At 35.0% G+C, this 72,089-nt stretch overlaps 3 protein-coding genes and 1 long non-coding RNA gene across 4 annotated transcripts in view; 2 read left to right on the top strand and 2 right to left on the bottom strand.

Moving 5' to 3' along the window:
• Positions 1-12,889: 12,889 nt before the first annotated feature.
• Positions 12,890-37,492, top strand: LOC144348138 (uncharacterized). The gene is made up of 12 exons (XM_085501891.1): positions 12,890-13,013; positions 16,385-16,421; positions 16,683-16,770; positions 18,227-18,352; positions 18,876-20,431; positions 21,513-21,602; positions 22,889-23,033; positions 26,965-27,102; positions 28,596-28,763; positions 30,853-30,978; positions 31,871-32,033; positions 36,931-37,492. The coding sequence occupies exons 1-12, from the start codon at positions 12,959-12,961 to the stop codon at positions 37,305-37,307; spliced, it is 3,069 nt and encodes a 1,022-aa protein (XP_085358017.1). The 5' UTR covers positions 12,890-12,958; the 3' UTR covers positions 37,308-37,492.
• A 20,360-nt stretch (positions 37,493-57,852) lies between these two features.
• Positions 57,853-61,895, top strand: LOC100378060 (IgGFc-binding protein-like). The gene is made up of 6 exons (XM_002732815.3): positions 57,853-57,966; positions 58,820-58,844; positions 59,466-60,092; positions 60,377-60,606; positions 60,970-61,256; positions 61,486-61,895. The coding sequence occupies exons 1-6, from the start codon at positions 57,907-57,909 to the stop codon at positions 61,493-61,495; spliced, it is 1,239 nt and encodes a 412-aa protein (XP_002732861.1). The 5' UTR covers positions 57,853-57,906; the 3' UTR covers positions 61,496-61,895.
• An 8,222-nt stretch (positions 61,896-70,117) lies between these two features.
• Positions 70,118-72,089, bottom strand: part of LOC144356059 (uncharacterized) — a 2,407-nt gene continuing 435 nt past the window's right edge. The window contains exons 2-3 of the long non-coding RNA XR_014929928.1: positions 71,599-71,788; positions 70,118-71,142 (exon numbers count right to left, since the gene is read on the bottom strand). This is a non-coding gene — a long non-coding RNA (uncharacterized LOC144356059). The remainder of the gene's footprint in view (positions 71,143-71,598; positions 71,789-72,089) is intronic.
• Positions 70,245-70,694, bottom strand: LOC146740911 (ATP-dependent DNA helicase Q1-like). The gene has a single exon (XM_085501890.1). The coding sequence runs from the start codon at positions 70,692-70,694 to the stop codon at positions 70,245-70,247; it is 450 nt and encodes a 149-aa protein (XP_085358016.1).

Here is a 72,089-nt window from a genome sequence, read left to right as displayed (position 1 = left end):
AGGGGGCGTTCGCCGACGATCTTGTTTCTTGCGTAATATGGATTCCGCGTCCAAAGTGTTAACTTTACTGAACGACTTATCTGGACTAAAAACTAACTGGAGAAAACAGAATGCATGTGGTTGGATTGAAGTGGCCCAGAGAGCCAATTAAGGTAGTTGGGGTATTCTTTTGTCATGATACATCATTTGGCAACACAATTAACTTATGCAAAACCATTGGAAAATTTGGCATGCACTTTTAAATTCTAGAAACAAAGAAATCTTACTCTCATTGGAAAATCTCAAATTATGAAATCACTAGCAATCTCCAAAATAATATTTCTCAAGTGAACATACATTGTTTTAATTTTTATGGGGCGGAAGAGATAAAATCGCAAGGAACACGATGTTGTCGGATATAAAGATGGAGGTCTTAATATCCCAGATGTATTTGTTTTGAGGGAATCATTTTGAAACCAAACAATTAATAAATATTTGGATCCCATATTCCATCACCCATGACAAGATTTCTTCACACATAGACTACAATCTGTAGGCGGCTCATTTCACTGTGACTTCAGCATCGAATCTCTTTCTATCAATTTATCTAATTTTCACAAAGAAGCTCTTACGGCATGAACCAAACTTCTACACCTGACTGGATATAACCCATCTAGATTCATAATTAGGAACAATCGTAACATCTTGGTTGGGTCATTGGAAATATTATTCTAATATTAGCAACGGTGGCATCACATATATCAACGATCTTTTTACCAACGGCACGATAAAAAGCGCATCTGTATTTCGGGAAGCTTGCAATTTATCAAGTGTTGATTACTTTCGAGTCCTGGGAATTATTCATTCCATCCCTTCCTGGCTGAAGTACAATCATACACATACAGCCAATAGGAAACATTCACCATGTATTTATATTGACAAAAAGTTTGTTCCAATCAGAGTTGTTTCTAAATATACAATTAAACGACAATTGGGAAAATCGAAATACCAAAGGCCGACAAGCGCTAACAAATTTGTGAATGATTTTGATATTCCATTTTTAAATTTAAGAAAGCTGTATATTTTACCATGCTATGTCACGATAGACACTAAATCACGAGTTTCAATTTAAAATTATACACAATATATTGAGCTTTAATTCAGATCTCTTTAAATGTAATTCTCCACTGATTGACAACCCATTGTGTACTTTTTATGAAGCTGAAAATGAAACAATGTATCATTTATTTTATCTTCTCTCGTAATTTGTGGACAAAATTCTCGTGGTGGTTCCAAGAATGCATTCCGATAGATGGTCTTTTGAGTGTTCAGGATATAATACTCGGTTCAACGGAATTGTCCCAACTCACAAAGCAACTTCTCATTCTTGGTAAAATACACCTAAATAAATGCAAACTGCAACTAATCATTCCAAATTTTAATATTTACATAACCATGGTCGAAGATATATTGCAACGAAGAATAGTAAACTCAAGATACATAACAAAAAGTGGTCAATCATACAGGAAAAACTCTAACTCAGGCTTTTATTAATAATAATAATAATAATATACTTTATTTCGAGTACTAGATCATATAAACATAACCAAAGTTACAGAAAAATAAGAATAAATACCAAGAAAATGTACATAATAAATATGTTAAAAAAATTAAATTTTAAATATTAAAATGTTAAAAAATTTAAATTTTAAATTTAAATAGTCAATATTTCTTTCTCTAGATATATGCGATGGTGTTTATTTCATACTGTCCTTAGCAGTTGTAGGATACGAGTGACAAACAACCGAGCAGATCGAACACATTCAGCAATGAAAATCAATTTTCCGACAAGTAACCGCAATTCACGATGTCTGCATTTCTGACATCTGGTCAGTCTTACACATTTTTTTCAGGAATGGTGATGGTCATTTTTGATGTGTCAAATTCCTTGCCTAAGAAGGTGAGGCATTCTGTAGGGGAACACATTTTTTGTCTGCAAAGCGAAAGCCATATATTTTTTATAGTGTTGCTGGCATCTCATAAGTGTTTTCGGCTAACTCTGATGTAGTGGCCCCTGCGAATGGGATGGGATGGGATCTTGGTGTCAATGAAAATATGACCTCTCCAGGTAATATCTAGAAGATGAAAGTTTCGAGGGGTCTACTGGGATCCAGCGATAGCATCGCTGAATATCACATTTGAATAGCAGGCATTCATGGAGTTGATTAAATTGATAAGGTTATCGATGGATGGGCACCGAAGCTTGAATGGTTCTCCTAAATAAAGATATTTTAGTATGCCATCATTAACTGAGGTATTGGTGGGAAACAATAAGTCCATGAATACTCTGCGTACTTTCGAGTTTTTCTTTGGGACTGTCGATAAAGGAGAGTATGCTAGTTGAATGTTAAATGGATTTGTCTCATAAGGTCCCAGGAGTGTACCATAACTGACTTCTGTCAAGACATCGTTGTCAACATGAGATGCGAATGATACTGATGAATTGTGATTACGTGCCATCGTAACTGGAAGCTTGACTGCCACATAATTAATAGGCCCATCATATTCCCAAAGCTCTGCTATGGTAGTGTCATAGTAGCCATTTAATGCTTGTCACCACTGTGGAATGTCAAATGCAGATGACACTGGTATACGACTGGAACAGTAATTTGGTTGGTGTGAGGCATCAACAATATCGTGTGTGTTAATAAGTTTGGCTGCATTGTTCTGTAAAATAGGTGGCCAGTCTGATAATGGATCTGGCAAATTGTGAGTAAAAGTAATTGCAGATGTTGTAGTATTGGGTTGACAAGAATCAGCGCTGTAGTGTGGATAATAAAACGATGTACTGGCATGATTGGTTGTTTATGTTGATTGAGCGTTAGTGGCGTTGGTATAGTTTGTGGTGACTGTGATAATGGATGGCAGCAAGTGAGCAGCAGAAATGACTAGTTACAGTGACATTCTGACTGGTTACGGTACATCAGCGGTTATGTTGAAGGTTGGAGACAAGTGATTAGCATCGGTAGGCCGTGCTATTCAGATGGAGGTTGGTAGGCAGCATCGGTGGCTAAGCTATTGGGAGGAGGTAAAAATAGGTTGGCAGCAGCGGTGACTACATTATCGGGTGAATGCATGTGAGTAGCATCAGTGGCATTATGTAATGGTTGTCTAGCAAAAGTTCCTATGTTATGTTTGTTATTGTGCGATGGTGAACAACGGTGGCAGAATAAATTGTAGTAATGTTAATGTGCAGCATAGTCTAGAGTGGGGAGTCACTCATGCTTTGGATGGTGTGGGCAGTCTTTAGCCTGGTGAGATGCTTGAATGGAGCGAATTTTCAAACGTGAACGGCAGATGTGCTTTTCCAGCTCGCCAGCGTAATTCTTGTGGTCTTTGACCAATGAACACTTGCCTTCCTGATATGCAGCACAATGACAGACTGTGGCAGATTTGGATTTCTTTGTGAGCTTACTATGTAAACATCTTGCCCTTCTTTTTCAAATATACCATCCCATGACCTTCGTCCTCGCACAATGGCCCGCAAAACGTCAGCATGGAATTGGCGAATTTCATCCCAGGCAAAGGTTTCAGAAAGGTTTAAAAGTTCCATCAACTGCTCTGTGCATGCTTGTTCATGTTTCTCACTTTCGATGTAGCTAATTATATACAATTCACCTTTGGTTAAGGCTGCCAAGCTGAGTTGAGCATATGGAATATCATCAGTACCTGTGCATTCTGCTTTGAATGCATATTCATGTGGCCAGGGAACCATATAGACAACTTGGTCACTAGCTTTACGTGCTACACTGGATTTGGGCTTTCGCTTTTTGGATTTAATGTGGAAAACGTAATCTAACAGCCCACCTCGGGTTTGTTAGGTGGCAGTCTCATCTTGGCTGGATGTATTCGTTGAGTCACTGCTGCTGTCTGATGATGAGTTATGATCCATTAATTTGAGCTGCTTTTTGGTTTTCTTGATCGTTTTGGAGATGCAGTCGTCATATTTAGAACAGGTGGTTTTAGCTTGGACGGATTTGGCAGGATCAGCGGCTGCTGTTAAGTTTGATTTCAAATTGCTGTTTTTGAGCATTGTCATTGTAATTCGATTTCCAGTTCTAAATTGTCATTTTCTTGTCGTATGGAATCAAGCATTACCTTCTGTTCTCGGCTTGTGGACCGGGGGAGTTTTGAGGGCCGACATTTGTGGTGTCGAATCAAGAGATTCTGACGTCGCCATGTTGTTTCGTGGTCGTTCCTCAGAACGGGCGGTCTTTTCAAAATCGAAGATAAAAGAACTTTCACTGTTGAGTCGGCAAACGGCATCGAGACTGGGACTGAGCAGGTGGAACAACTACGCATAGGAAATTTACGTGTCACATGTCACATTAATATCACAGTTACATGTATACTTCAGTTCTAATCAGCTCATAATCAGTTGAAAACCTATGTCTAATTTAAATCCAGTTGACTATATTTTACAAATATTAGCAACACTAAATAACATACCGCCATTTTTGGGTAGATTGCTGAAACGTGGGAGACATTTCATAACTAATGTTTTTTAGATATGCAATTATTGGAGAACACCTATCAATTTGAGTTTCCTGAACTGAGGGTTTGAGTTGCGGAATGCAATAATCTTTTGTGTGAGCAGAAAATTTGGATCACTGACGGTGAAATCACTACCTTTTAGAATACCTTCCTTTCTTGAAAATTCCCAACGTGTTATATAATTGGGTTGATATAAAAATGTTCCTTTCTTGTATTGTAGCGTAAAAATATATCCCTGTATTGATAACAAATCTTTCAAATCTGCCTGACAAATTTTGACTCTTAAAATAAGATTTAAGGTGTTAAGTAAATGGTTACTGAACATGATGAATGGTTGTGTATCGGGATAAACCTTACAACTTTTAACTGCAAAAATAACGTTGCGTTTGAGGAAATGTGTGGCCTTCGCACGTGGTCAAGTGCGGAATGTCATCCAGAATTTGTTCAAGAAGAAAGCCAACAGTACAGATTTGGCACTAGCATCGGCGAATATGCTGAATACTAGATCGTGTTTTGAGAAAGCTAACGTATGAGCATTTGTCAGACTTTCCCTTAACATGTTAAATGTAATTTCACACTTTTCTGTCCACTCGAATTCGTAGCTAGATTTAGTCAAATCTGTCAGAAGTGAAGTTTGTTCGCATAATCTTTCACACTGTGATCCATATCACATATTTGACGTACTTCCTTCACTCTGCGGGGCCTAGGAACATGTTTAATCGCAGATATTATTCTTGGCGACTGTGAAATTCCCTCTACTGAAATAGCAAATCCAAGACAGTTTTTTCCTCTCCCAATGTTATACCCGACTGTATTACTGTTTTTAATAATTGATCCACATGTCGCAAAAGATTTTCAAAAGTGACTGAACATAAAATCAGATCATCAACATACATAAGCAGATTTTTATAACTTATGAATTTTAAAATATATTCATACAAAATAATTACCACTGTTGACAAAACCTGGGGACATCTAGCAAATCGATATTTAGCGTGAAATGTACTAAATGTATGTCCTCAGAATGAATTAGAAGTGGTGATACCCGAATTAAACATCGAATGTACTGAAAAGATTTTGACTTCCGTGTCCGATACTCTCAACACAGTCTCGAACCTTTGGGAGTGGGATATCAGGGGGAAAACTCTTCTCTCTGGGGGTTCTCCACACTTGTCAGGGGGGGGAAACTCGTCTCGTCTCTCTATCTCGTCCCCTTGAGGTACGGGATCGGGAAAGTCACTTTACTTTACAGTCAAATAAGACACACACAACGAAATACGTTTCAGCTCTCGTCTTAGTCGATCTTTTGGAGCACTCTATAAGACACAGCGCCCTGGGGAAAAGTCCCCAAGACTCTCACAAGGCTGAACCAAGACTCGCCCAAGACTGGACTGCGTCAAGGCTCGCCCCTGGACTGGACTCTCGACTGCACTCTCTCTACTGCGTCTATCGTGGAGTATTCGCCAAGACCAACTCAAACTCTCTTTATTAATTTTCAAAACTCTAACCAATTACAAAACAGTAAAAAGACTCTAGGGCGTAACCTTCAATCATAAAGCCAATCACACTAAGTACTGAATACGTCATATCTTTTGATTAATCGTTCACTACATTAATAACTATGAATACCAACTGTCAGAATGAGTAGTCTAAAAAGCGGCGGTTATCTGGTAATTAGTTCCAAATCACTGAGCCAAGTTTCGTCCAAAATTTCAAATAGGCCTACACGATGGCAGACATAACACAGCAATTCAGCTAATAATCAGCTAATTAAGTCGGTCAACAGATACGCGAAAACAAATTCATGACAGGGAAATGAATAGTTTTAACTTTTATATTCAATTTATGCAAATCTGTTACAAATTGTTGGCTCTTAAAATTAAAAGGGTCGGACTCGACCATTCGGATTACGATTTTTCGATCACTTTATTCTATAATAAACTTGAGATTTGATCGTCAAAAATACGTCATTTTTCGCGCGACAAAGGCTACTTCATCATCGAGGATAACTTTTTTTAATTGATCTCTTCGTAACGTAGAAAGGTGTGGATGCGAAAAGTCAATCTTGGATAGGATAATTTCGTTATCTTTGTCTAAAACTCTTTTGTTTCCTCTACTTGGTATACTTCTGTGTTTAAATTGGAAGATAATTCTTTGATACAACTAATGTTGTAAAACGCCGTACACAGTTTCTATAATATTATCATCGTTTTACTCTAAATTTCATGACATTATTTGTAAAGATTATAACAGATGTTAATACCATGCACTAAATTTCTACGTTTCGTTATGTACAGAGGTGTTTTCATGGGGTGATATCGAACTATGGTTGCCATGGAAAACAATAGTAATTTATTACTTCGTTTGTATTATCAGATAAGAACAATTACAATAGGTTGTACATACATGTAATCTTAGGTTGCGTCCAATTAGTGCAAAAGAGTTTACTAGTACATATATTTGGAATCGTCACATAGCTGCTCTTTATAACCTATAGCCCATGGTAAGTTCGTAAAAAAATAACCAATGAGCATTTTGCTTATGATGTTATTCATTCGAACTATAAAACATAAACTATGATATTATTAATTAAAATTTACCAGAGATTCTTTTAAATTTATATTCAACATCATTTTTGAGACTCTGCGTTTCGGGGAATTCGTGAACGAATTGGATTAAGTAAACGCTGTATTACAGGCTATAAAAACTGACATCACGATTACAAGTTTTCGTGCCTTTTCCTGCAACGCTAATATACGTGACAAGACTATAAAACATAAACTATGATATTATTGATTAAAATTTACCTAAGACGCAACCATTTAGCATAAATCCGCTTTAAATAAAATAAATACTTACAACAAAATGAAAATAAGTTAAATAAGTGAATAAATAGTAAGTTGTCATGGCAAACATCTAGAATGAATCAAGTTACCAAACATATATAGATAGCCGAGTTATGCGAAACAACAATAGTATTCATGGATTGAAGAAAACAATCCTGGAGATTACTAGTAGAAGCCTACCCACGGGTATGCGAGGCATGCAAGGGCTCTGTAAATTATGTTTTAAAAAGGAGTCAATTTTTCGACAGTTTCTAGAAATCAAAGATATTCCTGCTCGCATACACATATACAAATAATACAAGTAATCTCAAAAACAATATAACTTGCCATAAATATGTGTAGTTTTCTCCTATTGCCGTCTATATATATACAATCGTAGAGTTCTCTGGATAATTACAGCCTGGAATACGATCCCGCCGTGACCTACCAATACAATCGACGCGTATTACATATGCGCTATGCGTGTATGTGAAATCAGCAATGGATCACGTGATTCTAATTTGGATGGAGTCCATTACTGTAGTGAGTCAATATTTGTAATTACGCAGGTACAGGTATGTCAGTGATATGTTAAATAGTTGGATGCAGTGTGTAGTAATAACGTCGTAAATGCAGACAGTTAAGTTGTTGCCTTTTTCCAGTCTTCTAGCGGTATAGATGTACTAAACAACTAATCATTCTGTCACTAAAACGTAAAACATATTTACTTTTAATTTAGTATAGTGTTATATAAACAAGAATTGTAAAATGTTATATTTGTGTTGTCATCGTTTTCTCCTGGCCATCCACAATACCTCATAGTTTTATGGTCAATGAACGTACTCGCCTATTGGCCGTAACCAGTGTTCGAAATTAACGTCGGTCCGTCGGTAAAGGGCCTAGAGCTGTGAAAGACCATCAGTCCTTGTGACCGACCATAAATTTATATTTAAAAAAAACGTTCCATTATTTAGTATGATTGTAAGACCAAATATATAATAAATATCAATAGTACCGGTAACTCCAGAATTGTTTCAAAATTGCGTTTTCTTGCACGTTTGATCACAGGGAGCCCAGGAACTATAATCAACTGTAATACGCAGTCTCTATGAGCGGGGGGGGGGGGGTATCGGCTGGTATCTAGTGTAAGAAATAGACAAGGGATGAAGGCTCCAGCCAGCTCACATTTTTTAAACTCGAAAAAACAGACGAAAAGAATAAAAAATAAAATATAAAAAAAATACCAGGTTGAAGAATATTAGTTGCTTCTTCAAATTTCGCCAAAGCACTACCTACATTTTACCGATATCTGCAGAATAAATCAAGAAAACTACACAAATTTACTCCATTTAGGAATTCCTAACGGTTTGCCCGAACGCACGGCACAGCTGGAGGCGTGGCCTGTTCAGCATTTGTCAACAACCAATCACAAGACTGGTTACGAACCACATCTAGGTCACGACTCGGTTAGCCTTGCTCAACTGGTTCGTAACGAGGAAATGTTAGTGATTAATTCCAAAAATAACGATACCGAATCCACATCGGTCCACGTCTGGTAAAATTTGACATTCAATTTTTAAAATTAAGGTAGCGAGAAGGTTTTGTGACGTTTTTAAATAAAACATTCTCTGTCTGTGGTCTCGTTCAGAACAGTAATTTAGGTTATATATATCAAAAGACTAAGTATAGAGGTGCAAGTTCGCACAAACTGGACAGTCATTGTTTACATAATTATCACGTGACATCAAAAATGGCGAACCTTGTAAAAATGACTAAGTCCGCGATTGCGAGAGCACACTGCGGAATTTCCTGGTGAAATTTACGTCATACATTCTCCGTGATCAAGTCCATTGAAATGCGTCTCCGATAATCAAAAGACCTATTATTCCGATTTCCATCCAGGTTTGTTTTTTTGTCCCCAAATTATTTCATACTTAGCACCTTTAACAGACTATTATTCTGTGACAAAGCATTTTCTTTAAAAACCCAGACATATTTCGCACCATCATTATCTTTTGAACGATAACTGCGAGTTTGAATGTCCTAGTCCGAACGCACTTGATTTGGCGGCGGTCCCAATGAGTCGTACTCAATCAAAACTTCAACTCGAGAAAAACGCGAAAAACAGTTTTGGTTAATAAAACACTGTAGATTTGCTGCATTATTATAAATATACACTAAAAATGGCCAAACATATTACCCACTGATATCATAGAACTCATAAAGAGTGTCAGATAATGAATAATTTCAAGCTCGAGCGTGAAAAATGAAGAAAACTGCTGGCATTTGAGTCCGTACTCCAGGAACGTTCGGGTTTTCCATTGTTATGCAAACGAACAACGAGGGATAATCCTCTGACAAACATTACTGTCCCACTGTACACGCTGACAGTTTACAAACAAGCTAATCCTTCAAGTGTCTCTGATAAGACACCTAATAACATGGTGAAACAAAATGGCCGATGTTTGAAACAAATTGCTGTGTCAGAGTGCGACACTGAGTGGCAGACTTTTCTTTGCCTCGTCTGTCAACGCTTTCTTTCTTTTCTTCGCCAATGCGTTAGAAAAAAAATTGTATTAGTAAAATAGAATATTGACTTGGAAAATAAAACGATTTAAAAGAAAGCTGTGCAAAGTTACAGTACTCCTTTCGCACAACCTCCCGCCCGCTTCCGCTTTCCAATCACTTTTTTCTCTCGCTTTTGCGACCGCTTGTTAAATTCGACCGGACAATTTCCGCTTTATTTTTGACCGCGCAAACCTCGAAATATCACCGCATTTAAAATTCGGACTAACAGAATAATTTCCGAGGTTCACATTGTCTTATAATTGTCTTTCTGTTTTTTATAAATGTTGAACAGCTGACAAAAGTTCAAATACTTTTTGTTTTAACTATCTATAATTATATGCATGCAACCTGACCCTTTGACCTCGATTTGGCTTGAACTGAATATTTTATTTTAAACAATATTCTGACGTGAAATACAAAATGTATTTCAACACAAGTACGACATGGTTCTTTCCTGATTGTTGAGTCTTCGCAATGTGTTTTGTATAATTATTGTTGTTAAGCCTAAAATAAAACCTAATATTACACCTCTTTGTGTATTTGTTAATTTTACATATGTTTGTCATGACAGTATGTTTGTAAATATCTAGAAAAATCTCGTCTTTCGTTGATAATTTCGATTGTTTGGAATGTCGATCGCCGTTGGTTTCTCCAAACTGAGTTTAGGAAGGGCGTCGACCAACACCGTGACAATCAGCCGACAGAAGACAAACATTGACCGTAATTCTTGCGGATCATGTCCGTAATTTGTGGGCTGAAACCCTAAATAATTAAACAAGTATTATTATTTTAATATATATTTTATTTTACATCGCAAAACTAAACCATGCCCAAAACAGAGCTAGAGTTGTTCGCGGTGAAACAACCACATTGAAGACGATGCAACTTCAACTAGCCATTTCTTACCTTGAAATAATAAAAAAAAAAAAATTCGAAGAGCATCGGGGAAAATATTAATAATCATCCTTATCAATCGCTTGCTTTATTTTATTCGAATCCATGAAATTCACGATTTTTTTTTACATTTGTTGGCAACTTCCGCGCTAAAAAAGATTGAAAATATGGGTGTGGTTATTTTGCAAAGTCATGTTGATAATACGGACAAATATGGTTCTGTGACCCAGTTCGTGCTCCGATCAGGTGACTCTCAGCCAATCAATGATGTTGTAACAAAGCATATTTGACGCTAATTGAAGGGTCGTCGTACAATCCAATCACCGGCGTCGATTCACATAGTTTTTTGTGCTGTGACAGGCTTCAAAATTATTCGCTGAAAAACATATATTTTGACAAACTGATGGAATTTGACCTTAGTTCAAAAAGAAAATACTAGGCTAAGATACATTAGAGCTCACGCGAATCAGTTTTCTCTGCAAGTTGTGAAATAAAGTAAACCAGAGTAGCGTCGATGATTTTCCGTGTTCATCGACTGGCCACCAAATAGTTATGGCTATAACTAAATTTGACACGTTTTTCTTTTAAGCCCAATAAATTATTCATACATGTCAAACTCTGTTCGATTTTTTTAGGGCATGTGGCCGTTTTTAGTCGAAAATATTTTTTGTGGGAACACTTTTGCGGTACGTATACGGTATAGACCGAGCTCATTCAATGATCGTATTAATTTCGAACACTGGCCGTAACCGTGGTCAATGGACGAAATCAAATATTGGTTGTAACCATGGTTATTGAACGCAATCTGATATTGGCCGTAACCATGGTTATTGAACGCAGCCAGCAATTGAATGTCAATGTGGTTAATGAAGACAGCTAGCAATATCAATTGATCGTAACCGTGGTTAATGAACGCATTCAATTGCGGAGTAGATTATTTTCCTTGATTCAAGTGAAGCCGGTCTGGCGTATAGTTTAGTATGTGGCGTCTGAATATATTTACATGGCTAATATACCATTACTTACTTTCTTACATTGAATTACTATTTGTTCGATTAAATGCATTTAAATTTACCTAGACGTATAGGTAAATTTGGGCATGTGTAATACGAACTTTCAGTATTTTGTTCATGCCTGAAATAAAAAAAAACAAAACATAACATAAAAAAAAAATTATCAAATTTACATTATTAAAACAATTCATATAATATACCCAAAACATTTAATACTACCCACCGTATCTTTGTAAATACTGCTCTATATGAGAATAAAATCGTTTAAAATTACTTAATAAATGGAAAAAGCAATTGGGAATAACTCCCATGGATTACCTAACAAATAAACAAGATACAGGTCAATTTTTAAGTTGAAATTTTGTTTACGTCGCTGTAAAATAGGATATTTCATGCATTTCCATGACAAATCCCAGGGGAAGCATAGATTTAAATAGAATATTATACCACATATTAGCGGTGTTCTTGATGGTAAATATTTGTGTTATTTTCAATAGATTTTATTTTATTTTAGCTCTTTTAATTCCGTTAAGAAGCCTTGATTGAAGAAGCGCCATCAACGTGGAGAATTGGGTTTGATAAGTTTGGTCAACAGCGCCCTCTCCGACATACTTTGTTCAGCGTGCGGATGACAACCTATGTTATCGACTTTATACCAGACTAATCGACTTTAGTGATGTGCGTACATACGGATTTGATGACATAACTTGTCACTAACGTTATTGTATTACTAGTTCTATGCTGTGTGCTCACCAGAACGATCAATGCGCATGTATTCTTCCAAGATCAATGCATCGTAATATCTTTTGATTTTTCGCATTCTCATGGGGGCCGCCATCTTGGATTAATGTAAACATTCTTTGTATGCACAATTACGACGAGGATATGATGTATACTAGTAGACTGCTGTAGTAGTCGTCGACATTTTTATAATCCACACAGGTGTGGCTTGGCCGTCATCGGCGGCTCTATACCGGGAAACATACCAGTTATCTCCTTTGGCTTTGTTTCCTTTCTGGAGATAACGCGATTCTATGAACACGGTTTCTTTATCTGTGAACTTGTTCAAGTTGTTGAAGTGACTGTGACGTTTGCTGTTTAGACCACAATCCGATTAGAGATAACATGTCGCGTGTACACAATACTGACCACACTGGATTGCAAGCAGTTCGAGCTATTGGTAAGTGAAAAGGAACGCTTTCCCCAAATCGAAAGAATTAATAATAATATATAATTTTATTCAACACGAAAATGTACTACAGAGAGTAATTTTATGGTTGTAAAACAAAAACAGAAATAATACTTCACGCAACTAATATCACAAATAGCACATTAAATACATATAATTATAGAACAAGGAAAAAACATAAGCTAATGTTATTGTTTAGGACAAAGCAAAACTAAAGTACAGTTCACCCCACCAAAATAATAATAAAACATATTGAATAAATGTAACTAAGAATGGAAGAAAAACAACAACATGAAAATTAGTATAACAATAAAACTACTGAGCTACTAAATATGCCATTGCATTAAAACTACCTGCAGACCAATTGGATGGAGTTGCTATGTTCTATCTCTTAAGTTCATACTTGTATGTATGAATTGTGCAGTTTCTATTCCTGCAAAGCTTGTCATAATTAATTGAAATTTTTCTTCTTTATTCATTTTCAAGAAGTCAGATTTTTTGTCCTGTATATATTTAAATAATTTATTACGGGTATGTCATATTTACTGCATCCTATTAAGAAATGGTACACGTCTTCAATTTTATCATCTGTGCAGAGTTTACATATTCTTTCGTTTCTAGGAATTTTCTTTTGTCTGCCAGTCTCAATGAGTAGTTTATGATCAGAAATTCTAAATTTGCAAAATAATCGCCTTAATTTTAAATTTTTTATATCATTTAAATAATTCTCCACATTGAAGGTAGTTTTAAGTTTTCTGTATGAAATTATTTTGTTTGTTGCTCTATTCATTCTGCTGTCATTAAATAATTCCCTTCTCCATGTTTTTACATAATTTTCTCTGAGTACCTCCCCTATCTTCTTCCCATGTTGTTTTGATAATTCTGAAAGATTGTTGTTTTTAGTTATCTATTCTATTCTTTCTACCCATCCTGTTTTCCAAGTTTTTATTTCCATAAAGGCAGTTGCTACAATGTTGGGAGTTACTGGGGATTTTAGTCTCAACCAATATTTTAACATCTGTGTTTTAATTTTGATGTTCAATGGATATCTACCCAGCTCTCCACGAATAGCATTTTTTGTTGAATTTTTGCTGACACCTAAAAGAAATCTACAGAATGCAAACTGTACACTTTCTATAATGTTACTATGTTTTGCTGATTCTTCTCCTCATACTTCACACCCATAATTAATAATTGGTACAATTAATTTATCTAATAAATTCAACACTGTGCTAATTTTATAATATGATAATGTTAATAAAGACTGCTTTAGTGGAAACATAGCTTTCATAGCTTTCTCTTTTAAAGTATTGGATGCAGTTTTGAATTTTCCATTCAGTGTGAAAACTATACCCAGGTAATTAAAACTATCTACTGTGGTAATTTCATTTCCCTCATAAAACACTGACTTCCTATTTAATGTATAATTTCTTTTATTAAATACCATTAATTTAGTTTTATTTAGGCTTACTGATAGTTTCCAAGAATTGCTGTATTTTGCTAGTGCATCTATATTGCACTGCATACCGATATGCAGTTTAGTTTTGGGGTGTTTAGTTCAGGGGGGATGCCATTTGCAGATTTTATTTTTCCGGCAAGTCATTAATGAATAAACTAAATAAAGTTGGACTTATATTGCAGCCTTGTTTTACCCCTATAATTGAATCAAATTTATTTGTGAGCCTTTTATTTGTTTTTACCTTGTGGGATATGGGTATACATATTTTTATGAGGTTGTAAATATTTCCGGTGATACCATATTTTTGCATTTTCTAATATAATCCATCACGCCACATGCTATCGAATGCCTTCTTATAGTCTACGAAGCATGCATACAATGCAATTTTTCACTTTTTGAATTTTTCGAGTATTCTGAGTGAATATACTTATCTACTATAGATTTTAGGATAAATAAACAATCTGTCGACCATCTATTTCCACGGAAACCGAATTGATAAGGAGAGTATAAATTATTTTTCTCTAAATATTTTATTAATCTATTATTTAGTGTGGCAGTGAATAGCTTACCCAAGCAACTGGACAAAGCCACTCCCCTGAAATTGTCTGGGTCTGATCTTGATTCCTTTTTGTGTATTGGTACAATAATGCTACCCTTCCATCCCTTAGGAAATGTTCCTGACTTTAAAACATTATTAAAAACAGCAGTAATTGGTTCCATAAGATAGTTCTTGCCATACTTGTTTAGTTCATTAATTATTTTGTCTTCGCCAGAAGATTTGTTTATTTTTAATTTCTTGACTACGGCTTTTACTTCACCTATGGTATGATAATTGGTTCATTTAGTTCATTATTAATTACATTATTAGTTTCTATCTCCCTAGTTTCATTAATTATTTTATTTTGAAAATCAATGTCATATTTACAGGTTTTACTATTTTTTAAGTTATTTAGATTTTTAAAGTGGTTGTACCACTCATCTGCTTGGATTATGTCATTGTTAGCACTGATACTAGTATCATTCTTTGAAAAGATTTTGAAATTTTTCCAATACTGTTTTGGGTGACTTTCTTGTGATGTAACCGAATCCCATACATTTTGCTTATATTGTTTTCTCTTAATTTTTAGGATTTTATTGTATATCTTTCTTAGTACCATAAATTGGCCACGTATATGGCAGTCTTTTGGGTATTTCTCCACTTGTTTAGTGAATTATCAGCAGCAGTGTTAGGATCAAGTTATTCTCCGACCAGTATTAGGATCAAGTTATTCTCTGACCAGCACTACACTGCGATTTTCAATTTATGATTCTCTCATGAATAAAGCAACAACCGATACCGTAATTCTGTAACTGAAAAAATTATATTGTAATTGACATAGATTTAAGGTTTAGGTTGGTATACTGTATACCTACCTACCTGAAGGCAATGCCAGGTGAGAATCAACATGGGAGAAAAGTTACCTTGGACCTTACTCTATATTGGTACATGTATCTTATGTCTTCCTTTGCTTAGCCTGATAATCCTGGTATTTGTGATGTAGTATACACAGCAATACCACAATTTCCACAATAAGAGTAATGTCTGAACAATATAGAATTACAACTGACCATTATTACAAATTTTTTCAGAAGTTGTAATTAAAAGGCGGCAGTCGTCACGCCGCATCCTGTTCGATATGAGACTCATAGCGACGTTTGATTTCTTTTTTAAATCAATTTTTACATTTCATGTACTTTTATTATTTACTTTATTAATCTGAAAACCTAAAAAGAAATGTTAACTCTTTTTTACGGTATTAATAAAGCATTATTCTATTCTATTCTATACAACGCATGTAAAATACATTGTTTATTTACATGAAATTCGAACACATGCTTTAAGGCCACATTTATTTTTTTACAGGCTCGTCAGTAACAACTTTTTTAGGACCAATTAAAAGGTAATACATGACTTATCTGACTTATATGATATTTACTAGTACCCGGTACATTGATATAAATTGTTGGCAGTGACATCTCAAATGCATTGTGTGCACAGTGGCATACATTTTTTTCAATTCCCATTTTGAAAGTCTGGGTTGTTTTCTTATTTATGTTCTTCATTATTTTTTCAATGATCAGTGTATGATCTAAAAGTCCATGAGATGATCTCATTGATGAATGAATAAAAAAAACACATTCTTTCTGTTTTTACTCTTTAGTTTCAAATGTGTCATTGATGATGAAGATGCTGATAACAATGCCATGGTAACTACTACAATTGATATGATACAATTCTTAGATATAGAGGTGAGTGAAATCATATTAAAATTCTGTACTTAACACTTCATTTGCTGATAGCCTCAGCCAAAATGAATGGGTAAGGGAACAGCATCAGCAGGGGTGTGTTAAATTTACTGTAGTTAAATAGAATATCCTGTGCATACAAAGGATACCTACAAATTTATCATGTCTGTATTTTTGTATAGTTTTGTGGAATGATAGTGCTGCTGAAATGTCCTAAATACTGATATATTGGGATACCAATGACCATAACACTGATGCTAAAATATCTTCTCTGACATAAAACACTGTGCTACACCTCTTTTCCATTCCAAAAATTCAGCAATCTTGACTTTTATTTGAATCATAAACACTCTAAATCTTTGTTGATCATTACATTCAATCAATACTCATTCGCTTAATTAAAGGACCGTATTCATTGCACCACACATGTGCATTGATAAACATTGATTTTCCCACAATGCATTATTTTAATGAAATCACGAGTATCATGATTTTTGTCTTTGGCCCGACTTGCACTAATTACCACTGGTGACTTTTTAGATACCTTCCAATCATCTAAAAAAAATACCCAATTACAGCTCAGTAACATCTCAGTTTGTACACGCTATTCTGCACAACAGTCAAAGTCGCCATCTTTGTTTATATTAGAGACCCATATCCTGTGCATGCTTAATGCAATGACCACCACCCTTTAAATTATTACTGTAAAATCTGTATTAGAAGCTGCGGCTTCTATTAAAATGGTACAATTCAACAGAAGGGATGCGGCTTCTATTAGAGCATCTACACGTATGAGAAATGGTGAATTTTTGGTTCTATATTGTTCAAAAAGAATGGGTGCGACTTATATTAGGGATGCGGCTTCTAATACAATTTTTACGTAGTAGCTATATAAATTACAGAGATGTTTCCATGTTAAAAAAAAATAGTATACTGATATACTGATAATATGATTTAATATAAATCAAATGTAATTTTATGTTTACCTGTGTTTCTATTGGAGATGTATTTCTAATAGAGCAAATATTGGACCCCATATTTTTTTTTTTTTTGTATCAATATTAATTATTATTATACATCTCTGACCGTAACGCCATAAGTTACAGCGTACCGTAACTTTCGTATTTTTGTCCTAACATATTAGGAAATGGGAATTCCAAATATGGAATGATTACGTGCGTAAGCGTCTTCTAATAATACATGTACAAACAAACATAGCTGAGTTTGACTGGATTCAACACAAAGAAGTTTGCTGATTCTGTTCAAAACATTTTGGATTTCCGCTTTCCCATGGTGTATCCTTGGAAGGAAAAAATGTATAAAAATAAGGTTGTTACGAGAATACCTCAAAGTATGCACTCAGACAGTACGCCCACATCGACCTCCGCTGTGCGCTGTAACCTCATAGTATTATTCAGTTTACAAGTGAAATAATTTGATATTTATTTTCTGATCTTAGCATCCAGTGGGTCAGCTGTTTAATTCCACATGTCAGTCACATCACAGTACATATGGTACTGGTACAACCACCTTAGCATGTATGGCTGCATTCTTGTGTAAAGCAGTTAGTGATTTACTACATCAGGTTAGTATCATTCAGTAGGCATTGGGAAGGTTTTCTAATTGGCTGCTTGACTCTTTGGAAGACACAATTTTGACTTAGAACAACAAATGAATGTTTAGGGTAACTCTTTCGTCATATTATTTATGGTATTTATTCATTCATAGTAAACATTATAATATTACTGATTAAAATCAATGTACGATAATATTAATATCACAATAGAGAAATTATTGCATGTGATTCTAAAATGAAACTTGAAAATGTTATTGAGTGGATCAGTCACATTAGTTAAAATGTTGATAAAATAGGGGGTTGCACTACTGTGTTATGACTACAAAAGGAGACTGCACGTTATGTGATATTATGAGGTAACCTACAATGTATGTTTAAAATGAATTATTAATATGCTAATTAATTTTGACACATGATTTGTTTGTTTTTTTGGTTACAAGTCTATTACCAGATCACACATGTCCATAACAGTTTTTCCAAGATGGACATTCCTGTTATACAATAGCATACAGTGTTTTCAATTCCATTTTAGGGCATCCCTATTCCTGTTATAATACACATGATGGGGGAGTATCTTGAGACGTGTATTACAGAGATTGGAAAACTCTCCATTCCAGTCGAATTACTCATCCAATCAAGAGCTGAATATCAGGGTAATCAAGTGGAAACTGGCCATAATGATGATACAGTTCATTTACATAGTAATGTGGATTTCAAAGAGATAGAATTCAAATCAGTCTCATTAATAGAAGAAACTGCATTTGAGAATAAATTGACTAAGACAGAGTCGTCATGTGCTGATGATGGTCATGATGATATTTCCTGGTATTTTGATGGAATCGTCCCAGATCCTCCTGCTTTTCCACAGATTCTAGATATTCCACACCTTGCCTCTGAAGAGAGAAGTTTACAAACAAATCTTACTTGTCATGAAAATGATATCAAAGGAGTTGAAAATAGCTTTGGAAGCCATGATGTCTCGTTGCCCCCTAAATTGCCAGAGATTCCAGAACTGCTGTTTCCTTTGAATATCACACCTGCGACATCTACCAACAAAAACTGGGATGAAACAGCTTGTAGAAGAGAAGTTGAAAAACAACAACTTACCTTGGAAGTTTCAGTTGTCACTTCACCAGGGGAAACAAACGCAATGGTCAAGGATAAAGCAAAACAAGATGACTCAGATGATGAGTTTGGCTGGTGCTTTGAAAATGACAATTTGGATAATGAAAATAAAATTACGGAAAGTATGGAAAGCAAGGATCTCAATGATATGACTTTAAAGCAAAATAGTGTTCAACAATTGAGAAGTGAGACTGAGACAACATTATCCATGTCACATAGTTGTCAGGAAACTGTCAATACAACATTACTATCTCAGGTAGAACAGTACAATGACTTGTCAGTAAATAACATGCAGTCTCACCGAATTAACAGAATTGAAAATTTTGAAAAATTACTAACTGAAAGACTTCATGAGAAAAGTCTTAACAAGGTTGTACAAGCACACAATTGTAGTCGACACTTTGTTTCCATAAAAGGGATTGTTGAGGTAAAAAATGTAGAGGGAGGAAATTGCGTTCGGGAAAAGGATACTGATGATGCGATGATACAAGTAGAAGAGAAAAAAGATGAGACTTTGAAGCTATACCTTGAAGTGACTGAACCTGGAAAACAGATAAAAGGTTTAGAACAATCTATTAGAAATCCAGACAATAGTGATGCAAACAGGTTTCCTGGAAACATGCTAAATAATAGTAGATATTCCCATAGTATGGAATGCAGTGTGAATGAGCACATGGAAAATGAGTGCATTACTAATACAGATAATCAAAAGGAGGGTAGAAAAAAATGTACTTCTGAGGAGAATCAAGAATTTGATAGACGAACCCACATGTCAAGTGGGGTGGATAAATATGAACAACTGGAGAGGGCATTGATTGAAAGGGCATGTGAGAGGGTCAGACCATCTCTAGCTCAAGTTCACCAAAGAAGTCGTCATTTTATGGATGATGAATTGGATGTTGAACTTAAATCAAATGATGAGAAAAAGAAACATCGGGTTATCACTGATATTGAAGATCTTTGGTAAGTATTTGCATACTTTATCATGTTTTCTTTGGTTATATTTATTGTGTATTTTTGTTTTGATAATTTTAACTGAAATTACACAAACATATAGACGGAATAATACATCCATTAAATGGATTTATGAATGAATAATTATTTTTGTCTAAAATAAAATTGAATTCTATTTTTAACTCCACTGTCATACAGTTGAACATAGCTATTCATATTACTACATGTATTTTACATTTTTCTTAAAACCATTAGCCATATGATTTTAACACTCTCTGGGACAGTAATTTGGGTAGTTCTTCCCTGGATTTTTTCATTTTTAGACAACTACTTTATTTTTCTAATTTTAATTTTAATGAAATACTTTTAAAAATACTGTTTTAGGCTTGTTGTAAACAGCTAACCCAATTGCTGTGATATTTTATATATAGGTTTTTTAATTGATTTTCTTTCAGATTAGTTCATTTTGTGTTGATATTTCCTATCCAACTTCTTCTATTTCATTCCTTTGGATCAAATTGCTTTCCGATTATGCTCTGCAAACAGTAGAGCTATATCAGTCGACATGCTGCTTGTTTTAGTAGTTGAATTCTGAGGGAGTTTTCAGGAACAAATGAAAAAACATCAAGGTGCATTGAAGCATCTGAATATGGCAGTTTCTTGCTTACTTTTTCTTGGGGGTTTAATCAATTGTCAACAATTCTGACAAAAAATCTGCAATCTCAGTAGAGAGATTGAAGAATGAACAATATTATCCAGCGATAGTTTTTTGAGATGTCTGATTAGTTTTCCCAACCACTAAACCCCAAACTGTGAAATAGTTAAAAGGAAGTTCTAAATAAATTACAATACTGTAGACTCCTTTTTTTCGCTTGGAATTTACTTCGCTGGAGGGATGATTCCGTGAGAATAAAATCCAGCGAATATACTTTTTTTCCTATATTTCACATTAAACTGATCAAAAATCAGTGAAAATAAATTCCATACAAAACGCCCAAAAAGCCTTTTGAGCAAAAAATAAAGTATTCCACAGTAAATACAAATATCACTTGGTGGTAAGGGATTAACATGGTCATATTTTTCATATCAGCGATGGATTGAGTCATGGTCATCCAGAGATGATGAGTTTAGCATGTGATGTGTACAGACGTCAAATGAATGAAGTAACTAGTGATAAGAGGTGAGTATTCAACACATATACCATATTTTCTTCATAGCTGTGCCTCTAATATATGTTGTTTGCTTGCCCACAGTTATTTGTACTTTTTCTAACATATTATTTATAATGTCAATACTTGGTTTGTACTTAACGGTAATTTATATCCCATATTTGGTTCACCTGTTGAAGCCTTGACCTTGACCATTAAATTATACTTCCCTTACAACCACATATGTATACATATACTACTTTTGAGACTGCTCCTTTGTGAGTAAAATATTATACGAAAACTTTAGAATAGTAGACACTGTGCAATATTGTTGTCAATGAAATGTGTGCATGAAAAATTGAGAACATCCCTCATATTATTACATTGACTGATTTTTAGATTATTTGTAGTACTTTTTTGTGATACTTCGTCCTTACAGTGTAGATCTCATGCCACCAATTAGTTTATCTTCTTTCGTAACCCTCAAATCTTATAGTTGTTGTTAGCCAATGTTTTTTTATTCACTGCCGCAGTGCGTTTTATCTGAAATGCAATGTATTAGGGCAATTATCTCACTTGTTAGAGTTGTGTGTGTAGCTTTGTTTATTGCACAAGTACTGGTGACCTGTGGATCTGGCCAACCCTTTGATTAGACACTTCAAAACTGGCTGCGTCTCTGAGAATATTGAAGACTGACAAATCAGTGTGTTTTGTTTACATCCATTTTGTAGGAGTTTGAGCTGGCAAACATTTGTTTTACTGGCCAGAATTCTGTTACATACATGTGATCATAACAAATTAAAACAATATTTTGATCTTTGTAACTCTCTTTCTTGGAGAAACATACCCAAATGCCAACATTGTTGTCAGTGAAGTTCTAATTAGTGGTATGAACCTGTATGTATTATCACACGTCTCTGGTGAAATATGGAAAGGATTTTCGATGTTTGACCAAAGGTAGCATTATTCAATGACATAGGGGCAGCATTATTCAATGACATAGGGGCAGCATTATTCAATGACATAGGGGCAGCATTATTCAATGACATAGGGGCAGCATTATTCAATGACATAGGGGCAGCATTATTCAATGACATAGGGGCAGCATTATTCAATGACATAGGGGCAGCATTATTCAATGACATAGGGGCAGCATTATTCAATGACATAGGGGCAGCATTATTCAATGACATAGGGGCAGCATTATTCAATGACATAGGGGCAGCATTATTCAATGACATGCTGAATACCAAGATACAAATACACCACAATATCACAATTTTTTTTATGTTGTTATGTTTAAATACTTTCTTTATAGGTTTGATTTAAATACAGTGAATACCTGCTGTATTATTGGACCATCCGTTAATGACTGTCGTGTTGAAGAAGGATTAATAATTGAAGTACAGTATGATTATCTACAATATATACATGATGTTAGTCACCTACAACACAATACACTGGTAAGATTATCTACAATATATACATGATGTTAGTCAGCTACAACACAATACACTGGTAAGATTATCTACAATATATACATGATGTTAGTCAGCTACAACACAATACACTGGTAAGATTATCTACAATATATACATGTTAGTCAGCTACAACACAATACACTGGTAAGATTATCTACAATATATACATGATGTTAGTCAGCTACAACACAATACACTGGTAAGATTATCTACAATATATACATGTTAGTCAGCTACAACACAATACACTGGTGAGATTATCTACAATATATACATGATGTTAGTCAGCTACAACACAATACACTGGTGAGATTATCAACAATATATGCATGATGTTAGTCAGCTACAACACAATACACTGGTAAGATTATCTACAATATATACATGATGTTAGTCAGCTACAACACAATACACTGGTAAGATTATCTACTATATATACATGATGTTAGTCAGCTACTACACAATACACTGGTGAGATTATCTAAATATATACATGATGTTAGTCAGCTACAACACAATACACTGATAAGATTATCTACAATATATACATGATGTTAGTCAGCTACAACACAATACACTGGTAAGATTATCTACAATATATACATGATGTTAGTCAGCTACAACACAATACACTGGTAAGATTATCTACAATATATACATGATGTTAGTCAGCTACAACACAATACACTGGTAAGATTATCTACAATATATACATGATGTTAGTCAGCTACAACACAATACACTGGTAAGATTATCTACAATATATACATGATGTTAGTCAGCTACTACACAATACACTGGTGAGATTATCTAAATATATAGATGATGTTAGTCAGCTACAACACAATACACTGGTAAGATTATCTACTATATATACATGATGTTAGTCAGCTACTACACAATACACTGGTGAGATTATCTAAATATATACATGATGTTAGTCAGCTACAACACAATACACTGATAAGATTATCTACAATATATACATGATGTTAGTCAGCTACAACACAATACACTGGTAAGATTATCTACAATATATACATGATGTTAGTCAGCTACAACACAATACACTGGTAAGATTATCTACAATATATACATGATGTTAGTCAGCTACAACACAATACACTGGTAAGATTATCTACAATATATACATGATGTTAGTCAGCTACAACACAATACACTGGTAAGATTATCTACAATATATACATGATGTTAGTCAGCTACTACACAATACACTGGTGAGATTATCTAAATATATACATGATGTTAGTCAGCTACAACACAATACACTGGTGAGATTATCAACAATATATGCATGATGTTAGTCAGCTACAACACAATACACTGGTAAGATTATCTACAATATATACATGATGTTAGTCAGCTACAACACAATACACTGGTAAGATTATCTACTATATATACATGATGTTAGTCAGCTACTACACAATACACTGGTGAGATTATCTAAATATATACATGATGTTAGTCAGCTACAACACAATACACTGGTGAGATTATCAACAATATATACATGATGTTAGTCAGCTACAACACAATACACTGGTAAGATTATCTACAATATATACATGATGTTAGTCAGCTACAACACAATACACTGGTAAGATTATCTACAATATATACATGATGTTAGTCAGCTACAACACAATACACTGGTAAGATTATCTACAATATATATATGATGTTAGTCAGCTACAACACAATACACTGGTAAGATTATCTACAATATATACATGATGTTAGTCAGCTACAACACAATACACTGGTAAGATTATCTACAATATTTACATGATGTTAGTCAGCTACAACACAATACACTGGTAAGATTATCTACAATATTTACATGATGTTAGCTACAACAAAATACACTGGTGAGATTATCTAAATATATACATGATGTTAGTCAGCTACAACACAATACACTGGCAAGATTATCAACAATATATACATGATGTTAGTCAGCTACAACACAATACACTGGTAAGATTATCTACAATATATACATGATATTAGTCAGCTACAACACAATACACTGGTAAGATTATCTACAATATATACATGATGTTAGTCAGCTACAACACAATACACTGGTAAGATTATCTACAATATTTACATGATGTTAGTCAGCTACAACACAATACACTGGTAAGATTATCTACAATATATACATGATGTTAGTCAGCTACAACACAATACACTGGTAAGATTATCTACAATATATACATGATGTTAGTCAGCTACAACACAATACACTGGTAAGATTATCTACAATATTTACATGATGTTAGTCAGCTACAACACAATACACTGGTAAGATTATCTACAATATTTACATGATGTTAGTCAGCTACAACACAATACACTGGTAAGATTATCTACAATATATACATGATGTTAGTCAGCTACAACACAATACACTGGTAAGATTATCTACAATATATACATGATGTTAGTCAGCTACAACACAATACACTGGTAAGATTATCTACAATATATACATGATGTTAGTCAGCTACAACACAATACACTGGTAAGATTATCTACAATATTTACATGATGTTAGTCAGCTACAACACAATACACTGGTAAGATTATCTACAATATTTACATGATGTTAGTCAGCTACAACACAATACACTGGTAAGATTATCTACAATATATACATGATGTTACTCAGCTACAACACAATACACTGGTAAGATTATCTACAATATTTACATGATGTTAGTCAGCTACAACACAATACACTGGTAAGATTATCTACAATATATACATGATGTTAGTCAGCTACAACACAATACACTGGTAAGATTATCTACAATATATACATGATGTTAGTCAGCTACAACACAATACACTGGTAAGATTATCTACAATATATACATGATGTTAGTCAGCTACAACACAATACACTGGTGAGATTATCTATAATATATACATGATGTTAGTCAGCTACAACACAATACACTGGTAAGATTATCTACAATATATACATGATGTTAGTCAGCTACAACACAATACACTGGTAAGATTATCTACAATATATACATGATGTTAGTCAGCTACAACACAATACAATACACTGGTAAGATTATCTACAATATATACATGATGTTAGTCAGCTACAACACAATACACTGGTGAGATTATCTACAATATATACATGATGTTAGTCAGCTACAACACAATACACTGGTGAGATTATCTACAATATTTACATGATGTTAGTCAGCTACAACACAATACACTGGTAAGATTATCTACAATATATACATGATGTTAGTCAGCTACAACACAATACACTGGTAAGATTATCAACAATATATACATGTTAGTCAGCTACAACACAATACACTGGTGAGATTATCTACAATATATACATGATGTTAGTCAGCTACAACACAATACACTGGTAAGATTATCTACAATATATACATGATGTTAGTCAGCTACAACACAATACACTGGTAAGATTATCTACAATATATACATGTTAGTCAGCTACAACACAATACACTGGTAAGATTATCTACAATATATACATGATGTTAGTCAGCTACAACACAATACACTGGTAAGATTATCTACAATATATACATGATGTTAGTCAGCTACAACACAATACACTGGTAAGATTATCTACAATATATACATGATGTTAGTCAGCTACAACACAATACACTGGTGAGATTATCTACAATATATACATGATGTTAGTCAGCTACAACACAATACACTGGTAAGATTATCTACAATATATACATGTTAGTCAGCTACAACACAATACACTGGTAAGATTATCTACAATACATACATGATGTTAGTCAGCTACAACACAATACACTGCTTACTCTACAGTACCCCTGATTATTTGTTCTGATGAAACTTATAGCTAATCAATGGTGACATCAAACCTGCATTCCGGCATCTTGGACATAAAGAATCGGTCACAGTATCCCATATACGCCATTTCTCAGATTTACCTATCAAAACTTCTTGGCTTGATAGTGTCACAGGAATTCTGTCTCAGGTAAGGATTTTGTATCAGATTTAATATCATGTGTACATTATCTATAAGATTTATCAGTCAAATATTTTGGTTTATTGACTCCCGTGTGCGAAGCACAAAAAGGGAGCCGTTGCAGTTAGTGTGTCTCTGTGTGTGTGTGTGTGTGTCTGTCTGTGTGTGTGTCTGTTCCACTGATATCTTGAGAACCATACATTGATTTTTGATGAAACTTGGTGCATAGATGCTCTGGCCAATGCGCAGATTTGATTAGATTCATGTAAAAATCTATGCATATTAATTACCTAATTTGCATGATAATTAGCTGATTTTTAGCTGTTCCATGATTGTTCCACTGATATCTGAAGAACCACTTATTGGATTTTGATGAAACTTGGCACATAGATGCTCTGAACTAATGCACAGATTTGATTAGTTTTGGGTGAAAATCTGTGCAATATTAATTACCTAATTTGCATAATGATTAATCAATTTTTGGCTTTTACACTGATATCTCAAGTACTAATCATCACATTTCAATAGAACTTGGTACATAGATATCATAGGACACTGCACAGACCTGATAGTTTTTAAGGTAATATCAGCACATAATTAATTAATTTTCAGCTTTTGATATTTCAAGTAGTAATCATCACATTTCAATAAAACTTGGTACATAGTTACTTAAGGACTGTGCAGAGACCTGATTAGTTTTGGGTTAAATATTTGTACATATTAATTAATTAATCACCTTATCAGCATAAATAGTTAATTTTCAGCTTTTCACCTGATAACTCATGTAATGATCATCATATTTCAATGAGACTTGCTACATAGATCCTCTAGGACTATGCACAGACCTGATTAGTTTTAGAGTAAATAATTGTGGATATCAATTACCTATCAATTAACACTGATATCTCAATTACTGATCATCACATTTGAATAAAATTTGGTACATAAATGCTCTAGAACAATAGACAGGCTCTATTTATTTTGGGTTGAAATTTGTTCATATTAATTCTCTAATAATAATTTATATTTTTTTTGTTCTAATCACATTTCAATGAAACTTGGTACATAGATATTACATTACGCAGGCCTTATTAGTTTCACACTCAAATCTGTTCGTTTCAGTTACCTGATTTGCATAATTAGTTTTCTGCTATTCCATCAATAAGTACAAGTAATTTTGAATTAATTTTTAATGTGTCTTCAATACTCTCAGAACATGGGAGTTCTTTCTAAGCTTTCTTTGATTATTTATATTATTGTTTAACTTGTTTAATGAGGGATAAAAAAAAGTCAGTTGGCACTTATCTCTACTGTCATTAAATTATTTCCAAAAAGTTACATAAAAGTACAATGAAAGTACACAGGTTGGACAGACAGAACCTAAACTAATACTCACTGTGAATTAATAGTTCAAACAATTAGGAAATTGCCTTTCATGAAGAATTTATTATAATTGTTTTGAGTGAACATTGTTTTATACTTACTCAATATTTAATTTTCAGCTTAATATTGGTGTACTTATACTGAAGGGTGCAATTGATGACGTCTTGATGGATTACTGTATGGTTAATGGTATTGTTGTACTACAGAATATTAAATATCATGCACTACAAACCTTAGCTGTCAGCACTAGTGCTAATATATTGACATATATTACTGATGCTACCAAGGTGGGGTGTTATTATTATTTTAGTGTGTTTAATTTTTGGAGGGAGGGAGGATGAATGCCATATATATACTCCTTGAGTGAGAGAATTGCCATTTATTGATTGAGATAATAGAATGGAATGACACTAAAAATCCAGTAATCGTATTAGTTAATTATTCTTGGCTACAACTGTAGATACTCTAAAACCAGGCCTGCTGGATTAATGATGTGTTTGACATGCTTTAAAGTGCCTGTGTAATGGTTGCTATTTTGATACATAAATATTATTAATTTTTATGTTTCTAAGCATGAATTATTTTTTTTAAGTGAAAAAATGTGTTTTAAACTCAATCTACGGCAACTTTATTTTTGTGTATTTTAAAACAAGGCTCCTCATTAGCTTCTTATTTGCATACAGAAATTCCCCTTGTGACGTCAGAAGGGGAAGTCACATGGCACCTTGCATTGCCGATACGTGTAAATAAGGCAAATTTCTTGTGCAGTTTTCTTGTCTTTGACTAAATTTTCACTTATGTACTTGTTCGTCGAGGAGGAATGGACCATAATGAACACATTGTATCAATTTTTGTTGCATGGGGTTGAGTTAGATGCGAAATATGCCCGTTCTGGTGTAGCTAGTCACCGTGATCGTCACCGGCGCACGTTTGTACACTATCGCTGGACAAAATAGAATTTTTTAGGCATGTCACTACACTGTTGTATTCCATCGATCGTCTGAGTAAAACTTTCAAAATTAAAATAAAAGAGAACGTATTTTGACATTCTAAACATTAGACTATAGTGATCACTATAAAATAATTAAAAAAACGACAAATCACAGTTACTAAATAAATGACAGCCGCATGGAAATAAATTGAAATTTTGTTGAAATAGGTGAACGCGTTGGGTCACAACGAGGGCAAGTGCATTAAAAGTGGCGTTTAATTGGATAACAAAAATAATCAAGATCGACACAGTTAGCGTGATCCATGGCGTGATTGTCATAATTATTACATCATATTAAAACTTTATTTGATGGAAACACATTGACCAAGCCCGGATTCTTATTTTATAAATTATTACGCAGATCAAGCTGCAAGCATGGAGGTAAAAAAAGAACGAAGGTGTGAATTCGACATTCAACACCAATCACCAAACAATTCAGAAACTTTTAGCCTTCGAAAATGAAAACAATTAGCAGTGTGTAAGGGCTGTGTAATTTCCTGTTTGTCGTTTTCGTGTCACTGTCAAAATTATTGCTATCTTTTACTTAACAGGGACTAAATGGTCTCTATAAAACGAAAAAGTCAACTCATTTGAAATACTTGCCGGACATCTCTCTCTCTCTTCTGAAATCTGCCTCGGTGATCATGGTCTGGAATCTATTTCTTTCAAAAGTGTTGCGCCAGGTTTATGTTGTCGGCGTTTCTCTTTAAACCTCGTTGTTTTTTCATGGGCGAGAACAGTTTCTCCAAAAAAAAAGAATCTGAGGTTAAGTGGCTTTCGACCACTTCAAAATCGATTAGAAACGTGTGAATACTTACACTATGACTGTACGTTTCACTGCAACTGCCCACAACACAACATCTAAAACCCTCTCTCAAAAAAATTAAATAGACAAAAAAAAAAAAAAAAAAAAAAAGGCTGACCTAAAAATGTATATCGTTTAAAAGTATACTGAATGACCAGTGTTATTACGGCTCAGGTGTATGACTTTCTCTCACATTTTGGCATTTGGTGGCGCACTTTCGAGGAGAGTCGGAAATCCGGAAACAGTCGACCGTTTCAGGATAGGTGGGCATGGCTACAACACGAGAAATATCCCAAATTTACTTGATACGAGTAATCATTTTCGGCAAAAAAATCAATAACTGCCCATTTCAGTGAGACACAGATCTAAAATAGGAAACGTGAGGGTGGGCATTGCACAAGCACTTTAAGGATGTAGTGGATATTCTACTTACTCTACTTCCAGTGAATGTATCTTTCATCATATCATTCAATTGTTCATAATTGATGCAGAATTGGTAACTGATGCATACCTGAGAATTATGTGCACTCTCATTAAATTTATTTGCTTTTAAATCAGAAACTTCTGATTGTTTACATAGGAAGATATTGGACATCTTGTCACTATGGAATGCTGGGAATCTGGGTGGACACCTATGACCGGGGTGAAGACTCATACTCTGAAGAGGTCTGCATATGTGAAATTAGTGACTGAACAGTTAATGCAGGTATCAATATTTTTATGCCAAGTCATTATAGATAAACTATAATCTTTCTTTAAAAGGATATATCACGGATATGCCGAAATCAAAAATGTTTAGAACAGAACTTCTTTGTATGGAGTCTGGTCAAACTCTGGCGGCAGCCATGTTTATTTTTATTATAAGAGGATGCTTATGCACGTAATCATCCATATTTGGAATTCACATTTCCTAATATGGTAGGATGAAAATATCCCGTAAAATATCGCAAAATGACAGCACACTGTAACTTATGGTGTTACGGTGACAGATGTTTAATAATATACTTTATTCTATTGATTGTTGTTCATAGAAAAGGAGTTGGAAATAGTGATGTAGAAAACAAATCTTGTCTTTCCCCTTGACTGCAAAATTAATTGTTTCCTTCACAGGTCATAACAATTCTAAAATGAATACAATAAATATCGCGAATTCTAATGAAAATAAAACATACATATAATATAAATAAGAATTTACATTGTTAGTTTATGAATTTTTAAATATATACATAAACAATAAAACAAAATGAATAATACACAAATTTCAATACTATAACACTAAATTTTCAAATTATAATCGAAAAGTTTATCAAATACTAGTATTTGGCAATTTAATAAATAAATAAAAGGTGTGGAAGGTGCATCCCACAATTGAAAGTTATCATACAAAACAATATTTGTCAGCATCAATAATATTTTGTTTCAGTGTGTTGCATATGTGATTCCAAGCAATGCATTCTATTTGACAAAACCCAAACCAAATTATTGTAATTGATTAATTAACTCAGGAAAACAACAGACAAATGTATAATTCTGTTTGAGATTTTGAAGACCCATAGCCAGAGAGCAGTTTATTATGATTTAACTTTTCTTGCGTGTAGACTGTGGTGCTGTGTGCTCCATGCATTGCTGCTATGACTGGTATGCAAGAGTCACTTAACACATGTCTGCACAGATTACAACATTGCATCAAAGCGGGTCTAGTTATACCTGGAGGTGGTGTACCAGAACTGATAGTCATACAGTGTTTACAGGCATTAACAGGTGGGTTTACTAGAACTAATAGTCGTACAGGGTTTACAGGCATTAACAGGTGGGTTTACTAGAACTGATAGTCGTACAGGGTTTACAGTCATTAACAGGTGGGTTTACTAGAACTAATAGTCATACAGTGTTTACAGACATTAACAGGTGGGTTTACTAGAACTGATAGTCATACAGTGTTTACAGGCATTAATAGGTGGGTTTACTAGAACTAATAGTCATACAGTGTTTACAGGCATTAACAGGTGGGTTTACTAGAACTAATAGTCATACAGTGTTTACAGGCATTAACAGGTGGGTTTACTAGAACTAATAGTCGTACAGGGTTTACAGTCATTAACAGGTGGGTTTACTAGAACTGATAGTCATACAGTGTTTACAGGCATTAACAGGTGGGTTTACTAGAACTAATAGTCATACAGTGTTTACAGGCATTAACAGGTGGGTTTACTAGAACTAATAGTCGTACAAGGTTTACAGTCATTAACAGGTGGGTTTACTAGAACTGATAGTCATACAGTGTTTACAGGTATTAACAGGTGGGTTTACTAGAACTAATAGTCGTACAGGGCTTACAGTCATTAACAGGTGGGTTTACTAGAGCTGATAGTCATACAGTGTTTACAGGCATTAACAGGTGGGTTTACTAGAACTAATAGTCATACAGTGTTTACAGGCATTAACAGGTGGGTTTACTAGAACTAATAGTCATACAGTGTTTACAGACATTAACAGGTGGGTTTACTAGAACTGATAGTCATACAGTGTTTACAGATATTAACAGGTGGGTTTACTAGAACTGATAGCCATACAGTGTTTACAGCCATTAACAGGTGGGTTTACTAGAACTGATAGTCATACAGTGTTTACAGGCATTGACAGGTGGGTTTACTAGAACTGATAGCCATACAGTGTTTACAGGCATTAACAGGTGGGTTTACTAGAACTGATAGTCATACAGTGTTTACAGGCATTAACAGGTGGGTTTACTAGAACTAATAGTCGTACAGGGCTTACAGTCATTAACAGGTGGGTTTACTAGAGCTGATAGTCATACAGTGTTTACAGGCATTAACAGGTGGGTTTACTAGAACTAATAGTCATACAGTGTTTACAGGCATTAACAGGTGGGTTTACTAGAACTAATAGTCATACAGTGTTTACAGACATTAACAGGTGGGTTTACTAGAACTAATAGTCATACAGTGTTTACAGGCATTAACAGGTGGGTTTACTAGAACTAATAGTCGTACAGGGTTTACAGTCATTAACAGGTGGGTTTACTAGAACTGATAGTCATACAGTGTTTACAGGCATTAACAGGTGGGTTTACTAGAACTAATAGTCATACAGTGTTTACAGGCATTAACAGGTGGGTTTACTAGAACTAATAGTCGTACAAGGTTTACAGTCATTAACAGGTGGGTTTACTAGAACTGATAGTCATACAGTGTTTACAGGCATTAACAGGTGGGTTTACTAGAACTAATAGTCGTACAGGGCTTACAGTCATTAACAGGTGGGTTTACTAGAGCTGATAGTCATACAGTGTTTACAGGCATTAACAGGTGGGTTTACTAGAACTAATAGTCATACAGTGTTTACAGGCATTAACAGGTGGGTTTACTAGAACTAATAGTCATACAGTGTTTACAGACATTAACAGGTGGGTTTACTAGAACTGATAGTCATACAGTGTTTACAGATATTAACAGGTGGGTTTACTAGAACTGATAGCCATACAGTGTTTACAGCCATTAACAGGTGGGTTTACTAGAACTGATAGTCATACAGTGTTTACAGGCATTGACAGGTGGGTTTACTAGAACTGATAGCCATACAGTGTTTACAGCCATTAACAGGTGGGTTTACTAGAACTAATAGTCGTACAAGGTTTACAGTCATTAACAGGTGGGTTTACTAGAACTGATAGTCATACAGTGTTTACAGGCATTAACAGGTGGGTTTACTAGAACTGATAGTCATACAGTGTTTACAGGCATTAACAGGTGGGTTTACTAGAACTAATAGTCGTACAGGGCTTACAGTCATTAACAGGTGGGTTTACTAGAGCTGATAGTCATACAGTGTTTACAGGCATTAACAGGTGGGTTTACTAGAACTAATAGTCATACAGTGTTTACAGGCATTAACAGGTGGGTTTACTAGAACTAATAGTCATACAGTATTTACAGACATTAACAGGTGGGTTTACTAGAACTGATAGTCATACAGTGTTTACAGGCATTAATAGGTGGGTTTACTAGAACTAATAGTCATACAGGGTTTACAGTCATTAACAGGTGGGTTTACTAGAACTAATAGTCATACAGTGTTTACAGACATTAACAGGTGGGTTTACTAGAACTGATAGTCATACAGTGTTTACAGGCATTAACATGTGGGTTTACTAGAACTGATAGTCGTACAGGGTTTACAGTCATTAACAGGTGGGTTTACTAGAACTAATAGTCATACAGTGTTTACAGACATTAACAGGTGGGTTTACTAGAACTGATAGTCATACAGTGTTTTCAGGCATTAATAGGTGGGTTTACTAGAACTAATAGTCATACAGGGTTTACAGTCATTAACAGGTGGGTTTACTAGAACTAATAGTCATACAGGGTTTACAGTCATTAACAGGTGGGTTTACTAGAACTAATAGTCATACAGTGTTTACAGGCATTAACAGGTGGGTTTACTGGAATTGATGGTCATACAGTGTTTACAGGCATTAACAGGTGGGTTACTAGAACTGATAGTCATACAGTGTTTACAGGCATTAACAGGTGGGTTTACTAGAACTAATAGTCGTACAGGGTTTACAGGCATTAACAGGTGGGTTTACTGGAACTGATGGTCATACAGTGTTTACAGGCATTAACAGGTGGGTTTACTGGAACTGATGGTCATACAGTGTTTACAGGCATTAACAGGTGGGTTTACTAGAACCGATAGTCATACAGTGTTTACAGCCATTAACAGGTGGGTTTACTAGAACTGATAGTCATACAGTGTTTACAGGCATTAACAGGTGGGTTTACTAGAACTGATAGTCGTACAAGGTTTACAGTCATTAACAGGTGGGTTTACTAGAACTGATAGTCATACAGTGTTTACAGGCATTAACAGGTGGGTTTACTAGATCTAATAGTCATACAGTGTTTACAGGCATTAACAGGTGGGTTTACTGGAACTGATGGTCATACAGTGTTTACAGGCATTAACAGGTGGGTTTACTGGAACTGATGGTCATACAGTGTTTACAGGCATTAACAGGTGGGTTTACTGGAACTGATGGTCATACAGTGTTTACAGGCATTAACAGGTGGGTTTACTGGAACTGATAGTCATACAGTGTTTACAGGCATTAACAGGTGGGTTTACTAGAACTGATAGTCATACAGTGTTTACAGGCATTAACAGGTGGGTTTACTAGAACTGATAGTTATACAGTGTTTACAGGCATTAACAGGTGGGTTTACTGGAACTGATGGTCATACAGTGTTTACAGGCATTAACAGGTGGGTTACTAGAACTGATAGTCATACAGTGTTTACAGGCATTAACAGGTGGGTTTACTAGAACTGATAGTCATACAGTGTTTACAGGCATTAACAGGTGGGTTACTAGAACTAATAGTCATACAGTGTTTACAGGCATTAACAACTGGGTTTACTAGAACCGATGGTCATACAGTGTTTACAGGCATTAACAGTTGGGTTTACTAGAACTGATAGTTATACAGTGTTTACAGGCATTAACATGTGGGTTTACTAGAACTGATAGTCATACAGTGTTTACAGGCATTAACAGGTGGGTTTACTAGAACTGATAGTCATACAGTGTTTACATGCATTAACAGGTGGGTTTACTGGAACTGATGGTCATACAGTGTTTACAGGCATTAACAGGTGGGTTTACTAGAACTGATAGTTATACAGTGTTTACTGGCATTAACAGGTGGGTTTACTAGAACTGATAGTCATACAGTATTTACAGGCATTAACAGGTGGGTTTACTAGAACTGATAGTCATACAGTGTTTACAGGCATTAACAGGTGGGTTTACTAGAACTGATGATCATACAGTGTTTACATGCATTAACAGGTGGGTTTACTAGAACTGATAGTCATACAGTGTTTACAGGCATTAACAGGTGGGTTTACTAGAACTGATGATCATACAGTGTTTACAGGCATTAACAGGTGGGTTTACTAGAACTGATGGTCATACAGTGTTTACAGACATTAACAGGTGGGTTTACTAGAACTGATGGTCATACAGTGTTTACAGACATTAACAGGTGGGTTTACTCGAATTGGTAGTCATACAGTGTTTACAGGCATTAACAGGTGGGTTTACTAGAACTGATAGTCATACAGTGTTTACAGGCATTAACAGGTGGGTTTACTAGAGCTGATAGTCATACAGTGTTTACTGGCATTAACAGGTGGGTTTACTAGAACTGATAGTCATACAGTGTTTACAGGCATTAACAGGTGGGTTTACTAGAACTGATAGTCATACAGTGTTTACAGATATTAACAGGTGGGATTACTAGAACTGATAGTCATACAGTGTTAACATGCATTAACAGGTGGGTTTACAAGAACTGATAGTCATACAATGGCATTAACAGGTGTGTTTTTTTTATTGTTGACCTTTGACTGACTAGTGGCCAAAAACAATATTTGAACATGTCATTATCATTTCTCATGCATCCGTGAAAATGATCTGTTATTGGCTGCACATCTGTTTCTTCTGTGATATAATTCAAAATGGCTCTCTGGTGGCCATGTTGGTTTTATTTATAAGTGTTCTTAAATAATAATTCAGACAAATCAAAACAGGGACTATCTCATTTACAAATTTGCTTATTTCCTACTTTCAGAATCTTCCAATACAACTGTAATTCCATTTGAACATGTCTATGAAGCACCTATACGCGAAGCTCTACAGTCTGTGTTTCATGAGTACCTGCACACAGCCATGTGGAACTCAGCAAGATATGGCAGCAGTACCCAAATTATTGAAGTTATTGACATGAGCTTAAAATCAGCTGATCCACTGTATTGTATTCCATCCCCAGACAGTAGTAGTGAAGATGTCAATGTATATGACAATTACAATGTTAAAGTAGAGTCCTGGAGAAGTGCCTGGAGTTTAGTACAGTTGATTTTACTGAGTGATATGCAAATTATTACTGGTGTTGATAAGGCTAAGAATGTCACTATGTCTTCTGGGGACAAACTTTTAGGATTATTATAGTTTGGAATTACAGAAGCTTAAGTGGTAAATCTTATCTTCAGTTTATGGGGGTAGTTCTTTAGTGGTTTTAGAATTCAACCACTTATAGCAATATATGTATATAGCATATAGTGAATTTTAGTTACATTAATATCAATGTAATGAGTTGTGTATTTGAAGAAAAATATATTTATTTTTATACCTAATATATTTGTATAATTGTTTTTTTTGAAATAATATAGATGAGTGTGATTTTGATTGCACAGCTGCCTGTCTCAGAAAGGACTAGCCTCCTGTTTGGGTTCACTTTTAAAGGGATGTTCAGGGTGCTTAGCATTTCGTTAGTCCTCTTTCGGATGAGTCATATCTAACACATGCCTGGACCAATCAAGTTTAAACTTCCCACACACATCAGAAATTATATATTGGACATACATATTAGTTTCATGATTTGATTCAAAACGACTAATTGGCAGCCATTTTAATGCCAAAAATGTCTCAAAATCACATATATTCACATTTTCGAAATCTTATCTCAGTCGTGCATGGACACTCGTTGAAAATAATTGGACTTTGTTGTATGTCATTTTATATTGCAAATTAGGTTCATTTTAAAAAATGCAGTTCCTAATCTATATATTCGACATGCGTGGAACGATTAACTTGACAATGCATCAGACGAAATATCAGATAAACCCAAATTCATTTTTTTTCACCATCAAATCCAAAATGGCTCACTGGCCATATTTCATACATGCCTGGGCCATACATACATCGTTCGAGGCATACAATGGTGTTCATAATAGGATAGCACATACATGTAAAATTAACACATCTAGTAATGTTTATATACAAATAATCAACGATGAGCCAGTCAAATATATTTCCCACTATGCATTGCAGGGACTGAAAAGTCGTGCTTTAATTCTAGAATGTTGAAATATAGAGATGCAGAATATCTACTACACTCACTTGACTGTTTTTCACATGTCTGTTGCTTTGTGTCTCATGATTGTTTAACATTAAAATGATTGACATTTGTATCTGATCGTCGAATGAGTACTTGTCCATATTGAGATATATTGCTCTGGAACAGCATTAATTGAAACAAAATCAGCCATTTTGAATACATGTATATATATAACATGATGTATAATGAATATATAAAATTTGAATATAATCAGTCAAAGCATTTAAGAGATATGGCTCTAGATGCCCAATCATTAAAACAAAATGGCCGCCAGTCAGCCATTTTGAATCGGATCTGAAAAATAAAATGATGTGCATCAGGAATCCGTAATGTCTAATGTATGTGCCAAGTTTGAACAAAATTCATCCATAAATGCCAGAAATGCTTGATATTTGATGATTTTTTAGCACAAAAATGGCCACCATTCAGCCATTTTGAGTAGGATCGTCAAACCAATCTATCTGTATATCTATAACATGATGTATAAAATTCAAACATAATCAGTCAAAGCAAATCAGAGATGTGGCACTAAAACCACATTCATTAAAACAAAATAGCCGCCAGTCGGCCATTTTGAATCGTATCTAAAAAACAAAATTATTTGCATCAAGGTCATGTAATGTTTAATGTATTGTATATACCAAGTTTGAACAAAATCCATCTGTAAACAGCTGAGAAATGTTTGATTTTGATGATTGTTCAGTACCGCCATTCGGCCATCTTGAATCAGAACGTGAAAACAAATTGATGTGCATATGTATAATATTATGTATGATGTATGTGTGAAGTTTGATTGTGATTGATCCAGGCATGTCTAAGCACAGTCAGCTGGCGCACACGTGATAATAAAATAAATACGATATTTACTACATGGGGGCCGCCATCTTGAATGACGCATAAAACTAAATAAGAGACAAGTTGTGAAACGCGTTTTTCAGATTCCTACAAATCAGGACAAAAATACCAATCTTTCACAAAAATACGGTCCGTTGGGGTTATATTAAGCCAACCGATAACAAAATTCGGCCGAATTCGTCGTTTTTGTGTTGCATACGAACACCTAATTACGCGAAGAACCTAGAACACTAAGCCGGGGTATTTGAAACCGAAATGGTCATCTAAGCGTTAGGCCGTCACTGATTGGCGGCTGTGCTGGAATGCCAATTTTTAGTTTCAAATATTATTAAAGTGTTTTTTTATTCTCAAACAAGGTACTAAATTAAATGTGCATAAATAAAGCAATGTATAGAAATTGAAATACTGCACACACAAAAGTTAGTTGTACATTGAACACTGCAAATTTAAAATAAGGCTCACAATGGTATACTTTATACAAATAAAGAATCGAACGGGAAAGATTATATATCAAATTAGTGGTTCATGCTTATTTGAATCTGAACATAACAGGCCAATTCTATCACACCTTGCTAGGCTCAAACTTCCACCCAATCAGAGCATTCCAAATAAACATGATTCCTCACAAATACTAGGGGGCGCTCTGACCAAAAAATTGCCATTATCTAAATAAAAAGAACTGATCAGTAATTTTAATAAAAAAAGTACATTTTTCTTAGTAATAGTGACACCTGTTGTTTAGTATGATGGATCCCCACGGTTAGATACAGGAGCATAGATGTTTATAATTAAAATTGTTTTCCATAAAAAACATGAAACCATCATAAATGGCCTTATAAACAGCCTTTTACTTCATAGTGGGGTGGGTGGAGTAAAGCTGTGATAATTGCATAACTTGTTGGCTTTCGTTTCGTCAGTCGTAGTGTTATTTTCGGTCGCGAGTTTGTGTTTATTTTTCTTGTTGATGGTATCTTTGATGTTGTTCATACAGCTATAGCTGACTTTGATTGCATTTCTGTTAAATATTTTCTTGAAATTGTTCCCGGTAGGAAAGCACTTGTCGATTAGATCCAGGAATCGCTTTCCGATACTGTTGCGGACGTTGCAGCTATATGGTGGGTTGAACCAAAAGACGTTGCTACGCGGCCGACTTTTTTTACCCTTCTCCGTGGGGGGATCACACTGTAATTGGTGTTTGTAGCCGCTTTCGCGTAGAGCCTTTGATAGGGTGGTACCGCGATGTCAAACATCTTCTTATCTGACGATATTGAAGAAAGACGCTTGTTAATCCCGGCCGGGATATTCTTTGTGATGGCGGGTGGGTGATTACTCTCCTTGTGTACATATACCAAGTTGACATTAGGCTTTATGAAGGAACTGTACGAACTTTCAATGAGATTTAGCGTGACATCAAGGAAGTTTACGATTTTTTTGTTTGCTTCTATCGTGATCTTTAGGCCGTTGTTTTTAAACAGCGACAGATAGCTTTTTTGATTGTTCAGTCTCTTTGGGTGTGGCGTTTGTTTTATTTGAAATTGTAAATATATTTAAACATGATTCTTTACCTACTTTTTTTTATTTAGCATTTAATTTAAATCACATGTTTAAATGAATCACAAAATTACATTTAGATTTAGATTTTAAGTTATATTCTTTTTATGAATAAAGTTCTGATTCTGAATTCAAAATAAAATTGTTACATATTAAAAATAAAATGAAAGTGGTGATTTTAAGTCAATATTACATGTAATCATTTCTGGAAAGTCTTTCCCTTGCACCCGACCCCTTACTCTATCTTAAAATCTGACCTGCATCTTCCTTAATTCTATTTATTTGGGGGTGGTGGAAAGTAGGGGATAGGGTTAGAGCATGGATGTAAAAAACGAATTTGTTTTTTTACCTCCAGGCTCCATGGTTATAGTTTAAATTGGGGTGGGTACAAATCACAACACAATTTAATACAGGCAACAATTATTCATCTGTTTATAAAAGTCAAACTTTGGTTGCCATGTATGATAAAACATTTCTTATTTTCCCATTTTTTTCACCGGGAAATTACAGAATTATAGGTTACAGCAATCATATTCAAAAATGTCATTCAATTTTCAAATTCGACTCGATAAGTGGGTGACTTCATGTAAAGTTTCGCCACTCTGTGCTAGACTTTAATTCCCATATTCTTTCCACAACAATCTGAATGTCAGATTAAAGTAACCAAATATACGTCAGTGGCTTCATATATGCCTAATTGCCAGAAAATACTTCAGTCCGACCAATCTGTGCGAGGCAATGAAGTATAGTAAGACATAAACTTCCAAACGTGAAGCATAGTGACGACAATGATTACAACGAACAACATTCAGCAATCCATGCTTTTCGGCGATTCTCTTTGGAAGTACTTGTATGATAGGCACACGACCGTCTCAATTCAGACACTCATTAAATAAGTCCCGATACTCACCTATCTCACATACGAAAAGCTTCAATGAGTGAGACTCAAAAGTTTTCAAAAGTAAAATGAAAATGTAATTTTAAATTCATTTTCAAAAATAGAAGTATTTTTATATGCAAAAATAAAAGTTATTTTTCAAATGCAAATTCATTTTTAAAAATAAAAGTAAGTTTTTAAATATAAATCCATTTTTGAAAATAAAATAACATTTCAAATTAAAATAACTTTCCAAAAATAAAAGTAAATTTTCAAACGAAAATTCATTTTCAAAAGTAAGGTGAGGATTTCAATTTGCGATTTTCACTCTTGTTTTTAAATTTTGTATTGATTTTAATCAACAAAACCATTTTAAAATGGTTTTGTTGATTAAAATATTAAATATAAATGCTAGATATACTTGGTGCGTCTATGTCACAGCTCTCATTGAACTAATACAAACCAGTGAAAACAGAATATCTATCTATGAATGGGTAGCTACTGACTGAACTGTAGCACTTCTATGGGCTTGCGGAAAGGGCCGTCCTACAGCCTTGTACGTTGCAACTAACAACACATGGTGACTCTAAAGTGTTCAGAACGTCCTCCCTGCATTCTGTCAATATTTATTTTTCTGATAATGATCACTCTTGTGTAGAAGTGATCTTGATGTTGCCCGTTTTGTGTGGGTGTCCAAACCTGGGGGACATGTTTGTACATTTTGCTTAAGTGTTTGAAGCATAGAGCCTTCCGGCACCCGCTGAACAAACTAAAAATGTGAAATTTCTCTTTTCAAGTCTTCTATTGAGGTTTAAATAATGCGCTAGGTTACAAAATAGTTTGGATTATGGTGTGCTACTCTTCTTCCTTACCTTCTTGATGTGTATAGGTCTTCATTATATATAATCATCAGAACACCAAAATATGTATATATATATATATATATATATATACATATATACAGATATATCATATGCATATGATTTATATAATTAAGTTATTGATAACAAACAAGCATATATACTTTTTAAGGCATACAATATTGAGGGCGCTGGCTGCCAAAGATGAGTTGACATTAGACCCTTTACTTTGTATCACTTATATGCTAAGCAAGTAGTGGCGTGTATTGAATTTCACACTACAAACGAAGTAGGTCGAAAAGCCGCCGTTTCACTATAAAGCAATATATTCCAGAATAAAGTTGTTATCACATCTCAAGTTTGAAGAACAACGTTCGATTCGATGCATGGTATCTCTGCTGAATGAGCTAAGCAGGTGAATTAAGATTGAAAACAACATGTAGTCACTAACAATATGCACATCAACAGGTGCATGTTCTCCAGGTATTGATAATTGTCCTTCCATACAAAAAGAGATACGTAACACACAAAACACACAAACGTAGCGACCGTCTAAAACTCGTTAAATTCGCAGTGTTACTTTGTTAACGTACGGCAACTCAGACAGAAATGGTAGTTAACGGTCTGCTTAGAGCATCCTTACGAATATGTTTTAACTATCAGCAAACACACACTTTCCTGTTGGACATATATCAACAAATTAAAATAATGATTCATCAATATTTGCACTGTGTTTTATTTAAATAACACAAAAGTTATAAGTATGCGTTCCAATTTGTTCATGGATACGTTTATGTAAACCTCGTGATGATGAAATGAACGTTCCAATGATTGTATTAACTCTGAACCGTCATCGGAACTCGAAATAACCTAGTCATTAGAGGGCTAGATACTATGGCAGATGCTGTTGTGTAAAATCTCAATCAAACATTTTCAATAGTTGATGAAGAAATATATGTCCTCGCCAATCCCATACGTTGTACAATCTTACAGATTTACAATACTAGCAATTTAGCAATCTTATAGTAAGTTCTTTAAAGTTATTTATCTATTTATATTCTGCTTATCAGTGCGTGCGACTGGCTTACAATAATCATGGATTAACTATGTTATACCATGAATTTGACGTCGTGTTTACAATATTGTTTCATGACTGATTTAGTTGCCTATAGACAAGTCATAACTAAGTTCACTGTGAGTAGATCCGGTTGCGTTATGCAGTAAATATATTGTCCGGAGAATCTACACAACTTTCAATGAAATCAATCAAAGGAAGCCCAGTATGTATCACATTTGTCTATATATTCAACACTAAACTGCTTTTCCGTAATTTTCCTTGCGACAAGATGACAAGAAAACGTTAACCTGTGATGATCACCGGATGTGGTAATCTTTGTCTCCAATGTTACCGTAACAGAACTTTTAAAAGATTAATATTTCATACTAACTCTGTCTGTCTGTCCGTCCGTCCATCAATCAATCCATCCATTCATTCATACATTTGTGACATGAATGCATTGTGTGATTTGTATTTTTTGTGGAGAACTGCAATCACACGAAGAACAATAATGAAAACTAGCACAAGGGTTCTTGAGGTAACAGGTCTTTGTTTACTTACTGCAGCACCAACGGCAGATCCTGCAGAGAATATTACATATTGGGATCAAAAATAAAAATGCAAAAATACAATAAAATAGAATTCTCACTTAAAATTGCGTACAGCATCTGTATAACAGAAATTCTTTCAAAAAACATCGATTTGGAATACAGAGCATGCCCCAATACATTTTAGCTACCAGGCATCAATTGGCCGGCTGATCACCGAAAATATCTAAATAAATGTAATGGATGAAACTTGTTGTCAGTGATAGCAGTACTCATGAATACATTCATCAACAAAAAGTATGAGACATCCCCCCCCCCTCAAATTACATCTGAGTGTTCTCTAAAATCCTACAGTAACACATTTATCATACAGCAATGAATGACAAAGTTGTATATAAAGAAAATATATTCACATTTAATCTGTATATGATAACAAAACTGACCTGCATAGGATGGCGTCATAACAGAATGGAGCCTGGACACAATTCATCACTAGAGGGCACTCACCCAATATTCGTTTATATCAAATGCATTGAATTCAATACTATGCAAAGGATCGGCATACAGTATCGGTTGATTGTTACATACAAGATAAACAATAGGAAAACAAAGAAGAAAAATGAAAAGGTACCATTTTATGGACACACACTTCAACGATCTAACTAACAACAATAACTAATGACGAGACTTCGTAATGTTAAAGTAGTTATATGCTCACCATGTACTCAATATAGTAACATATTAATACATGCTCCTGGGATACTATTTCCTCCAGTAAAAGGAAACGTTTTTCTAATATCAGCAAGTGTAGATTTATCAGCTTTTCCAATAAGAGGAGTATTCCTACCAGTGCAATGCGTCATTAAAAAGGGCATATGTCATTAGGTATCTGTTATTAAGAACCTCGCTATTTACATCTAACTGTCCCATTATTTTAAATGTGTGCAAAGAGTCTTAGACATAGTGTTTTTTTTATAGATGTAGGTGAGTGTTCAATAATATTTCTGATATTCATAATTTTCTGCTCTGAGTAGTTTTAAATGTATTTTTTGTAATTAATAGTATACTAGTAATTAATATTGGTGTTTATTTATATACATATGATAATAATTACAGATATATCATCAAATGTTGCAGTCATTACTGCTTTTACAAAATTATGATGCGATGACTGAGGAGCCTTTTCAGATATTTCTGTTTAATATTTCTTTTTCTTTTTTTATATATTTCCTTACCCCAATGAAGTTCGAATAATTAAATTATTGATATTTATCATAAAATCATCATTTTAGTAGTCTTATGAAACACCGGCAATCTCAATCATGTAAAAAAATTCACTACCGGTATTATGTAGATATGGCAAGAAGCAATCAGTGATATCACATAATATAGTTTATTTTCGTTGACGCTATTTGAAAATAATTTGTTGACAATTTACTTGTGAACAACTATTAGAATATTAAGGTCTTGAGTGACTACGTGGCTTGTATTTCGATTTAGATAAAGGCAATTCTTGTTTGTTGTTATTTTATGACTGGGATTGAGGGCGTTGTTTGCTATTATATGTCCTTTTGAACTATGCTGTTTGGCTCACTGAGTGTAAGGTGGTAGATAACGCGCGTGACTGCTATGGCGTGGCAATTTCAGTTATCGTACGTAAGTTAGAATATTTGTTTGTTTGCATGTACTATTCATCAAAATATTTTATAGGCTAGAGTATTATGTCGTTGACAATCATGCCCAATCACTCGTGAGAACCCTTTATTCGGTTTTGTACCAATTAGTGACGACTCAAACCATAGACCCTCTATGATAAATATGGTACTTGCCCCCATAAAACATGATATTAATAAAGTTTTCCAGAAATGTTTATGCATAACGGGCAATATAAACGTTTTTTAGTATTATAAACACGTGATATTGTTAGACTGAGTAGTTGGTGCTGGTCAAGTCAGTGGGAGTAGGCGGAGAATATAAACCATTGTGAACTTGAAGTCCACATTATTTGTCAAGGTTTACATACTGTGTGATTGTTTATCACAGACAGTGTGCTCACATATAAAATATATAAAAGTGATATATATAACACTAAACTTAGGTTGTCTGCATGAATATACTTTACTGCTGAGCTCAATAAACCCAACATGATGCAGATCGCGTGCATTATTTGGAGTAGAGATGTTGTGATCTACACAATCCTGATAGCATGCTGATTTCTGTTCAACAACCTGTACATGCGATACTATCGAGACCCATGGGTAAATCCAAAATCATGACTGCAATGACAGCGTACTACCCATCGTAGGCACATCGTAGACCCATTCAATAAACAATAAATATTAGAATAAATCAAGAATGAAACAATAAATTAAAATTAGAAGAATCTATAAAACAATAAACAATGAATAGATTTTTTAAAAATAAATAAGTAAATAAGTAAAACTGCGAATAACTAAATAAATAAAAGCTTTCACAAAAATGGCAGTCGCTAAGCATTTAACATTGTATTATATTGAACCACCTTTTCTGATGGAGAACATCACAACAGCCATGAATTAAACACTTACTTTTTTGATTTGCTATATTTTGAAAGGTATTAAGATTTAATTATGTTAATTATCATTAAATATAAGCATAACAGTTTGAGGAGTATTTGTTCACAAGTTAATAATCAGTGATATGTCCACTGGGTTGAATGATATAGGTGAGGTGGTAACACTGAGCGACACTGAGCAATAACGTTTTTGAAGGCTATTGTCTGGGATATTAAATGGAAGAGGGAGAAATTGCATATTTGAAGGATATGGCCAGGAAGAGGATGACCTCCATATCTCATTACGTAGGATTAGTTGACATACCAAGTCGATACTAATTTTACTATTATTAGTCAGTTATATTGTGAAAGTAAGCTGGCGGTGAAATAACATATAAAGTAAGCAAAATAAGGGATACATATTTTGCTAGTTCCGATTTTTAGTTAGATGCCTTTATTGAAAATCATAAACGATTTTCCCAATTGTAGTTATTGCTTTATCCGAAGTATGGGAAATAGTTCACCAGAAAGTGGTGTGTCGATTTTGCTCGGTAGAATGAATTCGTCCGTTATTATTACTGAATGAAATTATATCCCGCACGACTCAAATCTTTTGGCAGTTTCCCCAAATAATGTCCCTTTACAGCGAGCGCAAGATATTTACATACACCTAACTCTCGCACCCGGTAGGTAATTACCGAAGGACTTTGCAACATCCCCAGACACTTTCCTAGACACTCCAGTGACCGTTGTAGACGCAATAAAGTTACAGACACGCCTACGTGACAGTGGTTTCAGACGGATTCAACTATTACAACATGTAAGCGTCCAGTCAAACCTTTATCAAACAATGATGTTTTACTAATTTTTTTTATCGGACACTCTAGTATTTCATGCATACATATGCTGGTCCATTTAATAAATTCTATTTTGAACGTTTCGCGAAAATATTAAACCTAGTTGATACAAATATTCAAAAACGTCCCTAACATATAATGAAATTATCTAAATTATCCTCGTGAGAACTGTTTAGTTTTGAGTGCAGTTTCTGATTTTGAACAATTATTGCTATTACATCAAGGCGTTTAGACGAAGACACTGAGATAGAGATTATTCGTCTATTGCGAATCATCGAATACGGAGGAAGTTGGACTAACGAGGGCAACGGTTCAAGGGATTGTGCGGCACCTCTGTCGCATCAGTTGGATACGTCCCGGCCTTCGTGAACTAAAATCGTTGAGTTAATCGTATTTTGTTTGAGATCTGAAGGATATTTGAAACTGATATATGGTGAAACTAAGTAGAAGATTCCAGGGACCGGGCGATGATTGTTCTCGCAAACTAGCAATAGCACCTATCATCATGCGAGAAATTGAACGGGACACTCACAACTATTACTACTATTACTATTATTAATATAAATCCATTGACAACATCTTAACAAACTACCAATCAAAAGAATTTACCATTTCTTATTAATATTTATTTCCAGTTTAATGTTCGTATTATATTTCTCCCAAGTGTTACACAGCAATGATTGTTGTATCTACAAAGCAATGGAATAGTCCAACTACCCCTTGTTCCTCGTGGCCAAACACCAAAGGCATACCGCGTCCGGTGTTTTGATTAACTGTCACACAGGCGTGTATGTAACTTTATTGCGTTTACAACGGTCATTTGATTGTCTGGGAGAGTGCCTGGGGATGTTGCAAAGTCCCTCGGTAATTGCCTACCGGTGCTGGAGTTGAGTGTATGTAAATATATTGCGCCCGCTGTAAAATAGAAATATTCTTGTTAAGGATTTGTCGTTCAGACTGCAGACCCAGCTCCATGTTAACAAGGTAATTTTCTTAATCACTTCAAATTGCTTGCGAAAGATGAACAGATGTAATTCAAGCTTTTGTTGAAGCTCTATTCCGGTTTTTGTAATAAATTTACTAAGGTCGTTGCGATACTACCACAGCTATTACAGATCTTTCATCTGCATGGTCCTTGTGTTTTACTTCACCGATAATTTCAGTCGGTTTGAACAATTCATGCAGGCAGTTGCGACGTGTGTACGATTCGTGTAAATGACATTTACCGCACCGTGTTCTTCATATCGGATGGAAACAGATAGCATTTCTTGTTTTCCACGTTCAGATTATAGGAACCTCAATCGCAAGTTCGTTAGGCAGGTCATCGAATTCACCTTCTTTAACTTCTTTAGAGGAAACTGTAATCAAAATTGGGCGATTTCTATTAGTCAGAACAGAACCTAGTTCGTTTGGCTTTACTAGAGAAATCAATTTGTTTCGGAGGTGTCTTTCTGCTCGGTCACGATGCCTCGCAGGCTTACCTAGAGGCGTTGAATGAGAACATCCCTCGACTACTTGGACTTTTATCGTCTGTAGTCTGCAACGGAAATTACCAATGAGCATCGAAACACCCATTGTCCGAGCGAGTTATGTGTTTCCGTCGTTTGTGAATACGAGTTACAAATTAAGTCTTCAGAGCCAACCTGAAGCTTCAGGTATAATTGTCACATTCCCTTCTGTTGCTTACTTGGTACGCTATACTTAGATTAAGTAATCACTATTCCCCTGACGATTTCAAGCACAGTAATTATTTTCATTATAAAAACAATGGAACGTCAAACATGAGTTCCGTTCAAATCGTTAACCCAACACATTACACGATTTAGATGTAGGTATATTCTGGTTTGTTTCATTACCCTTCACACTGATATTTTTCAGAATGTTGAAAATTTGTTGTTTAACCGGACAACAAAGCAATCGACGGCACCAGATGTCTGACAGTCAAACGAACCGATCACTTCACATAACTAATTTCTAGCCGTCATACTTAAAAAAAACAGACTTTTCAATTGCAAACAAAGGTTTCCTCTATCTTCTAATATACACTGGTTCTGGCAGATATTTTTTTAAATTTTCAGTAGTTAATTCCATTTTTGTTACTTGGGTCTTCTAAATTGTTATTAACAGTCTTAACCAATGTTTAACGGCCGATAGGTCGGATTAAAGTAACACATTTAATTAATACATGCCACCATCTTAATTTATTGCTCGAAGTCAATTGATTTCATTCTGATCAGTCCCGTCAGAAATTGCCTGGCTGCATGGCTGTCATACAATATTATCTAAATCAAGCGAAGCATCACTAATTTTGTAACAATTACTAATATGTGTGTTGTGCCCGATTTGCTAGAATATCGTCATATAACAAAAGATGATGTGATCCACATGTTGTTACGTACCAGCCTGTACGATTATACTCAACTGAAACGATATTGTTTTGGGCTGTGTATATGTTTTGTTCAAATGTCACGCAGCAACAAAATGAGGAGCTACACACACCCTGTCATCATCTGTAGTTTTCAAATTTATAACTAAAATCCAAAAAACGAGACCCAATTTAGGGACACGTCCCCATTAGGCAAGTTGTATGTATTGCCCCCACCCCCACCCCCGGGGTCGTCACACTTAAACAGAAACTTTTCAAATGCAAGCAAAGGTTTCCACTGTTTTCCAATATACACTGGTATATTTTATATTGTTGTTACTTAGATGTTCAAAATTATGATTAACAGTCTTAGCCAATGTTTAACGGTCCATAGGTCGGATTAAAATAACACATTCTTGCCACTTTCTTAATTTATTCCCCGACATCAATTGATTTTATTCTGATCGGTCCCGTCAGAAATTGCCTGGCTGCATGGCTGTCATACAATATTATCTAAATCAAGTATCACTAACTTTGTAACAATTACTAGTATGTGTGTTGTGCCTGATTTGCTAGAATATCGTCATATAACAAAAGATGATGTGATCCACATGTTGTTACGTGCCATCATGTTAGATTATACTCAACTGAAGCGATATTATTTTATATCACTGTTGAATATGTGGACCGTGTATATGTTCTGTTAAAATAACGTGACACAAAAAGGAAGGAGCTACACACATCACACAAATTCCCATTGATATATAATTTGATGTAATGAGAGAGTGTATACTTGAAATGTTGAATTAAATTTCACAAACCATTACTCTAATTTCAAGTTGTCTATTTAAAAAAAAATGTAATTTAATATTAACTTTAAATATTGAAGAATTGGGGGTCAACGAAACAAGATTGTAGTCACGTTTTAAGCACTGTATTGTAATGGAAGTGAAATGTAAGTAAAGTGAAATGTAACACAAAGGAAATTGTAAAATCACAAAACGCCTCAGTGGTTCCACGGAAAGAACCAGTTTGATTCTTCACGGCATTGTGCTCAAAAGAGCGGGCCTACTTTGTGGGTTTAAGTAGCGTTTTCAAAGTTATTTATCAAATTTTCTGATTTAGGCATGAGGAAATGTTTTAATATAAAAATATTAACAAAATGACACTTATATGATTATAATCTCTGGGACTCTCAACCGAGCCACCAACGGTAAAAATCCGTCAAGCCATGGAGAGTGAGTGGTTACTAGTATTCAAATTAGAAAACCGATAAAGACAACATGTGTGCAGTGCTTTGGTGGAACGTGATAGGCTAACTAATTTCACGCATTTGTGCGATGTGTTGAAACATCTTTTTATTTGTGAAGCGAATACTGCATGCTTAAGGGCCAGTTGATACGCCTAACGCCACGTGTGAATCTAGTTGTTGGCGAGCTTTCACACCAAATGGTTCTTTTAATCTGGTGTCTACATAATAGAATTCAGTATTCAATATAATTAACACTAATCTATATTGATAAAAACGTATTCCATGCATTCAGTGTACATTAATTACTGCAGTGTGTCATTCGCAAACACATGGGGGAGGGGGATTTGTTACTCCCCGGGGGTGCTGAGCAGATTTCCCCCTCATGCAAAATTTACTGCTGAACCCAATAAACCTAGTATGATGCAAATCGCGTTTAATATTTGAAGCAGAGAGGTGGTGATGGATGGGGAAAACCAATTCGACACTATATTGATAGCATGCGACTGAACTCAATTTCTGTTCAACAACCTGTACATGCGATACCCTTGAGACGCATGGGTAAATCCAAAGTCATGACTGCAATGACAGCGTACTACTCCTAAGACATCGTAGACCGATTCAATAGTTTTTAATTGAAACCCATTTTCCTCCATAAATTCCAATCGCCTTGGCCCTATGATATGCAATAAATCTAAATACGTATGTTTGTTATATTGGTTACCAAGATAAAAGCGTTGACCGATTGAATGAAATGTACCCACCATAGCTCCAACTACAACCAGTAAACAGACGTTTGATAGCCTGGCCGATGGTTGAAACAAATACACTTGTAGCCGACACTGTTTCGAGGCTTTCTTTTATCTGTTCAAATGAAATTGGTCTTGTAAATTTCATATTTTCAAGGTATGTGAAGCCCATGTGTAACAAAGCAGCTTGTCTGCCCTCCGAATCAGAAACACTGTAATTGCACTCGAGTAAGAATACCGCTTCAAAACTGCAGTTAGAACACTTCTTGGTATTACTTTCACAGGATTTGGGGGTCGGTAATTACCAATAACGCAAAGGCAATACTCAACGTTACTGTTTTGAAGGTGACGACCATTTACGTTGATATCCATCTTCACTAACGCTCTGATAGACTACCTGTAAGTAACGGTTGCTTACTGACTTGGGGTGGGTAGATATTAGGGAGGAGCAAAAATCGGATTCCTGTTTTTCTTTTTTCGTATTTTTGGCAACGGATTTATAACCAACAATCCAAGAATAAATGGTGCAATAAATCAAAGTATAAGGCTAAGAACAGAACAATAAATATGAGAATAAATCAAAGAATAAAACAATACATTAAAAATAGAAACATCTATAAAACAATAAACAAGTAATGGTATTGTAAAAATAAATAAATAAATAAATAAATCAATTGCGAATAACTGACTAAATAAAAGCTTTTCTGAAAATGGCAGTCGCTAAGCATTTTACTTTAATTTAATTTATATTGAGCCACCTTTTCTGATGGAGAACATCATAACAGCCATGAATTGAAACGCCTTTTTGATTTGCTATATTTTGAAAGGTATTGATATCGAATATAAACTTAACAGTTTGAGGAGTATTTGTTCACAAGTTAATTTTTACATCAGTGATATGTCCACTGTGTTGAGTGATATAGACGAGGTCGTAAAACATCTGCGACACTAAAGAGGGAGTAATGGCATATTTGAAGGATATGGCCAGGAAGAGGATGACCTCCATATCTCATTACGTAGGATGAGTTGACATACCAAGTCGATACTAATTTTACTATTATTAGTCAGTTATATTGTGAAAGTGAGCTGGCGGTGAAAAGACATATAAAGTAAGCAAAATAAGGGTTGCATATTCTGCTAGTTCAGATTTTTAGTTAGATGCCTTTATTGAAAATTGTAGTTATTTCTTTATCCGAAGTATAATAATTCACCAGGAACGTCCTTACTAAAAAATTGGTGTGTCGATTTTGCTTTGTGGTTGAAAACGAAATCGTGCGTTATTATTACTGCATGAAATTATCTTCCTAACGACTCAAATCTTTCGGCAGTTTCCCCAAATAATGACCCTTTAAAATAGAAATATTCTTGTTAAAGATTGGTCGTTCAGACTGCAGTCCCAGGGTCATGTTAACAGGGTAATTTTATTGACCACTTCGAATTGCTTGCGGAAGATGAACAGATGTAACTCAAGCTTTTGCTGAAGCTCAATTTCGGTTTTCTATTACAGATCTTTCATCTGCATGGTCCGGGTGTATTACTTTACCGATAATTTCACCGACGATATACACAATTCATCCAGGCAGTTGCGACGTGTATACGATTCATGTAGATGACATTTACCACATTGTGTTATTGCTGTATCGGATGGAAACAGATAGCATTTCTTGTTTTCTTCGGTCAGATTATAGGCGCCTCAATCGCAAGTTCGTTAGGCAGGTCATCGAATTCACCTTCTTTAACTTCTTTAGAGGAAACTGTAATCAAAATTGGGCGATTTCTATTCGTCAGAACAGAACCTAGTTCGTTTGGCTTTACTAGAGAAATCAATTTGTTTGGGAGGTGTCTTTCTGCTCGGTCACGATGCCTCGCAGGCTTACCTAGAGGCGTTGAATATGAACATCCCTCGACTACTTGAACTTTTATCGTCTGTAATCTGCAACGGAAATTACCATTGAGCATCGAATGGAACGTCAAAACATTAACCCAACACATTACACGATTTAGATGTAGGTATATTGTGGTTTGTTTCATTATCCTTCACACTGATATATTTCAAAGCAATCGACGGCACCAGATGTCTGACAGTCAAACGAACCGATCACTTCACATAACGTTACAAAATAACTAATTTCTAGCCGTCATACTTAAAAACAAACTTTTCAATTGCAAACAAAGGTTTCCTCTATCTTCTAATATACACTGGTTCTGGCAGATAATTTTTTAGATTTTCAGTAGTTAATTTCATGTTTGTTACTTAGGTCTTCTAAATTGTTATTAACAGTCTTAACCAATGTTTAACGACCCATAGGTCGGATTAAACTAACACATTTAATTAATATATGCCACCATCTTAATTTATTGCTCGAAGTCAATTGATTTCATTCTGATCAGTCCCGACAGAAATTGCCTGGCTGCATGGCTGTCATACAATATTATCTAAATCAAGCGAAGCATCACTAACTTTGTAACAATTACTAGTATGTGTGTTGTGCCCGATTTGCTAGAATATCGTCATATAACAAAAGATGATGTGATCCACATGTTGTTACGTGCCATCCTGTTAGATTATACTCAACTGAAACGATATTGTTTTGGGCTGTGTATATGTTTTGTTCAAATGTCACGCAGCAACAAAATGAGGAGCTACACACACCCTGTCATCATCTGCATCCCTACTGATATATCTTTTTTAAGGATGTAGTAAAGGTTATTGCTATTGCAAATGCATAGCGCATTTCTGAGTAACATATTTTTTGAATCCCATCAAGTTATATATTTTCAGATAACTTATTTTTCAAATAATATGAAATAAATATTTCAACAAAAATGGAAGCGTTATTTTCAAACCGAAAGAAGGCCGCAGAAATGATGTTCGCGCTACTTAGATATACTATATTAGGTTTGAATTCAATTTCCCATTTGGTCTACTGTTGCGTAACCTAGATTTTGACCTCATAACACTTTTTAAAAACATCATTGTTTTGAAATATAACTCAGTCTCAACAACGAAATAAAGAAATATATATATATTTACATTATTACTAATGCATTGCAATACAACCAATTTAAATTGAAAGAAATTGCAATATAAAATATTCCGCCAGTAACACTTCTCAAGGGCGTTTTTCACGGTCAGTGTTATTTACGAAAATATTTGTTTATAATAAATTGTATAAACTGGCTTGGCAATTCCCACCCCAATTAAATATAATGTGTACATATTTTAATAAATAAAATTAAAGATACACTATATTATAAATATTAATTATTTCATATTTTATTATATAACCTGCACAAAAGTAAACAATATTTTTCCTTGCTAGAATGATGTTTAACTTCATACGGGAATCCTGATAAAGTTCACATCTGGCGATTTAGCAATATTAGGGATTGTCAACTTCCTGTGAATTTGATTACCGAACGTTTCTAGGTTCATGTGCTGCAAGTTACTGAGCACGTACCTAAGCGGCCGTTCCTCAGAAAATAATTAAACCAAGCCATTTTCGAGGGCGAAATCGCGAAACTCTCCGTTTTTACGCAATCTGGGAATTTCAAATTACTAAATGAAGAACAGGACGACGAAGCTGAAATATCCAAGAACCAACACATACCACACATTATATCTCAAAAGTGAATATTCCCGGAATATTCGTGGTGTATTTTAAGTATAACCGAACCTGAAGTGGGAATTTGTTAGTACTCTAAATATCTAAACATATTTTAGTATAAGGTAGCAACAACTTGTCAATAATAATGAGATTATTTATAAGGATGAGATTGTTATTTGAATTTCGTTCATTAATGGAATAACTGAATCAGACTCCTACATTGACTATGTCCCGGACTGTTTACTAGTACTTACTTACTTACTTGTCAGTGTCTGACTGTTATATACAGCCCAGAGCACGTCAGAATAGTGAAAAAGTCAGAAAATTTCAGTTGCCCGTGCCTTGAAAGCCGTAGAACAAAAACAATCTGTCAACCTTCGCCGCCCACAGCATCGATGTGATTTTACATTGCATAGAAATGAATACTAAATGAAGCTATCCCTGTCAGCAATTGAATCATCAATGATTTATGTAACTGGTATCTCCATCTATTTGCTAAATGATCTGAACGTGAATATTGTCAAGTTCGAGAGTGTGTTTTTACGTACAGTGACGCGAACATTCAACAACGCGTTGAACAGGAATCTTCATGTTTGGCTAGTGGCACTGTCAAATTTTAGAGACTACAGGAACTGTTTCAGTAAGGAATTATTATGCATATCAAAATCCTTTATTGGAACAGAACATGTTATATATTCACCAAAAACAACGTTGCCATGTTTCTAGGCATACAACGAATTGGAAACAAAAGAAATCGTCTGATCCAAACGACCTGCGTCCTTGAAAATCTAGTCTTATCGCCTTTGCCTTTCGAGCGAAAAAAGGTCGAGGCCAACAATAGGATAGGTTATTTATTAGAGGCGCCCGGGGAACCAAAATTTGGAACGTGAATCACTCCCGCGACAAAAACTCTGTGATACCTATAATAACCACATTTCCTGTGTAATAACCAAGGGGTGAGAGACTATTTACCAAATCCAAAATTTAGCGAGAATGCCTTTTCAAGCGAAAAATGTGGAGGTAAACAAAAACAAAAAACAATAAAAAAGAAACGATTTTCGCCCAATCATCCATTTTTGGGTGATATATCATTGATTCAGCCCAACGGTAATATAGCTTATATATTAGTGGCGCTCAGGAACCAAAATTTGGGACGTGAATGACTTGGACGACAATCATAACCAAGAGGTGAGAAACTACTTACCGCTGCGATAGCTACGGTGATTGCGACCCCAATTATATTTTGATTTTAGTAATATGAGAAAGTGCAGATCTCGAACGTTCTTTAGTACAAATACATTTTTTGATTGCCTAGCACAGCGAACGCAAATTAATGCGAGTGAATTTCTAGTAGTTGTATGTCCAATATGGCGACCAAGGGCAAACGCATTGTTATTCAAATTAGCTTTAGTTGAAAATTTGAGTTTCTTCCGCGATAGCAACGTAAATTTGAAGCAAAATGTTATCGCAAGCCTCAAAATACGACAGTGAAAGCCAATGAAACGTTTTTGAAGGCAAATGAACATGTCAAGCCAAAAAGACGTGTCGTGGCGTAAAATGGAGGTATATACCATTGTTAACTCTTGAGGGGAATGGAAATCAGTTGATTCAAGGGTGTCACAATAAGCGAGGGAGAAAATCGTTTTTATGCTACGAAAAAGTGAAAACCTAGAACGTACTTTTTGGACTTTAATACAACGTCTTTTTGTTTGATTACCTAACGTTTTTAGGTTCATGTGCTGCAAGTTACAGAGCACATACCTAAGCGGCCGTCCCTCAGCAAATAATGAAGCCAAGGCATTTTCGATGCGAAACTCTCCCTTTTTACGTAAACTGGGAAGTTCGAATTACTAAACGAAGTACAGGACGGCGAAGCTTAAATATCCAAGAACCAACACAAACCAAAAATGATATCTCAAATGTGAATATTCGTAGTGTATTTTAAGTCTAGCCGGACCGCAAATGGGAATTTGTTAGTACTCTAAATATCCAAACATATTTTAGTATAAGGTAGTAATTAATAAAATACATAATACGGTACTTATAAATACGTATATTCTCTGGGATTGTGTAAAATATTTTCTGAGACTAGAGACTGGTCTTCGACACTCAACTGCGCCACCAACGGCAGAAATCATTCAAGGCATGGAGAGTGAGTAGTTACTCGTATTCATATTAGAAGACCGATAAAAACAACATGTGTGCTTTGGCGGAACGTGTTAGACTAACTAATTTCACGCATTTGTACGATGTGTTGTAACATCTTTTTATTTGTGAAGCGAATACTACAGGCTTAATGACCAGTTGGTACGCCTAACGCGACGTGTGAATCTAGTTGTTGGCAAACTTTAGGACCAAATATTTTTTTTATCTTGGTGTCTACACAAAAGAATTAAATCCTTTTTTAGTAAAGTAATCCAATAATACGGATACCGGTACCGGATATCAAAAAGGAATATATACACCCAGCGTGAATCACTGCATCATTCGCAAGTTTTTAAAGCACTGTCGACTGTTAGTGTTCAACCGAGCCAAAGAACGATGCTGCGTATTCTCGTTTTAATATCAGTGGTTGGCATTGCCATCTCTTCGCCGAAAGAGGTAGGAAAATACAGATGCGATTTTATTTTGTTTATTTTGCACGTCTTTGTTAGTTAGCGAGGTTCCACGACCATATATTCACGGCAGCACTAGATTTAGCTAGACGATCGTGGATTTTTGATGTCCATATAAGAAGTAGAACTATTCATTCCGTGTTCGTAAACAACGTGTCACTATGTAAATCAATAATCAATATTGCGTACTTTATGTTGTATAGTCGGCAAAACTTAGTTGAAACTCTTTTAATTACACCAAATTATTTGTGAGGTATGCTTTTATAACAAAATCTGACGCATGCACTGTGCCGTTTATCGACTAAATTATTAATGTCTTCACTGCAGTAAATCCCGTCATGCACTGCTATTTTGAATTATGCTTCGGGTTTGCTCTGAACATAACTAACCGAGAAATACGTGCTGTTTGGAGTTTGCCTGGACTCGGACACAGTTTTATCATGAGTAAAACAATGGTTTTAAACATTCTATCGGTACTTACTACCGGTAACGGTTAAAGTGCGTGTAAAGTAGTAATATTATGACTGTTTCGTCGATGAGCACAGCGTGATGTTAATAGCGCAACAATGTACGGGGTCGTGTATGTTTGAGATTCGGTGTTTTGTTACAATTTTGGTCCGAAATAAAAGTGTATATCAATATTTCTCAGAGTGAACGCGATCTAGGCTAGCGAGCATAGGCAAGTTATTTTTGAATGAACTTCTTGCACAGTACAATACAATAAACTACACCCTAATGGCACAATAAATATAATTACTTTTGTCGGCAATAGTAACCCCCCAAAAACAGGCATATCTGTATGATATTTTTTTGTTTTATATATATTTTTTTGTTTTCAGAAAGTACTTCAAAAAAGAAGTTACGGTATGTAAATATTCCAAAAGAATAGTGAGTGAATGAGTGAGGCTTGATGGTGCATTGAATTATGGGTGGTTGGTTGTTAGGTCGAGTGAGTGAGTGAGTGAGTGAGTGTGTGAGTGTGTGTGTGTGTGTGGGTGTGAGTGCGTGCGTGCGTGCGTGTGTTTGTATAGAAGTAGAAGTGGAGCCACACCAAAAAAGTGGAGCTTTTTGTACAAGTGGAGCCTCAAACATAGGGACTCACAATATTTCAAAATTTTGTTAATATTTAATCGAATTTAAGTCAAGTTTGTGAAGCTTAGGTTTAGTATCATGGGAAGGTATGGTTCAATTTATATTAATATAATTGTACCATACCTTCCCCCGATACTAAACCTAAGCTTCGCAAACAGTTATATAGGAACGCAACCCTATTTAGGAACACGTTTTAATCGAGTTCATATCGCAACTATATTAAAAGTTAATTCAACTATATTAAAAGTTAATCACAACTACACAACTCTGTGTGTGTGTGTGTGTGTGTGTGTGTGTGGGTGTGTGTGTGTGTGTGTGTGTGTGTGAGAGAGAGAGTGAGTGAGCAAGCAAATGAGTAAGTGAGTATAATACATTGTTTTCCTTTTGAAATAGATCCATCTATGCGTGGATTCTGGCCTATGAATGCAGACCACACCATCATGGATCAAATCTATTATACTTACGGTTTTGAATATGGTGTTACAGTTGATAATACACAACATGGTAATATTTGTAGTGGATACAGGTTCTATGGTAATAACGGGTCATACATCTATTTTCATAGCGACGGTCAAATTACAATACAGTATTCATTTACATTGCTGGTATACGCTTACCCAACTGGTGTTGCTGGACCAATAATTTACGGGAGCGGGAGCGCTGATCTGTGGCAAACTGCTGCAAATCAGGCACTTCTCCGCATAAGGTCCCAACGCGACATGTCAGCATATTATCCGAACCTAACGACAAATGGACTTGTTCAGAACGAGTGGAACTTTATTGGAGCAACTTATGACTACAATAGTGGCGAGGAAAAACTATATTTGAATGGTGCTGTAGTGAATAGTACTAATATTGGTTCAATAGAATTTGCACGTGTAGGAAACATTGTTGTAGGAGCGGTTACTGACGATGCCCGATATTATAAGGGTTTGGTAACATGTATGCAACTATATGACCGTGCTTTGTCGCCTGATGAAATAATAGAAGCTGAGAAGCTATGTACTAAATGTCCAGCAGGTACGTAAATTTCAGCAATAACAGGCTACTTACTCACTGTGTTCTAATATGTTTGGATATTATATAAATTACAACATTATCAATTGAATATCTATAAAAGTCATATAAGACGAATCCAGTATGCTATGTCTGTTCTAAAGCGCATTGCATACTGAATACCATTTTATTTATACATACACATCTAATGCCACGTGTATTCTGTCACTTTCAAATTAATAGACAGTACAGAAAACGCTACCGTTCACGATTTAACTAATATTTTGTTATTTGTTTCATTAATAAAGTTGTACGTGGTGATCCTCATTTGACTACCTTTGATGGACGTGCGTATAGTTTCCAAGGTACGTGTTGGTATACACTGGTGAAGGACTGCTTAAATACTAATCCTGAATTTGAAATCCGTGCTAATTTTGCTCCACGGGATGATGTTGACGTTCTGAAGACGAGAACTGTTGCTATAAATGTAACTGTTGGTGAAGAAAGCATCATTGTGGACACACACAACACAGTATCTGTAAGTAACAAAATACACCTTTTTTATTAATAGGGAAAGTTTTTTGTGTTTATGACCTCACAATCTTTGCATCTCTTAATAAATAAATAATTAGAAGTTATTGGATTCTGATTGTGTAACACTATCAGACATGTGACTGAGAAAATGTTTTGTGTTTGGCAGTAGGAATATTATATCAATACTTAAATATTCCAAATAATCAAGTTATAGATTTGTGATATATGTATGAAATATAATTCGAAAAATTATTCTTAAATTGGAATTATTTATTCTGCAATTTTTAGTGTGCGTGTTTGGTAAATGATGACACTAAATACGGGATTTGTTGTTGAGCATCATTGTCAATATATGTTTATACCACAGGGTAATAGCAATGATTTAAAGTTCTGGGAAAGACATATAGATGTTAGCTTCAATGACAATACAGTGATGATATCATTTACGGTGAAGGATACAACGTTCACTTTGCGTTGGAAAGGAAGGAAACACATCTTCACTGCAGACGTTTCTGGAACAGCATACCATGGGAAAGTGTGTGGGTTGCTTGGCAACGCCGATGGTGATTCCCACAATGACTTCATGATGTCTGATGGCAAAGTTTCTAAAGATGTGAATGAATTTGGAGAGAGTTGGAAAGTAGCTGACATGAGGTAAGACGTGGTAAATGTGTGACTCACTGTCGACACAGTTGGATTTCTTCCAAGTAGCATACTATTGGCCATGCAACAACTATGCATAAGACATATACTAACATTATCATTTTTTCAACACAGAGTGCACGTTTTTACACCATACACATCAGAGCGAGAGCACGGTGCTGTATCATAATATTTCATTTGTATTTAGTTATTTATGTGTTTGTGTGTTTGTTTTTTTTAGATGTGAGTAGAAATATCATATATGGTGCACATCGATGGATTGCATGGCTCATTAGAGTGGGTTTGCGGTTTGGGATTTTTGATCAAATGAAATATAGGATCATATGAGTTTGAAATATGTTATTAAAAACAATCATCATTAAAATAATTATCATCATCACCAGCTGGTCATCAAAATGATACATCTTACACGAGTTATTACAAAACAATATCCAGCATTAAAGTGTTGTACTCTTCTCAATTTCTTATATATTAGCAAAAACACTTATATATTAGAGAGCGAGCTTGAATGTATAATTTATTCATTTTTAATTTCGGGTGGAATGCATGACTGTAGATATTCAAAAATAGTTCATGTAAAACCATGCTTGTTAGATTATTGCTATACGAATTAAAATGCATAAAGGGAAATGTAATTTTCTTTGTCATTTGTTAATTCATTTACATGTAAAACACTGTTCTAAGTCACTTGAATAATTATATTAAACTGTCAAATCAATGAATGAAGAAGTGAGACAAAATCCTAATATTATCATAGCAAAATACAAACTATCATTGTGCACAGTGAGTCCGTAAGTGGGATGCTTCGTCGAAGATTACTTTGGCAGTTCAGTAATACAGAACCAGCGCTATTTATCCTCGTTTGAAGTGCCTGTGCAATGCCTACCCACACCTTTCCTATTTTAGATCTGTGTTCCACTGAAATGGGCAGTTATTGATTTTTTGGCTGAAAATGATTACTCGTATCCAAGTAAATTTGAGATATTTCTCGTGTTGTAGCCATGCCCACCTATGGGTGGGAATGTTTTGTTCCCCCGCGAGCACCACCTGGTTCAGTAAATAACGGATACATATCAAATCGAACAAAAATGCGAACACGCAAATGGAAAATATATGAAAATGGTACGGAAAATAAAATTTACATGAAAACATAGATGGAGGAAACAAAGGAATTGGTCATGTTACTTGAATGACTGGGACACATGAAGCGGTACCGATAACATTTTTTTAAACACACTAGAATGTCTCTATGTGAAAATTATGCCGGGGTTAATTAATTAATTAATTGCTTCATTGTTTTAACCAAGGTAGATTTATGTAGTGGACGTTTCAATACACACTAAAGGGTTTTGATAATGTATCATTCCGGAAAAAAAGAAATACAAAATTGGGGATATAAATTATATCATTTTGTATGATGTCTCAACAAGATTTTTGTTTTTTTTAACTACATACAAATATTTTTTGTATATCACACGCATGTGTATATATTAAGGTAAATGTTCTCGACTTAGCCGGTATATCAACACACTATTCTTGGAGTCACAACATAAATGGGGGCCTTGAACAACAGTGCGTTCTACAATGTCTCCAGATTCAGGAACGTTGACCAGTGATGATTTCTGGATGTGGCGACCTTTGACCCCAAATGAAGTAGCGTAGCCGACCCCTCAAGAGATTAATATTTCATACTATATCTGTGCGTCCTATTATCCGTTCATCCACCAGTCTATCTGTTCGTCCGTCCGTCCGTCCGTCCGACCGACCGTCCTTCATTCCGTCCATCGATCCATTCATTCATTTGTGATGCAGATTTTGTGACGTGACTGTATTGTGTAAATTGTTTTGTGGTTTACTGACAGTGGCGGATCCAGCAAAATGAATGGGAGGGGCAAGCTTCGCTTAAGACATACGGAGCGAAAATCGCAGAGAAGCTATGCGTAATCCAGATGATATGAATCGTCATGCGTTGGGGGGGGCATGGCCCCCTGGCCCCCTCTCTGGATCCGCCACTGTTTACTGGGACCAAATGGTAACATTGTTTAAATAAAAGATAAAAAAAATGGCAAACAGAAAGATGAAAAGAAACAAGTTTATGCATAAATTAGCATAAATGATGGCGTCACAATGAGAATCCGTGTATAAATTAGCATAAATGATTATACATGGCCGTGAAGGGGGATTTGGGTGATTTTGACGTCACAATGGGATAATGTGAATAAATTTGCATAAATTAAGTATGTTTTACTTCAAGGGAGTAACGAGGACGTCGTGAATAAATTAGCATAAATTACCACAATTTTTCTTTATTATTATTTTTAAATCGGACGAGCATTGACCTGCTTATGCTAATAAATACACGGCATTTTGCAAACTAACGGAGTTTATTACACAAAAAAGTAAACATGGTTGAACTATTTGCATGAAGTATACATTTATGGCGCGGTTAAGTATAGAAAGAAAAGAGAAAATATCAATAATAACAATCAGTGATAAATAAAAAAAATAATTCATTCTACATATAAATATTTTGTTAATCTCTTACTTTCTCCCAATGAGTCAAGCAGAATCAGAATCGCTCATTTGTCGTAGGAGAGAAACAATATTAAAACCGATAGTTATATAAAGAGGGTATAAGTTATATAATTGAAATTTCGAAGTATAAGTATATATAATAAAACTACGATCATAATAAGACGGATTTAAATTTTCGATATATCTAATCACATAAACGTTGTTCAAATGTCTACCACAACAAGTAATAATGGACGTATTGACCACACACGCTGTATAAAATGGGGTTTGAAGTATACAAAGTATGGTTGATCCACGTACGAGCGTTTTTTTTTCTCGAAAAATGGCGGACTATGGTATGATGAGTTGAAATATTACATGCTATATATTTACCTGATAGTTTTACAGAATAACTTTGAAAGTATTCTCGTATGACATAAATAATCGCACGGAATGAGTTTACGGGGAAACGTAGCGATTTTCACTTTCCCCGGCGTAGAAGATAGGTCCTCGCCTTCTTGCCGAAGATTCAACGGCGGTAGACCAAGTTTGACCTGTCGTGAAAGAGTCATCTCTTCGACATCTACACAATGAGTAATACAGGACGTATTGGCCACACATTGTGGAGAATGATGCTTGATATCTAAGTATGTGATAATTATTGATTCTCGTACGAGAAATCTCTTAAATTCCGTGTGATGACGAGTGTGATGACTACCGTACGAGTCAAAATATCATTCGTGGTACTTCAGCGGAAAGTGGCCCAATGTGTTATTCCAACACCAGTTGCGTGGTAATGCCAGTCTAAACTCCGGGTCTAAACCAAATCATAAGACTGAATTATGATGTTGATGTATTTGTATATATATATGTTATCTAGAACATGAACGCTCGCAAGCAGAGATATCTAATATGGTTTCAAATTGAAAGCATTACCAATAAGCGTGAAATTTGACCTTTGTGTATTGGATCGCGCCTGGAAATCAAAAACACCGAGCAATGAAGCAAACACACGATATCTCGTTTATGGCGATTAGTTGTATGCTGGTCCTTTCGTGACAGTGTGAATTACTGCAGAGTGGAAATTCACTGATAACAGAACTCAAAATTCTGTTGACCCCCCAGCGCTATCAATTAATTCACTGACTGAACTCAGACTTATTTTTATCGGTTAGCTTTTGCTATTGAGATCAAAAATACCACCTTCATTTTCCATGTAAAAAAGTCATGGCTTGAAGCGGAGGGATTTGATCTCCCAAATAAATGAAATAAATACGTTTGGACATTATGGAAACGTTCAACCCCATCGTTTTTTGGTTTGGCAATGAAAACGAGGTTTGCGAAGAATCAGGCTGGATAACGCCAGACCTCCTGCCAAAATAATCTCAGAATTAAATGACGCGTTCTCCGTGCAAATGCTACGATTATACTTTACTCAGATTATATTCCTGCTTCTATTTTAACAACAGCAACAACAACAATTATCACTGTATGACCCGTGAAACAGTGACGTCTTGTGTGGGTATATAGCGTCGTCACAGGTGCGCTAACGGTTCCTGGCCTGTGTTATGATAGCGACTTCACGTTCACACATTCGGTTCACACGCCGTTGCATGTTTAGGGTGGTCTTATGTGTACTTATGTGTATTTATTTGGGTCGAATCTGGTACCTCTACGTGAAAGTGACATCAGCCAAGCGAGACGAAGTTCCCTGATCCCCGAACACAACGCGAGTGTTCATGACACGTGGTGGAGAAGCCGGGTAATATATACAAATTTGTATATTTAACTATGTGTATTCTATGTGGATTAGCAGGATAGTTTTTTTTGCATGAAAAATGTAAACACCTATAATCGGAATAAATTTTACAAGAAACCATACAATCTATATATGTTTAGAAAGCTCTTGACTTGTATTTTCCTATTATTAATATTTTGTGAACATTGTGTTTGTTTTAGCGTCACGTGATTCTGAAAATCAGCGGGGCTGATAATTTAACTAACGTGAATAAAATTTTAATTGTTATCTCTACAGTAATTCATGCGATCAAAAACTTTACACTGTTTTGAAGCAAAGGTCATGAAGTTTAAATCCGTATTTCTATTTTTTGCATTAAGTATTTTTTTCCCTTCCGAAAATCACAAATTTCAAGCACGTTTTTTGGTGTTAAAGTTTGTGTATATTGATGGTTTGCGCGAGGTTTGTGAAAAAACGCAATAGAATTTCGCAAAAATGTAAATACGAATATGAAGCCAACATATCCAAGAGTAAGAAAAACCAAACGGCGACATCGTAGCGCTACTCACTGAAACGCTATTTAAATTTTGATCAACGGTAATTGTCAGAAACCGACCACCGAGAAATCGGCACTTTTATGATTTCAAACTTCAATCAACGTTAACTCCCGTTTTAGCAGCAAAATTTACATGGGCTAATTGTAAATGAAATACTTTGAAAGTTGTTTTTGAGAGAAATCATGAACCGACATTTATATCTGTGAAAAACTTTATTTTTTGGCCGTTTTCTTTCACGCTATGGAGTTTTGTGACGGTCTGTTCTGATAACGAACGGTGACGTCATTCATTAAAGCTTGGATTATGCAAAGTGGGCGGTTCTGTTTGCGAGTAACAAACAATACAGACACTACACTTGGCAGTTGAAGTGTTTGCAAATACAGTGTATTTATTTTTGGGCTGTTGTGTTTGTAAACTTATTAGTTCAAGCATGCCACGAGTTTCGAAGTCTCCTGGAGGCAGAAGAACACCTTCCGACACCAACTTGCGCGGCATACTTCTTCAAAACTGCTCCCTTCTTTCGGTATGACGGGAAGCTAGGCGGGCTCAGTTTCGATCGAATACAATCGCCTTGCGTGCAAAGGATTTCAAGCTGACTGCCCAGACCGTGACGCCTGCGCTCCACTATTGAGATATTGCCTACTTTGCAAAATTGACAAATCGCTTTTTCTAGGGCGCCATTCACTAACAGTGCCATGTCAACGAGTCGAATCTCTTCGTCTTCAAACGATCGGTCGTGACATTCACTCTCGTTTTTTTCTTCTACGTCGGAAGGTAACAATATTTTCCTGCGAGATACAGACATCTCTCGAACGTTTTGAATAGGAGTATCACCCACTATATCGAAGTCTGATTCATGGTAAAACTTTCTTCGCCCACTTCATGGCTGACACTGGTTTCGACGGGGAAATCCGTTCTGTGCGAACCCAGCATCGTCTCTTTCAACATCTTTTTGACAGGAGTGATCATTCTTTTGACGTTTTTCTTCTTTCTTCCTCGCTTTCTTTTTTTAGGGAAATTTTCGCGTGCTTACTATCTCGTCCATAACTAATGAATGACAACTAAACTAAACTAAAGAATACTGATAACCCTCTCCTTCTTTGCATATTTTGCACATTAATGAAGGAAGCTGTCCTGCTTTTTAATTGGTGTGAATGAAATAATTGTAAAATGTGACTCAGTGGTGTATGCCGGCATGTAGCATTTCCTGTGCTATTAACAATTAAATCCCGCAAAACAGAATTTTACCGTCGCAGTAACCTCGGGTCCAATCTGATTAAAATAAGATCCTAGTTTGGGCTTTTTTTTTTTTTTTTTTTTTTTTGTTAAAATAATATTCATATTTTTTTCATATATTCTATTTTTTTTTTTTAAATTTATTTTCTGGTAATTTTTTAAGTTTTGGTAATCGCGAAAGCCCACAAGGATCTGACCAACAACCTATACAAATCGCGTTCAAGTCTCGTAGAATCTGCAACCAATCAGAACTCGTGTTACAAATCACTTTCTAGAGCAGCAGAAGCGACACAACAAACCAAACACACGAACAATGGTGGACTTGTTTTTCTGCTGTATTTTTTCGGAAGACGTATGCTAAGTTACATTGAACAGTGCAAATACGTAAGTTATCGCTATCGATTTCAGTAACTATTCACGTGCCTTGTTTTTTGAGCTGCCATTTACTAGTTAGTTTAGCTTAGAAAATGATTAACGTTATGAATTATTTATTTGATTGTAAGATTTCCGTGCCGTAACGAAACAATCATAGGCGATTTTAGTATGTGGTTGGTTGCCGAAATCATTAGAACTTAAAAAACAAAAGGTCTGCCGAAATCTAGCAGGAAATAATGCTTATAAATGACACTAGTTATACATGGTCGGCTTAAATCGTAGTAGCGTCAATTTTGGGCGTCTTTTATCATTTATAAACAATATTTTCTACTAGACTTCGACAACCAACCGCATATGTTAGATCGTCAACTTCACGTCCCAGTAACACATTATACTACTAGTAATTGTGGAGATAATTGGTTTTGTATTTTGTCCACACAGATTAATCATGGCAACCCAAACAAACCTGTGTGCAGTTTGTGATTTATAGTTCCATGCTAATCCAGATATCTAATGTGATGTTTTACAAGATATACAATTACCATCATGAACTCTACTATGTATACAGTTGGTATTTTCATCGACCTAAAAAAGGCGTTCGACACTATAGATCACAAAATCCTAGTCCAAAAATTATGTAAATATGGCATTCGAGGTGTTGGATGAGTAGCTATCTTAGTAACAGGTTATAGCAGGTCTGTATCGATGGTATTAACTCAGATCTAATGAGTATAATTCATGGTGTTCCGCAAGGTTCAATTCTTGGACCAACTTTATTTATACTATATGTAAATGATATCTGTAATGTATCATAATTGTTAAAGGTTATTCTATATGCAGATGATACTAACATATTTTTATCTAGAGAATATGAAGAAGTTACACTTATGGTTTATGGCTAACAAATTATCTTTAAATATTTCTAAAACTAACTACATGATTTTCTATTGTAAAAATGTAAACAGTGTCCATCCAATCAATGATGTTTATATTGAAAGAGTGTATCATACTAAATTCTTATGTGTAAAACTGGACTGTAAATTCCAGTGGAAAGAAAATGTGAAAAATATTCAGATTAAAGTTGCTAAAAACTTAGGTATTCTTTACAAATTAAAATACCTGTTAGATTCATCTGTACTTAAAAATCTGTATTTAACCCTTATATTGCCATATCTTGTGTATAATACTGTTGTGAAATCTGAGGAAATACATATAAAACTACTTTAAATTGTTTATTTTTACTCCAAAAAATGCTATAAGAATTGTTACAAAAGAGGTATACTTTAGCCATACAAAACCATTATTTTATAAACTAAATGTATTAAATGTATATGATCTAATTGAATTAGGCCAGACTTTTATTATTCCTTGTTTCGCGAACCCGCCGAATGAACAGGAGCAGAAAATGAAATAAAAATAAAATTTTATTTCAGCGTAATTTCTCGCGCCCGCCGATTTGTAAGCGCAAAAAATGCTACAAAATATATTATTGTTATCTTCATTTTTATGCCGCCCGCTGCATAACAAATCCAAGCTGCATTTCCGTGGGAGTAAATGAGCAACAAGGTTATACATGGAATAAAATTTTATTCCATTTCTTTGCTCCGATCAATGATCTCACTTACAATTCTTTGAGAATCACACAAATCTAATGGGAAAAAAGAATTAATTTTATTTCTTTTCCGCCCTCCTCAAATTGCCTTATAAAAACTTGAGAAACAAGGAATAAAAAAAGTCTGGCCTTAAGAACCATGCTTGTAATGTATAATGTTTATCATAAAAAAATCCCAGAAAACATCTTGAAGTACTTTACAAATACCCATAAAGTACACAGCCATAGTACAAGACAACATTTAGATTTCTGTATAAAATATAGAACTACTCTCAAGTCAATGTGTATGTCATGTTATGGAGTCAAACTTTGGAATACTAGTAATATCAAAAATTATATTAAATATTGCAATAGTCAAACAAAATTTAAACACCTCTATGTAAAGAGTTTGTTAAATAAACCAGGACCTTGCCATGCCAAAATCATCATATCCCCTATAGTCACAATGTATACAGGTGGCAATGCTTCTTGTTGCCCCTTTTCTATAGCTGTTATATCTGCTTGTAATTTTAATTCTTTTTTGTATGTCACATTTAGCGCTATAGAAATAAAAAGCTTTGTTATTTTTGTTATCATCCATATGTGTGATTTGTATGGGTTTTAATGACAAGCTTGTAAAAGCTCAGAATACAAATTGAAGGTGTTCATGATGTAAAAATAATTTGCAAACTAGCTAATTTACACTAGTAAATTATCCCTAACAGTAATGCCATGTAGATACATCCCTATCAAATTTGGTGCAAATCCTTTGATTTGTTCACAAGATAATTTTCTGGAACACACCTTAAACTCACATTTGAGCTAAAAATGAATCGTATAATTTGTAATAAAAAAATATTTATTTACATTAATGATGTTTTTTTTTTCACTTAAATGCATACATGATCAACAAAGTGATATGTACATGTACATTGATTTATTCAGTTTGGTCTGCTTCCAAACTTTCATTAGAATATGAAGACTGATGAATCTGCCAATGCAGCATCCAATTCTAAACTGCACGTGTCATCTGATGACTCATCACTCTCTGTATTGGCACAGTAATGGACCATATATTTTTCTACACAGTTAGCATGAGAGTCGCAATTACTACAAGAACAGTTTCGTTCACTTATATCACAGCAGTTGTGATGCGATTCCTTGTTCTTTAAAACACATAAGTCTTTACTGGATGTAAAATCTTCAAATAATTTAACTCTCCTACAGAGAGTATCATTTTTGACATAACTTTTTAGTTTTGGACAAATGTCGCGTAACATTCCACCGTGATAAAATAACATGGCATGAGATGATTTACCATCTCTTCCAACTCTGCCAGATTCTTGTATATAGCTCTCAAGATCAAATGATGGCCCATAGTGAAGTACATGGTATGTTGATTTCATGTCAATGCCCATACCAAGAGCTGTTGTACATAAAAATAATCTCAAAATTAGAAGTAGATAATTCAGTAAACTCTTTTAACTGCGATTCCTGGACTGTATTATCCGTCTCGCTGTGATTGAGGGTATTCGTCCTTAAAAAAATGATAAAGTGTTCCTGTTGCATCAGTAGATGAACAGTATACTATTGTCCTAAGGGATTCATGTAGATCTTCTCATAGCTTGTCAACCATTCAATAAAATGATGATAGTCTGATGTTATCTCTGTTTGGGCAAACATTTACAACTTTGCAGTCTGCATAATTAAACTTTCCTTAATCTGATTTTGCAGACATTTTGATGCTGTTGCTGTTAATGCCAAAACTCCGACACCAGGAAAAAAACCGATCTCAGTTCCCCAGTTCGGAATGCCCCTTCTTGTGCCTTTCGTCTGCTTTTGTTACTTGCATCAGATTTTTCACCCCTGTTAAATTGATCAAAAAAATTATGCTAAATTTAGATGTTAAAGAGATTCATGTTGAATTCAAGATTATGTCATGTTTGTCAGTTTTATCATTATCGGTACTGGGCCATCATCAGGATACTCAAAATAAAATAAAAATCGAGATTACAAGAGTCCAAAATGTGGTACATGTATATGGTAATAATGTTTTTTTTTCACTTGTTTCTCAAAAAATCTGACATAGGATGAAAAAATTGTATATTAATATAGTGATACAAATCCTAATATTGTTGAAAAATTTCATAAAATTTACACAAGAATTTAGTCAGTTTCCAGATTATATATACAATGGAAGTTCTTTCCCATAATGCAGTGAGTGGTTTAGAATTACAGATTGACTCAAAATGCCTCTAGTGTCAATTATGGAAATAACATGCATACCAATTTTACAAGCAAGCATACAAGCAATATACTTACCACTTCGGAATAGTATGAACTTCATCAACTACCAATAATACAATCTTATCACTATGATGTTGATGTAGCATGTCTATGAAGGTGTGCTTTGTTCCCCTGGGGTACCATATATATAGGTTGGCAACTTTCTATCAATCTGGATATCTCTGGCCATTTTTGCACTAAATCCCAACAAAGTCAAACTGTCTATCTGGAAGAATTACCAATTAATCACCAAGATATTGAAATAATAACAGGAAATTATTTAATATTTATGATTAATATAGATTTCGAAATGAGATGAACCAGTCAAATTAAACAATTTCCAGTGACAGTACTGTTGTGCAAGTAAATTACCATTTATAAAATAAAACATTTATTTGGTCACAGTCCCTCTACAGAGGATAGAGGGACTTGGTCTTTCATTAATGGGACAAGAGGCGACAATATTAAAACACAACCTCCTTGTATCCTTGTTAATGTGACTAACATGAGTGGTAGGCGACTGACTA

This window comes from Saccoglossus kowalevskii, chromosome 7 (genome assembly GCF_978046115.1).
Source record: "Saccoglossus kowalevskii chromosome 7, keSacKowa6.1, whole genome shotgun sequence".
NCBI lineage: Eukaryota > Metazoa > Hemichordata > Enteropneusta > Harrimaniidae > Saccoglossus > Saccoglossus kowalevskii.
This window is presented reverse-complemented; position numbering and strand designations above follow the sequence as displayed.

Coding starts and splice junctions, on each gene's coding strand:
- LOC144348138 (XM_085501891.1), top strand. CDS start 12,959: ATGTCGCGTGTACACAATACTGACCACACTGGATTGCAAGCAGTTCGA. Junction 23,034..26,964: donor ACCTACAACACAATACACTG/GTAAGATTATCT, acceptor TGAAACTTATAG/CTAATCAATGGTGACATCAA. Junction 27,103..28,595: donor TCACAGGAATTCTGTCTCAG/GTAAGGATTTTG, acceptor TTTAATTTTCAG/CTTAATATTGGTGTACTTAT.
- LOC100378060 (XM_002732815.3), top strand. CDS start 57,907: ATGCTGCGTATTCTCGTTTTAATATCAGTGGTTGGCATTGCCATCTCT. Junction 58,845..59,465: donor ACTTCAAAAAAGAAGTTACG/GTATGTAAATAT, acceptor CTTTTGAAATAG/ATCCATCTATGCGTGGATTC. Junction 60,607..60,969: donor ACACACACAACACAGTATCT/GTAAGTAACAAA, acceptor TTTATACCACAG/GGTAATAGCAATGATTTAAA.
- LOC146740911 (XM_085501890.1), bottom strand. CDS start 70,694: ATGGGCATTGACATGAAATCAACATACCATGTACTTCACTATGGGCCA.